A 72,089-nucleotide genomic window follows, 5' to 3' on the forward strand; every position below is an offset into this window, starting at 1 on the left:
CCTCAATAGAAAATGCATAATTGTGTACTGTATTGCTTCTTGTTTGCATGCAAGTTGATTAGTGTCACACCTTCAAATGTCCTAGATAAATTTATGCGAAAGTGTAACAGGTAGCACAGTGGTTCTGTGAATCAAATTTCACCCACCTGCACTTCATCCTTATAAGTTTGCACCAACGCAAACATCCAACTCTTCAATTTACCAACAAAAGTCTTTAGCCTTCTTTATATTTACTTAAACTTCTCAAATGCACTTTATAATGCACTCAATTCGTGCCATACATTACTAATTAACAACAATCATCCAACCAAGGACACATAGAACATGACACAATCATCTCATTTTATTGCATCAAAGGGAAGAAATACAAAACTTGCTCATTTTGGGACTTACACATACTTTTTCACCTTGAACCAAACCATAGCCTTACAAAAAACTCTTTTATTTTGGGTCTCACAGTCTCCTATGTAAGACTGTCGAATTTCCCATGCTTTAGGGGGCATCCATTTGTCCCATGAAGCACTTGCATAACCGCCTACAAAGTGCCACATTGGCCAGTTTTTCTTCAAACTTGGGCCCAATCACTCAACACCTGTTCTCCAGCAGTTATCAACACTATACCACGTTTATAAACTCCGTTTATAACCGTTCTTATTTTTCTTGCGTGATTGACATGCTTGTGAAGACCGTAATCAACTCCTAACCGTCACTTGAGCTGTAATGCACAACAGTTGCGCTTTACTGAACTTAGCCTTGATTCGATGCTCATCCGTCTTGGCCTGCTAACTTATTGCTCTAAGCTAATGCATAGACCATCTTGTGCTTCAATCATCGAGGCCAATTTGTTAAACTCATTCTAATTACTCATGGTGTCATATGCTTGACTTAGCCAATTTTGCTTTGACAATAACAATGCCACTCTTGCATTGCTAGCTTGTTTGCACTTTGTCATGCTTTGGCACTGCCTTAAATAATGCATAGACTAAATTTTAGTCTATTCTACTTGCTCGCATCATCCTTGAGTTTGGGACAACTCAATTCCACGGATATGCCTTAATGCCAACGTTGCATGTTGCGTCTTGCAATTTTGTCTTTGTCTTGCCTTTCCCTCAATGAAGTTTCATTGTGCCGGCCAATAAGCTTCACTATTTAGCCAAATGTTTTTACGGTGTAGCGCTACCTTTTGCTTCACTAGACCTAGAGGGTTGTGTCATCCTTATAGCACTTGAGATTCTATCCAGTGTCGCGTCAACATTGTCAACACTGACTTGGCTTGCAGCTATGTAACGGGCAATTATTGTGCGCCACTTGCCAGACCGGTCATAATTAGCTCTTTCAATTGTTTAAACACCTTTCTTATCTTTTTTTTATTCTTTTAACATTTTCAACTCTTGTTAGGAAATCCTCTGAAGTTATTGAACATGAGACCAGCACTACTTAATTAACAAAGTCACGCAATGCATAAAAAATAATAAGCAATCCGGCTAGCTATGATCGAGATCGAATTATGACAACATTGTTTCTAGTTGCACGCAATTTAGCCGGGGTTGACAAACAGGATATTGACCCACACCCTCAATCAACCACTCTATAAAATTGCAGTATCTTTCTCTCTGTGACATCTTTTTATGAACTCTTGAGAAGAAACGAAAAAAAAAGTTCATATTAACTTCTGCAGGCTTCATATTGAAAATCATAGAGATGGCTAAGACCATGTCCTTGGCTATTGCTACCCTTCTTGTTGCTATTATGCTTCTTGCTTCTGTGGTTGATAGCCGGATGATTGAAAGGAGCGTTTTGGGAGGAAGCGTTGAAGAACCCGTTGGTGGAAGCAAGGGAGCTGGTGGTGGAATTATTGTATCTAAAAGAAAGTTTATAAGTATAATCGAGGGAAGTACTGCTGGTGGAATTACAATTCAGGGAAGTGTTGAGGGAACTGCTGTTGCCCGTAAACTCGAGGGAATTTTCGATAAAATCAAGGGAACTTCTGGTAAAGTCACCGGTAAAATCAAGGGAACTGCCGGTAAAGTCACTCGCAAAGTCAAGGGAACCGCCGGGAAAGTCACTCGGAAAGTCAAGGGAACCGCCGGGAAAGTCACTCGGAAAGTGAAGGGAACCGCCGGTAAAGTCGCTCGTAAAATCAAGGGAGGTGCTCGTAAAGTTACTCGCAAAATCAAGGGAAGCGCCGGAAAAATTATTGGATAACACCTATACATCCTCATTCGACCACTCTATAAATTGTGTAATGTTTCTCTCCGTGTGTGACACATCTTTGTGAACTCTTGAAGAAATGAAAAAAGTTCATTTTCACTGTTGGCTTGAATCATAAAGATGGCAAAAACCATTTTCTTAATCAGGCTAACTTTACTCGGCTATTACTTTTTCTAAGCGATGTGTATTTATTTGTAACTATGGCGTGGTTGGGTTGAATCCTTTCACCAGTGATCGGTGGTGGCTGCAAACTACATGTTTTTATTTAACAAAATCTTTTCCACACGCATTGAACCTTGGAGATCCCCCTTTAAACAAAGTGTTCTTCGTGGAAAATGGCCAATGAGCATGATACTGGGTCTCACCACCCATGACTTCCAAATAGTTGGAGTTTTTTGGCTATTCATAAGAGGCGATCACCTGGTTTAAAAACAAAGTTGTGCCCATCCAAGTCCTTCCTCAAGTAACTCACCCCTTTAATCTAAGATGTGGTCCAGCCTTGTTCATTGAGTATGTGACCCATTTTTGTTTCTTGACATGCGTTGCATTTTGATTTTAAAAACTCGTCCTTTCCAACTCTCTGTGAATGATTTGTCTTTTGAAAAAGAGAAAGAGATTGATAGAAGATTTAGCTAAACAATTGCATAATAAAAAATTTTGGGATTTTATTTTTTATTTAATAATTTATAATACGTGTCAACGTATAGAATGGGTCATATATTTGAAATATGTGTCCTAATCACATTATAATCGCACCGCAATTCACCAACCTTAACATTATGATTTAATTTCAAAAATTGGCCGAATAATCATTGATTTTAAATAGACATGCAAAGAAAGATATTGTTTAAAATACTCAAAGATGCAAAAAATACTTTTCCAATAATCTCAACTGGGAATTACACCCAAATTTTAATCTTTTAATTAAATTAGTGCTTATGTAACTGACTTAAATGTCCTTAAAGCTTCTCCAATGGGACGTGTGTGAGTAAAAATGTCTTCATCCACGTAGGATTCACTTCCAATTTTCATAAAACTATTCACCAACCGTAACCTTTTTGACTAGCATATCGGTTATATGGCATACTTTTAGTTAGACATCCTCTTCATCAACCTCTTGTTTCAGAGGTTCATCAAGAGGAGCTGTACCCGTCCTAGTCAGCTTTAAAGTTTTTTTTTTTCTTATTAAAATTGGTTTTTAATCTAAAAACAGAAAAAGAAATTAACAATTTGTTGATCTTTTTCCTTTCTCTCATTTTATGAACGAACAAAATTTGCTTCTTCTCGATGCTACTGGAACCAATCATACTTCCAGTAAAAATAATTTATTATTTTAGAAACGGGTAATGAAATTCATATCAACATAACAAATCTGTTCATTGTAATGTATTTAATGTTTGTCCGTCACCATGTTAGGTTCATTAGATTCATCTCTGTGGTCCATATTTAGTCCATGATCAATGACTAACTAGCCGAACAGTTTAAGTCAATTAATTCCCTGCTGTTGTAATAATTTTTGTTTGTAAATTTATTGAGCATCCATTAAACAATTAAAAATTAAACTGAACCATCAGTTTGGTTTTTAAATGATTAATATTGTGAAGCTTGTTTTCCTCTTGAATTATGTTTAAAAAAAAACGTTAATCATCACTGCGAGCAATATAGATGAATTATCCAACTGCCTGTAGTTCACCTAGTCTGAAAAGAGTTGTTACTGAAAAGATTTGTTGTTCCTTTATTGTTTGGAATACGAACCAAAGAAATTGTTCCAAGTACTTGATTTATTGCAAGTTGGACGCACAGGGATACTGAGGAAACTAGGTGAACTATAGGTTTAGTTGCTTGGTCTCAACTATACGAAGATGGTTTAGATTTTGTATAGCGGATTAATTATGAGAGTATTCAATTCTGGACAAGGTCCCGGGGTTTTTATGCATTTTGCGGTTTCCTTGTTAACAAAATCTTATTGTGTCTTTTACTTTTCTATTTCCACAATTATAATATTTTTTATGATAATTAGAAGTAAAATACACAAACGTTTCCTAATTACTTGATAGCAATCCTATAGTGTTTGGTTAAGTCTGAACCTATTATCAAGTAATCATACTTCATTATTGTATTGTCTCTATCTTGTATCCATAGTCAATCACGCAAGTTATCTTGTTGTCGTATTGTCTCGATCTCGTATCCATAGATGGTCACACGAAGTGTGAACCGATTCGTTGTATTGTCTCGACTCAGTCCATAGACAATCAATTTCGGAGAAAGGACTTATAGGTGGAAAAGTTTTAGATTGAGGTATATTTGGGGACCCTCGTCTTTTCAATTGGTATCAGAGCACGCAAACACGAAAAGATCTAACAATCTGTGTTTGGCGCGATCCAACCTATAAGAATTGAATCTATGTCTGATTCAGTTAACGTTATGCAATAGTATGAATACTCAAAAGTTGAAGATGTTACCAATTTGTTGACCCATGATCCAGGAGTTACAAAAATCAAGAGTATATCTGAGTTGTTCTCTGATGGAAAAGAAGATGCTGATAAAGTTGGTAAAACTCCTAAAGCCTATAAAATCTCTGTCTACAAAAGTGCTAATATTAAAGACAGAGTCAAAACTTCTTAAAAATGAGATCAGAGATAAAGACATTAAACTGAATATTCTAGCCAAAGAGAATATGGATCTCACGCAAGTATTTGACTTGAAGATTTCGAAGAAGTATGGAGCTACAACGATAGACATCATCCTTCCTCTTGAGGTTAGCAATATTTGACTTGAACTGTTTCATTCCCAAACATATCTTTCAAGTCGTGCATATTGAAAATGAAACTGCGAAGCTGTGTATGAAACTGTAAATAGACATAGTATTAAGGAACACAATACGGGGTTTATTGCTTACCCATTAAACTTTGTATATAAGACATCGACATAATCCTATGAATGATATTGTGATTATGTATGGTATGAGTGAAGATTTCATCCTATGAAATAATGTTTTTACATTAATTTAAAGAAGTAAGTTCACAAACTCGTTTGTGGATCGAAAAGGAAGTCGCTAGGATTATTGGTATTGTCATTCATTGCAAATCTATTTTGAACTACCAATATAAGTGATGTGTATAACCGCTCATAAACTTGTATATGTTCTTGCTAAAATTATTCTCCTGACTTACGTTATTGGTATAACCTTTATTAGTAATACCGATCTTAAGTAATCACTCAAGATGGTATGAACGATGCCTTGTAAATAGAAAATTTTATCTAGTGAAAGGGGAACCGATCCTAGTGAGAAGTGGAGTAAATTTGCAAGAGGGGAATCGATCCTTGTAAGAAGTGCAACAAGTTTTAAGTGAAATGGGAACCAATCATATGAACACGTGCACCAAATTATAGGGAGTTACCATAAGTATATGGGGAGCCGATCCTAGTACCTAATCAACCGATTTTTGGTAACTAGTATGAGAATGAAAAGTAGTCACATGGAGGTAGAACCAAAACTTATTTTAGTAGAACCGTGAAACCCATCATTGGTGATTTGATAGGATAATCAATCACATAGTTCTTGGAAATCGGATGCAAATCGTTTCCAAGATTGTAAGTATGAACAAGGACTTGCAAAGTAAAGGATATCGTCATACTTTTAACACATGTTGTAATTCATATCATTAATTTTTAAAATATATTCCTTGATAGGTAAGGAGAATCCTAGTATGGAAATAAATTGAGAATCTTTTAATTAAGGTTACTTGGTTTTATATGTTATTTAATTTCCAGCAATTAAATGCATATCTTTAGAAAATAGTAATTAGTAATGTGCATTTACTGATTATAGATTTTTCTATTGGGATTTCGGTCAATATTTGGACAGAGCATTTCCAGGAATTATGAAAACCGATTTTGTGTTAAATGCATATCTTGAGAATATTCGGTTTTGGAAATTCCTTGGTGTCCAAACTTCTTTGTTTATAAATATTGAAGTTTGCAATTATAACAAACCAATCCTCAGATCCAGCAAAACTACGTCAGTTGTGTTGTTACTGGTGGAGCCGCCTATCGGAGAGGAGAGTACCTTAATTAGGAGAAATCTCTTACGTCTGCTTGACTTAAAGACTTCTTTGGGATTGAGAAGCTCTAATAGTACCGTTGGTGGGAAACTAGATAATTGTGGTTTATTATTAGTTTTCGATTTATTTGATTGACTAACGGTGGTTGAACTTTGATTGCACCTAGTTTGTGTATGCTCGAGAATCTTTTCTTATGATATAAGATTCACTCAAACTAGATCGAAGTTTCGACGGGGATCTTTAGACTGTTTGTAGATAAAAAGACGTCTTATGATAATCCAACGTTAACAGACTCCTTTATGTGTGTGATTGATCATAAGAGATTCAAGTTTATTTTGTGCAAGTGTTTATTGAAGATCAAAGAAGATTTGAAGACAAGAAGACTTTTTGGGTTCATAATCTTTGGTTTGCACAATACTTGTTTCGGCTAGAAAGGGATCCGACTATAATCAGTTTATCCTTGTGATAAGTGTGATTGATTAGTTGAGTAGATCGGCATCAATACAATTCTTTGTGATTAAAAGCATTGATTGCTTAAGTCTTACAATTGCTTAGGTAATTGGTGAGAGATAGGTCTAGGGACCCGACAAAGGAGTTTATTGGTTAAACGAAAGAGCCTTTGTCAAATTCATATCACTTAGTTTGAAAAGATTTGTTACCGAACAAATTTGTTATTCATTTACTGTTTGGAATACGAACCAAAGGAATTTTTCCAAGTGCATGAATTATTACAAGTTGGAGGCACAAGGATACTGAGGAAACTAGGTGAACTATATGTTTAGTTGCTTGGTCTCAACTATACGAAGTTGGTTTAGATTTTTTATTGCGTCTTAATTATGAGAGTATTCAATCTGGATTAGGTCCCGGGGTTTTTCTGCATTTGCGGTTTCCTCGTTAACAAAATCTTGTTGTGTCTTTTACTTTTATGTTTCCGCAATTATAATTGTTTATTATATTTAAAAGTAAAATACACAAACGTTAATTCCTATTTTACTTGATAAGTAATCCTATAGTGTTTGGTTAAGTCCGAACCTATTATCAAGTAAACAAACTTTGTTGTTGTATTGTCTCGATCTCGTATCCATAGACGATCACACAAAGTGTGAACCGATTAGTTGTATTGTCTCGACTCAGTCCATAGACAATCACTTTCGGAGAAAGGACCTATAGGTGGAAAAGTTTTAGATTGAGGTATATATGACTACCCTCGTCTTTTCAAACGCATTGATAAAAACAGTGGTGATGTTTCGGTAGTGTCTTATTTTGCTGCAACTAATGGTACATTCATATACGTCAAGCATTAGCACTGAATACACTTATTTTTATTTGAATTTCAATAATCAACATAGGATGTAACTGGATACATCCTATATATATTGATCGTAGTTTTTATAGACTCAACTCAATCTAAGATAGGATGAAACTGATTTTATTTCTAGTTTAGACATGTATAAAATCCATTTCAATCGAATAGAAAAATTGGGTACTAGTTTCGTTCTAGTTTAAACATGGATGAAAACAAAATCATTCAGGACGATACCAGTGTCATATTTTAAACATGGATAAAAATAAATTCTGCAGACTCTAAAATAGGATGATACCAATTTCATTTAATACAAAACGATACTAGTTTCATATTACTTTAAACATGGACGGAAACGAGATCAACTAGATCTAAAATATGACGATACCGGTTTTTTCCATGAGGATACCAGTTTCATCCATGTTTAGCAAGAGAAAAAAAGAACATGATCATTCATCTCATAAATTTCAGGTGTAACAAAATGATAAATTTTATCCAAGTTTACACTAGGAAAAAACTTGGAAACATACAACCTAAAGGTTGGGTCATTTCATAACTTTATGGTCTAAAACAGGATGATACCAGTTTCATCCATGTTTAGCAAGAAGAAATATAACAAATAAAACTACACTCATAAATAAATTGATTCACGCATAAAATTAAGGTAGTTAACGTCAATTCATGTGAAAATTATAAGTTTAGATAAAAAAAATCAAGGAAAGAATTAGGTATTGTGAAACGTACCAGTAAAACTGATGGAAGACAAAAACCCTAATTTTCTTAGTTTCAATGAATTTGAGAAATCTCCATTTAATTAGGGCATTTGAAGAAAAAATAATTGTAGATGTTGTTGGTAATGTAAATGTCAATGATTTTATCGGTGTTTATGGTGGTGGAGGAAGATGGTGGTGTTGGTTGTAGTTGTTATAGATGATAATGGTTGTGATTGTAGTTATTCTCGGTGATGATGGTGGTTTTTGTAGTTACTGTTGGTTGTAGTTGTGGATATAGTTGATGATAATGGTGGTAGTGATTGTAGTTAACGATGTGGATAAAGAGAAGATCGATATAGTTGAACAGAAGATATCGACAATGGTAGCAGTGGTGCTGAAAGATTCTGGAGGTGATGAATAAAATAAAAAAAATATCTCTCGTTATAATAAAAGACCCAAGTTGCCACATGTCACAATCACTCTTTATTGTGGTGAATCCATGTCAGCACTAACAATCCTGTCATCGCTACTTGATTGGCTATTCGGATAACACAATCCCGTAGACAAGTCCCCCTCCAACAGTCGTCATTATTTTAGACAGAACCCGAGACATAATCCAAACGGAAGCTTAAAGAATCACGATCGGCTATTCCTATAAGACATAATCCAGTAGGAAACCCCATACACCCCTCCACAAGACGCCACTGTTTTAGTATAATCCAAGACATGATCAAAATAAAAGCTTAAAGAGTGGTCGGAGACGCTGCATTGAGTAATCCTAACATCTAGGAGAGTGCGTATCATGAGAGTGTAAATTGTGCCCAAACCAATTTATATGTCAAAAGGAACTATGTCAGTGAAAGGTTACATGTCCAAATTATAAACATACCTAAACCTGAACCTAACCCTAATTGTTCCAACCGTCGCAACCCACTAAAATTTAATTGTAATCTCAAATCACCACACTGTTTGGCAACATTATAAGTACACACGTTAACTAGTACCATCGTACTCAACAAATCAAACCTTGGGATGATAAGTATGACGGGGATGCAAGTGGCGTATAATGATTACACATTAAAGAGTTATAGGCCAAAGCCGTAATGGCGCAATGCAAGGCCATAATAGCGGTGTACTGTATAGACTGTTAAATGCCAAGAATGGCATAACCCTGCAGACCAATGAAGTACAAGAGTAGCACTACATTGTAAAGACATTTGTCTAAGTAATGGAGCTTATTGGCCGACACAATGAAGCTTCATTAAGGGAAAGGCAAGTCGAAACCAAAGTTGCAAGATGCAACATGCAACATGTGATGTTGGCAAGTGGCGTGTTGGCATGTCCGTGGAATTGAGTATGCCCAAACTCAAGGATGATGCAAGCAGATAGAATAGACTAAGAATTAGTTTATGCATTAGTTCCAGGCAGGGTCAAAGCTTGGACAAGTGCAAACAAGTTTGTAATGCAAGAGTGGCATTACCATTGTCATGGAAGTTGGCAAAGTGAAGCATATGACGCCATGAGTAACTAGAGTGAGCTTAAGGAATTGGTATTGATGATGAAAGCATAAGAATGATACGTGCATTAACTTAGAGCAAGGAGTTGGCAGTGCCAAGATGGCTGGGTATGGAATCAAGGATAAGTTCAGTATTGCGTAAACAATAGTGCAATACAGCTCAAGTGACGGTTAGGAGTTGGTTACGAGCTTCACAAGCATTCCAAACACGCGAGACAAAAAAGAACAGTTATGAAGGGAGTTTATAATCGTGGGAGAAGGTTTCCAACTGCTTTGGAACAGGTGTTGGATGATTGGCGCGAGTTGGAGAAGAACTAGCCAGTTAGCACAGTTAGTGGCGGTTATGCAATTGTTCCATTGGACAGATGGTTATCCCCAGCGTGTACAACAGTTGTGCACGGTTTTGGCTAAGGAAAGCTGATGTATAAATAGTCCTAAGGCATGGAAAATTGGGCAGGCTATCACAGGAGAGTGTGAGACTCAGATTGAAAGTCTTTTTCAAGGTTAAGGCTTGGTTCAAGGTGAACAAGTCCGTGCAAGTCCCTAAGTGGGCAAGTTTTGTATTTCTTCCCTTTGATGTAATACAATGATATAATTGTGTCATGTTCTAAGTATGCTTGGTTGGCTGATTGTTGTTAGTAAATTATGGCATGAATTGAATGCATTATGGGGTGCATTTGAGAAGTTTAAGTAAAAAGAAAGAAGGCTAAAGACTTTCGCTGGTAAACTGAAGAGTTGGTTGTTTGCATATGTGCGAACTTATAAGGCTGAAGTGCAGGTGGATGAAACCTTATTCACAAAACCACTGTGATGTTGGGTTACACTTTCGCAGAAAGTTGCTGGGCATTTGGAGGTGTAACAATAAGTCATTACGTGAATTATTAATAACATGGTTACTATTTTTGAATATATCCAATCAAGCATAATTTGGGAGTCCACACTGGATAAAACTATCAAAAGACATTTTGTATCAACCAAAATAAAATAAAATAAAGATCTTGAGATCGATGATCAACAACTCAAAAACACTGTTTTATTTTAAGGTTGGAGATCAATGAACCTGATCAACATGTCTCTCAAAGAATTCCCAAAACTCCATACTCTCTTCAGAAAAAGAGAAGAATAAAGGAAAATATACTCATCCGCGAAGAACTGGTTACTGGACCATAGAAAAACCTAAATTTTTGAAGATTTCTTACGGCTTCACTAGAGAATGAACATCGAGCAAATAAAAGTCTTCGAGGATGTAATGAAGATGATTGCATCCAAACAAGGATGAGTGTTTTTCATTTCTGGAAGTAGTACGAAGGAAAAAACATATTTATTGAAAACATTTGCAGTTAGCTTAAGATCTAGACTAAAAATTATTAAAGTGGCTTCCTCGGGAATAACATCACTTTCGTTGCCGAGGGGGAGGACAGCGCATTCAAAACTCAAAATCTGGCGTCGTTAATGTCTAGGGTCGACCTAATAATATGGTATGAAGCAACGATGGTGCTGGTGCTTAAACATGTATTTTGAATTGCTGGATAGAACATTGAAGATTTGAAGTATCTGATGAGAATTCCGATAAAGATTTTTTGTTTGGTGGAGATTTTAGGAAGATATTACCAATGATTGAAGGAACCAGGAATAAGAGTGTTGACGCATCGATAAATATATCAAATTTGTGGAGAAATTTCATACTCTTCAACTTTGATGAGACTATGCGACTAATTTCTGGAGTTTCATCTGCTGGAAAGAAAAAGAAGAATTTCAGCAAATATAGTACCAGACGAGGATTGGCAGTAGTTTTAGTAATAATTTGGTACCCCAATGTTATCTGTTAGTACAAATGCATGATACATCATAAGATACTGAGTTTCATGTCAATCTTATTCGTGAAAAGACCAATTAATTTCAAGATGGTATCAGTGGCATTAATGCTCAATAATACAATTTTGGAGGTTAAACAATGAAATATTAGCATTCATGGTGAAGAATGAAAAGGCATGGTTGTATACAATAATATACAGAATGTAGTCGCAGGAAATCCTACAACCACATCCACATAGAAAACTAAATGTAAATCTAAGTAATCATTATAAGAATTACAAGAATCATAAGAATATCCATCAACGTCTTAGAATTGGATACAAAGTAATATGAAAATCCTAACTTGCTCTCTAAATAATCTTTCTCTCTCCTAAGTTTCTTGTCTAAGTTTTCAAGAAGATCTCTCTCTTTACATGGTCGCTCTATCCCTTATATAGGGTCTTACATAGTGGATGGCAGCTAATAAAACCCTTATTTTCGGATCTGGTGTGCGTTATTAACGCACAATTACATTGACTCCTCTCGCACACATTCTCAGCTTCGCATGGTTCTTCACATTTTACTCATGACTACTCTGACGTCATATGATACGTCATTATGGTTTAGCTATACGCGGTTGCCCTCGTTCAGACTTGATTATCCTTATTTCACACATTTTGATGAGTGTGTGGTATTTTACTCCTACACCGAATTCAAGTATTCTCGAATGGTTCCTCTGTAAATATACAATACATTCCAAGTTTGAAAATTATATGATTCAGCTACCGTACGAAGAAGGAAAAATTTCTTGACTTTGGCTTCGGATAAAATCTGTTTTTTTTAAGACGATAAAGATTCAGATAACTAATAGGATTTTTTTTTAGACAACGTGTACTTATGTGTCATTAGAATCAAAATATATACGACGGATTTGAACTTGAAAAATGTTTTCTGATGTTATAATGTCATAGCAATATACATATAGTTCTCATTTTCTTAATATTTTGATCTGGTAAAAGGAACAATATATTGTAAGAAATACTGGTGCATAAAAATGTAGTTCAAATGCAACGGAATGGTGAACGAGGTTCCTCAATGTGGATAAAGTACCGACACTAAAAGCACCACATGATATAAACTAGTGAATGGTTGATGGATATGGGGATACATAATACTTAATGTACACCACGAAATATGAGAATCTAAGTAACTGGATTAGCTCCTACCAGGGAGAAAGATTAGAAGGTCCTTTTTCTGCTCATGATCGCAACAACACCTTTTTTCGGATAGCATTTAGAGCCTTCCAATTTTCATATGCATTTTCCATGACGCCCAGGTACTATGTCTAGCGACCCAATTTTGTCTTTTGACAATTTAGACACTACCAAATCATCCGCCGAGTATGCACCGGGTTAAGTGCTTGTTATAGATAGTTTCTTTGGAAAGTGTGTAAGAAAGAGAAACCAGGGTATTATGGTCAGTTTTAAACTAAATTAATTCTTGTGCATTAAGCCCTGACGAAATTTCACTCGTCACATGTTTCTGGGGATTCGACCTATTTTTTAATTTAATTTTTATAACGGTGTTACATAATACTATTGAAGTCCATGGGCAAAACTTAGATCGAATACCATCCTGCAAGGTTAGGATTGCCAAATGCTTATAAATTATAGGATGTTAGACATCCATCTGGACTAATAACCTCAACACGTCTACATGTAGCCTTATTGGATGTAACACGTGGATATTAAATTGGGTAATGTGGAATAAAGGTATTGTCAAATGACTTGCACATATATAATCTACTAAAGTCAATGGGAAACCTAACTAAGTTCTTTTTCGAGGTTACTCAGACCCGTAAACTTCAAACTATAATTTTGGGCATACCAAAATCTTCCAAGGCATACTGAATGAAGACAAAAAAGGTTGTGAAATAGCAAAATCAGATAATCCCTTAACCCAAATTTTTTTAATGACAAATCTGCCCTTTACGTATTAGTGTTAATAATCTTGATTAGTGATTAAATATTTTTTTTAGTGATTAAAATAATTTTCAGAATTATAAGAGTTGTTTAGATGAAAAATTTGAGGAAAAAAAATCAAAGTTTTGGTTTGGTTAAGAAGGAGAGAAAGAGAAGGAGAAAGTGAGAAAATTCTAATTCTTGATTCAATGGAGGACGAGGAGGGTCATCATTCATCTAAAAAACCTAGGAAAATACATATCAACTACAACAATGATCCAGAAATGGCTGATTTCTTAGATTATGAGAATGATTTTACACCCACTCAAACTCAAGCTCAAACTCAAACACAAACTCAAGATGATGATTTTTATGAGCCAAATCCTGATGATGAAGACATTGATCAGGAACCCAATGCTTCTAATACACAGGTACACTTATATCCTATACTTAATCTCACTTCTATAGCTCTCAATTATCAAAAGTTAGGTTTTTTGAATCATGGTTCGGCGAAATAGGTTGAGGTTCAGCTCACATCTATGAGCCGAACCTACCAATTGCTGAACGGTTCGGCTTACTGAATCTGTTTAAATCGACCAAAACAATCAAGAACATCAAATATGAGATGGGTTTGTAGAACTAACCTTCTTATTCTCATTTCCGGAGTTGGTTCTTCTTCAATCTCTTCTTCCGGTTGATTTTGTGGTTGATTTTGGGTTTGTTCTTCACTCTCTAAATCTTCTTCTTCATCAATTGGTTGTTCAATCGATCGATTTGAACGAGATACTGCCTTACGACGACCCATTATATAGATGAGTTTAATCGTCGATTAAAGTTTCACGAATCGACAATTAAATTTCCGCGATGAAAAAAAAGAAAGGGAAGGGTGAATGAGTTCGGCTGTGGAGAGGAAGAAGAAGAAGGTGAATGAAACTGATTTTAGGTGTAGTTGATTATAGGTTTTGCATTAGGGTTAGGGATAGATTAGTAGTAATTTAAAGGATTTAAAGGCATATAGGTAATTGAACCACCCCATATGGTACCCCTTATAAGGTCACCCAAGTTAGGACTAGTGCTTTGTATGCCTAAGAAGATTTTGGTATGCCCAAAATCAGGATTCTAAACTTCAATATAGTATCAAAGCTAGGACCATATATGAATAAGCCCAACATTACCCACATAACAGACGTCCGAACGTTAGAGGCCCACATAGAGAGTACCCTACACATGAGTGTCCGGGTGTGTGAAAAATTATCTCATATTTCTAATATCCCCTTAAAATACAATAAAGAAGGGTCAATCGACTTTTTTCCAATTAGTATTGAGTCATATGCACGCAAACTTTAACTTGTTATCTGAGCAAGTTATTTGTGACAAGTTGTTTGACCAAACCTATACCCTGTATCATCCGATTTAATGTCCATGTAATAGGACCAACGAGGTTACAATTGAAGAGACATGTGGTGATTATTAATCCCATATAATATAGGTTATCTAAGATCCGGTAGTTTATAAGTCATGAACAACCATGGTCTTGCAAACTGGTTTTCAATGTTATTTATACTCATGGACTTCAATAAATACGATAATAGAGTCGTTGTTTGGCTACATGCGCTTAGAGATGGACTCATGGCCATGATCATCTTTTTCTTTAACTTGTTTACTGTCTACTCCTTGGAAGCATGATAGACACGGGTTTTCTCTTCTTTTGTATTTTAAATACATCTAAAAATTTATTACCAACACTATTGGATAGCAAAGTTGTTGTGAACTTTTGAACATTTATGGCCAAGGAATAGGCCTAAATAGACTCAAATACCTACTGGCCAGATGTACAAAATGAGACACATATCAAATTACATACCAGAAAAATGAATAAACATCACGAGACATGTAGTAAGATTTAAATCTTTGATCATATCAAAACAAACCAGTTGTTAGATTCTTAGATACAAGAGTGACCAATTATTGTTAATAATTGTCGCTTTCTCCATCACCGGATTCTTGATGAAAAAAATTCCATTCTCTAGTTACGGCGGTCAAATTGTCTACTCATTTCGCCCATTAAAGTTACAACGTTGACAGGAGGTTTGTCCTCGAAAAATTCTCTTAAGCACAAACCCATAAAACCCACACAGAAATTAGCTGGGGGTGAGTTATCTCTTATAATGGGTTTTTAACCCACCAGCATGAGAAACACATGCATGCACTTTAATCCAAAGTTAATTGCAAAATAATGGCACCTACAATGTACGTGTCAATCTATACTCCACCATGTCGACAATGTTTTGAATTTCTTGGAAGTCTGAGACAATTGAATTTCATCCTTCTCAAACTAATTAACAATTCAGTGAGTCATTGATATGGTGTGAACAAATCAGACCAATGAATTCATTAATGGAAAATTATGGAGGCATGAGAGAAAAAGCATAGACTTTATTAAACCTCTGTAGCACACGTATACCACTGAGAGTAGTTATTAATATACAAAATGAGATCTAGGTGGGCAGTGGTTGGATCGATTATATCTTTTTTACAATAAACTAGAATTGTTTACCGGATTGTTTACTGATGAGGTGTATATCTAAAATGACTCATCGAGTTTCATCCTTTATAAATACCTTTACAAGGGATTCTCAGAAAGTATACCAACATTCAGTACTAGATCTTGTTAGTAAAGACTAAATATGGCGATAATCAGGAAAGCATCTCCTGGGTTCTTCACTAGTTCTTCTAGGCATGTCTTTGTTATAGCTATATGCGTCCTTCTTAGTACAGGTAAGTGTTTTTTTTTTTTTGGATAAAAAAGATTGCAATTGTTGATTCACTGCAATAAGTCATTATTCATGCTATACTATGTATGTTTGTAGAGATGGCAGCAGCATGGACGAGGGATATGTGTATTCCTGGGGATTTATATATTGACTCAAGAAATTTTCCTGCTAAGGGGACAGGTTGCGGATTTTGTGAGGACTGGTGCAGTAAACAATGTTCTGACTTGGAACTTCCGGCTGTCTCCTACGGGTGTCATGTTTATGGTGATACTGACTACAGATGTAAGTGTTGTTGTGGAAGATCCTCATCATCATCAGTGTCCTCTAATTCCTCATTGCCAACCCTTCTTAATCGACCTGAATCGGAGTTCAACGGTAACTGGCCACATGATATTAACATATGTCAGTCAGGTGAAGACCATGTTCGGGTTGAACATTTTGATGGAAACTTTTGCATTACAAATCCTTCCTGTGAGGAAACATGCAGAAGAAGAGGGCGTTGGTCCACAAGGGCAGAGTGCGTAGCAGGTGGTCGTGCTTTTCCCAACCCTTACTATATATGGTCTGAACAGTGTTGTTGTGGACTGGTCAAGCCGCCACCACCTCCTCCTCCGCCGCCGCCACCACCACCACCGCCACCACTTCCTCAATGGTGTACAGTGATGCCTTCTTCCGAAAATCACGAGTGTTGTTATACAACATCACCCAAATCTTCATCTCTCTGTCCGTCTCCATTTCTACCATCTCCCTTACAAACTCCAAAGAATATGTGCAGATTTGAAGACATATATGTTGCTTTGAACAACAGTGGCGGTTGTGGTATTTGTTCAAGTGAGTGTGAGAAAAAATGTTCTAGGATTGGTAGTTCAACGGTAACGCATCGGTGCACAGCAGAACCTACTTCGCCACTTTGCGAGTGTTGTTGCGAAAACAACACACCATCAGACCCTCGTCCCCCGCAGACACCTTCAATAAATACATGCAGCGCCACCACTGAGGATGGTTTTATACCAACCCTCGTAACGGACTGCTCCCTTTGCACAAATGAGCATTGTAAGGTTATATGCTCGGAAAGTGGAGTTATATTCACGAGGATGGAATGTGCTTCTTCTAAGTGCAACTGTTGGTTCAGAACCATTCCCCAGCCATTATCAACCAACGCTCCGGGCTCATCACTATGCCAAGAAACAAACTAAATGTTTCAAGTACATTAGTGTGTGAAAGTATTTGTGCTTTATCTTTTTTAATTGTCTGGTAGAGTAGTTGTCTGCTAGTTCACCTCACTCCTCTCTTGTATTTGTACGCTTCTATGAGGCTTCTCATGATGTACTCGTTATAGACTTTCACGCCAACATTCCAGTGAAACCATCATCTAGTTAGTGGGCTCGAATCTCTCACTGTCAAAAACATTTGATACACACTCGCTGAAAAAATTAGATGTCTCTCTAGTACATTATTAAAATTATCAGGTGATGATGCCGGTGATGACCTGAGTTTAAAACTCAATTTTTTTAACCGTCAAAAAAACACATGAGCTCTAGGGCGAAATATTGAACAAGACAGATTTACAATCAAAACAGCCTTAAGCACAAGGAAGCAATGATTATCAAAAGATAAGGCGTAGGGTAAGTACACGATAATGGAGGAAGAACGCGAAGAAAAGTTACACGATAAAGACAAGGCGACCATCTCAACAAAAGAAGCACGAAGGAATAAATAGCAGCGCGACCGATAGAGACAGCTCTCAAAAGCATGACGAATAAGACAAACCGAAACATAATCTGTTAACTAAGATCTTGCACGTGAATCAGAATCACAGTTGTCTTCTACTGATATAATTGCATATACAAGGGTTCAAAAATGATTGAGAGGGGATGGGTTGAGAGAGATCAGTTGAGATAGAGAAGTTATCAAGAGATAAGGAAGTAATCTTTAGAACTTAATTTTCATTTTGTAGCTTTCCATTGTGGTAAAGAAACTCATCTTGAATGTCTGTAAGAACACCTTATATCCAATACAAAGTGTTCGAGAAGATCATACTAATGTCAAAGTGGTGAATAATATTATTAATGTTTGGGTTGATTCATATGACTTAAGCTTTGTGTTAGTATCCTTACAACAAGTGTAGTTGTAGGATTTTCCACAACTACATTTTGGCGTTAGAAACAGGGAGGATTCATCCTCACCTGCAAGTTACTGGCTACAAATCATTATCTTTTGAAGTTTGTATGTTATTATCATCACCTTCATTGTCCTGTTCACCATGAAAAACTAATAAACAGTGCACCATTTCTACATCTTGCTCGAAGGAGCTCTCTCAGAAACTCTATACTTTCAAAACCCCAAAGGTTCTCAAGAATTTTTTTTCTCGAGAACCCTTTTCGATTAGTAACATCCACTGGATCTTCTTCCAACCATAAGATGGTGAGAATCGTACCACAGAATGATCATTCAACGACGGCGCAAACAGGAGGCACTAACAAGAGAAAGGGAAAAGAAATAATGACTACAGCAGAAAACACGCGATATTGGACGGAATGGGTCAAGTTGTACAATCAGAAATGGCCAATACTAGCTGTTATTACAAAGGGTGAATGAAAAGGAAAGCAATATAACTACGAGAGTCGGAACGAAGAAGCAACTATTACGAAACAAGAATACGAAGATAAACTCACATAGTGGAGGAGAACAAAAGATGCCGATTGAAGAGTGTTCAAACCTCGCCAAAGAATATGGACGACTAATGATAGAAAATCATGAGTTAAAAAGAAAAATACGAGAACACGAAAGCTACAAAAAATCTTGCAGAGAAAGAGATGCTGAAAGAGAATAAAGGGAGAAGCAGATAGACAAACAATTATGGGACGAGGTGTACCATCATGGGCGAAAAGGGAGTGGAATAAGCAGGAGAATGCTATATCAAAACAGTCAGTGGGAAACAGAGAATCAGCGCGAAAACAGAACCCAAATAACAGTGACAAGGGACCAGGGTGTCATCTATACAACCCAATCATTTCAAACATAAAAGAAATGGAAGGACTTCACGACAAAGCTGAGGCAAATACACGAGCGCAACACCAGAACAAGTAATGCGCCATTGTTGGAAGAAAGCGGGAAAAGAAGAAGTAGTTTGTGAAAACAAAAGGGATCGCGGTATAGGTCCTTACTGTGAAAGTAGTATTAACCGAATTCAAAAGGGAGGGTTATGTGTCGCATCCAATCCAACACGAGAAAAGAAAGTGCGAAGAAAGAACGTCCACAACAATGAAATAATGAAGTCAAGCTATGTACCAACTAAAGAATATGAATGCGAAGAAAAGTTCTTTCTATATGCGAACAATCCAAAGGAGAAACAAAATCTTCTCATAAAACCTCAATAGGGGACAGTAAGTCACTTATTAAAACCTCTAACTAGGGAGGTTGGGTACCTGATTTTTGCGTGTCAACTTAGTTCGCGTGGTTATGCGACGACATTTTAGCACGATGACATAAGAGGCGACCATAAGCACTAATCCTGAAGAAGTTACTTATATTGGGGAGAAATAAAAGCCTGTCTGCTGGAGTCCGCTGAGAACAAACCACTCAGCGAATAAGTTCTCCAGAATGGGGTGTAGAAACATGATTAGTGTAGTAAAAGGAGTTCCTGGATTGGATACACCCGTTCCCAAAGAAACCACACTTTGGGTGTTGTCTCGTACCTAAAAGACATATATGCGGAAGGAATGAGATCCTGATAGCACTGATTGTCGCATAACCTGATGGGAGGGTCCGAACTGAAATGGTTAGGGGTGACTTCCTAAAATGGGAAACTCATTGGGAATATAGGGACGGCACCCTCCACTAGGGAACTGAATTGTGTCAAAAACGACAATATGTTAAGGCTTTGTACTCACGGGCGCTTCTTAGGCTTGACATATTTTCGCAGATTAAACCCGAGGAGGTAAAAATACTAACAAAGATGAGGACATATCAATGGTCAATGACTCGCTAGAGTACATGGAACTGGGATTTCATCGCCCGATGTTGAAGACCTTGCCCAAAACGAGCATAAATCTTTTTTACGTTATCTATGTAGGGGGAAGACAATAAAACCTTACTTAGGAGGCAAATAAGACCTATAAAAGATCATGCGAATACAAATCACAAAGGAGTGCGAAGGAAACTGAGATAATGAGAAGGTCGTGCTGAAGCAGGAAGAGATTCAAAGGAGACATACCCTCATCAAGCTAAATATAAACAAGTCTTATAATTTACTTACATCAATTATATGATCAAACATGCTAATATAGCTTCGTAACTTATCATTCGCATGAATCTCTAGACGGAACGCCCTTTACATGTTGACATTTCGCGTTAATCCCTTTGCATAAAATTTTAGACCTAATATTTGCATAAACAGCTTTCGTGCTCTATTCCCCTTTTAAAACATTATCTGGTTGGCCCATATGAATATCCACATCAACTACACGAAGATTTAAATCCTGGATCAGATCAAAACAAACAAGCTGTTAGACTTTTTGCTACAACAGTTACCGATTAATGTTAATGACTGTAGCTGTCTCCACCACCGGTTTCTTGATGAATTTTTAATCCTCTCCTTACGGCGGTCAAATTGTTTACCCTGCCCATTAAGTTTGTCCTCGAAAAATTCTCCTACGAACAGCCCCATAAAACCCCCCACACAAATTAGCCGGGGGTGACATTAACCCACACAGGATTGTCTTTTATGGGGCTTAAACCCACCAGCATGAGAAACACATGCATGCACTTTAATCCAAAGTTAATTGCAAAATAAATGGTACCTACAAGGTTCGTGTCAATCAACAGTAACTATGTCGACAATGCTTTGGATTTCTTGGAAGCTTCAGACAATTGAATTTCATCTTTCTCAAATTAATTAACAATTCCAGTGAGTCACGGAGAAAGCATACGGTGTCAACAGATCAGACCAATGAATTCGTTAATGGAAAATTATGGATGCATGAGAGTAAAAGCATGGACTTTATTAAATCTCTGTAGCACACGTATACCACTGAGAGTAGTTATAATATACAAAATTAGATCTAGGTGGGTAGTGGTTGGATCAATTATATCTTTTTTACAATAAATTAGAATTGTTTACTGACGAGGTGTATCTCTAAAATGACTCATCGAGTTTCAGCCTTTATAAATACCTTTACAATGGATTCTCAGTAAGTATACCAACATTCAGTACTAGATCTTGTTAGTAAAGACTAAAAGATGGCGATAATCAGGAGACGATCTCCTGGGTTCTTCACTAGTTCTTCTGGTCATGTCTTTGTATTAGCTATATGCGTCCTTCTTAGTACAGGTAAGTGTTTTTTTTTTTTTTTTTCCTGGATAAAAAAGATTACAATGATCAGAAGAAAAAAGGAAAAGAAAAAATGGGTACAAATGCATAATAAAATTGTCGATTCACTACATTAAGTCATCATTCATGCTATACTATGTATGTTTGTAGAGATGGCAGCAGCATGGACGAGGGATATGTGTATTCCTGGGGATGTATACATTGATTCAAGAAGTTATCCTGCTAAGGGTACAGGTTGCGGATTTTGTGAGACCTGGTGCAGTAAACAATGTTCTGACTTGGAACTTCCGGCTGTGTCCTATGGGTGTTTTGTTCCTGGTGATACTGACTACAGATGTAAGTGTTGTTGTGGAAGATCATCATCATCAGTGTCCTCTAATTCCTCATTGCCAACCCTTCTTACTAATGTAACTGAATCTGAGTTCAACGGTGGATGGCCACAGGATTACAATATATGCCAGGCTGGTGAAGACCATGTTTGGGTTGAACGTTTTGATGGAAGGTTTTGCACTAAAAATCCTTCCTGTGAGGAAACATGCAGAAAAAGAAAGCGTTGGTTGACAAGGGCAGAGTGCGTAGCAGGTGGTAGTGCTTTTCCCAACCCTTACTATAAATGGTATGAACAGTGTTGTTGTGGAGTGTGCAAGCCGCCACCACCTCCTCAGCCACCACTGCCACCTCCTCAATGGTGCACAGGGATGTCTTCTTCCGAGTCCTCTGAGTGTTGTTATACAACGGCACCCAAATCTTCACCTCTATGTCCGTCTGCATTTCTACCAGCACCCCCAAATGATATGTGTAGATTAGAAGACATACATGTGGCTTTGAACACCCGTGACGGTTGTGGTATTTGTTCAAGTGAGTGTAAGAAAAAATGTTCTGAGATTGATAGTTCAATGGTAATTCAACGGTGCACAGTAGAACCTTCTTCGCAGCTTTGCGAGTGTTGTTGCAAAAACAACACACCGTCAGCTCCTCGTCCAGCTCCGCAGACACCTTCAATAAATACAGGCAGCGCCACCACCGAGGATGCTTTCATACCAACCCTCGTAACGGACTGCTCCCTTTGCACAAATAAGTACTGCGAAGATAAATGCTCGGAAAGTGGAGTTATATTTACGAGAATGGAATGTACTTCTTCCAAGTGCAACTGTTGGTTCAGAACCACTCCCCAGCCATTATCAACTAATGCTCTTGAGTCATAACTATGCCTAGAAACAAACTAAATATTTGAAGTGCATGAGTGTGTGAGAGTATGTGTGTTTCTTATCCTTTTTAGTTGTCTGGGAAAGTCGTTGTCTGTTTGTTCACCTCACACCTCTCTCGTATTTGTACGCTTATGTAAGGATCCTCATGAGGTACTCTTTATGCATATTAACATTCCGGTAACTACAATATTCTTCAATTTCACCTCTGGAACGTCACATACGTGCTCCAGTCCAAATAAAAGTTCGATGGATCGAAGGATACGTTAATGCTGTGAGTTGCACCGAGAGTTTTTTTTTTTCCTTCTTCGCCACTTTGACCAAGTCCAGAACGTTGCCAAAGTCCACAGTGAGAAAAATATTAAGAAAATGTGAAAAGAGGGCTGAGACAGCGTAAAGTTTGAACTTCGAACAGAAAATCATCATAATACATTAAAAAAGAAAGTATTATAAGGGTCACTGTGGCTCCATCTGTGATACATTTCTGTTAACTCTTGAAGAAAATAAAAAAGTTGATTCTTTACATTTGTTTTTACATCGAAAAGAGGGTTTGGGAGGAAGCTCAGTGCACAGTTGATCAACACCCAACACCAAGTGCAACAGAACACATATATAAGATAAGTGTAGTGAAAAGAAAAGGAAGCTCACAGAAAACATAATAGAATATTCTCTTCTATGCATAATCAGCCGTCATGTCACTAAGTTGTTATCCTAAAAGTGGTAGCTCACCATCGGAATCATATTTAGCTTCATTAGGTATGAAGGATTCCAGAGAAATGATGTTCTCCACTCGAGCGTGCAGCTGATAACCCATGGATGGGAAATAAATATTATCATCATCACCAACATGACTGTATACCTAATTTGTAATGTCCAAATAAAGTCCAAATGAGTTTAGAGTAAGTTGCAGTGTTAATGGTGTTTGGTCTTGATGTAAGAACAGTCTAGAGTTAACTAAGGTCGGCTAGTTAGTGTGAAAAGAGAACTAGTTGGTCAAGTAAAAGATAGTGAACGATTTCTTTAGAGTCTGTAAAGAATGTCAGTCAAAGTGTCAAACAAGTTTATCCAAAAGAAAAATCTAGAGAAAATTAGAGAGTTCTAAGGTCGGTCTAACAAAGCCTATAAAAAGGCAATGATGTACTCAGTTGTGAGGTGAGCAAGCACATCAATATAAACAGAGAGTTTCAGAAATCTAGTCTTGCTCCACTGCTCCTAAACTAATACACTCTATCAAAACATCCATGAGAGTTTAATCCTTCAAACATCCAACAATGACGCTCCGGGTCTTCATTCATCTTACTTTGAAAAACAATAGGAAAAGAGCGGGAGCACTCCACCACCTTGAGATGTTTCTCTTGCAGATTGTAGATTACAAGACGTTCCCCGTTAAACCAATACAATAATACCTGATCAACAAAAGTTAACATGCGTGTAGGAGGCGTAGCAGCAGAATCGTCGAAGTAACAATTGAAGGGAGTTTTTTTTTTTCTGAAGCCACAACAGAGGGGAGTTGGTAGTAAACCTTCCGGATCCTTAATCTGAACATCGAAAGTTTCCTCCCTGCTCCGTACTTGCGTGTTCTTGTCCTTTAATATATACACAAGCCTCTAACCCGGTGCATACGCACCGGATGGATAACATAAGTGGAAGAAATACATTTATGTGCAGTTTCTGAAATCCGCTTTGTGAACTGAAATTATGTAAGAAATATCAGTGGAAGAATGATGGAGACTTTATTCGTTTCCTTCGTAAGAAGAAAAATAAAGGGTAAATTAGGAAACTGCCCCAATATAGAGTGCAATGTCGGAAAAGTGTCCCAACATTAAAAATAGTTGGAAAAATGCCTCAACCTTAGAAACTCGGTTAAGTCCACATGTGCGAGCTCACACGTGAAAAAAAAAGACAAACAGTAGCATGCAACATTACTTTCCAGATGATTCCACCAGCCACTTTGAATCTAGCTTTGTCCCAATTTTCCACCATCGAAAAGAAGGTATATATCAGGCCCCTGACACTGCTGACCATTTATCCTAGGAATAATTGCAGATCAAACTTGACATGTATAGCAAAATTGCAGGTCAAATGATAACTCTCGCATGGTGCAGACTGCAGAATACAGATACTAACTTTGTGTATGGTAAAGGTTGAATTTAGACATAAAATGGCAAATATTACGACCATCACTTGGTTTTACAAAGTGAATACACTTTCAACGGAAAAAACACCCAACAAAATATAAGAAACTGAAAAGGGAAAACAAGAAACGAATCGTTGTTATAACAAGACGCAACTTGTTTAAATGCTTTATGTTCTCCATATGTTTTTGACAGAATTATTAAACATTTCATCAAACATCGAGGAAAATAGTGCACAACATACTCGCATTAATTTTCTTATCTTTAGAGTCATCCTTATCTTCTTCGTGTAAGGACTGCATCCTCCTCCTTTTACTCTTCCTGCAGAGTGTTTGAAAAACCGGACTGGACCGGCCTCTTCTGAGTCATCTTCATCACTTTCACCCCATTGTACTTCCCCTAGGTACTCTTCCTGCTCCTCCACATCCTCCTCCTCCTCTTCCTCTTCTGAGTCATCTTCATCACTTTCACCCCATTGTACTTCCCCTAGATACTCTTCCTGCTCCTCTTGTGCTTAGTCATCTTCATCACTTTCACCCCATTGTACTTTCCCTAGATATGTACCCGTGTCGAGTGAAATTAGTCTCTCCACATAGACAGAAGTTAGGAAAGGAGAAGTTATTATATCCCTGTGGACCTTCAGAGGTCTATCTGTTTCATGTTTCCGGTATACAAAACAAAATGCAAATGTTCTACTTCATATATTCCAAACAAAATGTTTCCATTCTCTAAAAAACGTAATGGAAACGAGTCTACCATGGAGTCAAATTCATATAAGTCAATGCTGAAACCACGTCACCATGATTTCTTCACCCCATTTTCTTCCTTGAACTCCCAAAATTCAGATCTACACCCATCCTCACCAGCAAGTAACCAAAGAGACCCTCCCACAACACACAAATGCTGTACATAATAGTTACTGACTTCACCAGGTAATTGTAAATGATCGAACTCTTCTTTATCAAAATCAAAGCGAAGAATTTCATAGGTCCCCAAGTCCCCTCCAACTAATGCTTTCCAGTAATGAGCTCCGGTTACAGGTAAACGTCCCATATCAGGTCTGCGAGAATCATAAGAAAGTTTATAAACCCAGATGTTCTCAAGTCTTCTCCATGAATTTGATGTTAGTGAAAACACTTGCACCTCACACCAGCCTTTCCTAAAGTCCTTTGCAATGCGTACCACTTTAAAGTCTTCAATTTGGTAATCATAACCAAATCCATATTCTATAAAACCCCCTCGGCAGTCCTTTAATCTAGTTGGTGGATTTGGTAACTTCTTACATTCGTGAGTCGAGGGGTTCCAAAGGATAAGTACAGAAGTGTTGAACTTATTAACATGCCAGATAGAACTACTAGGTTTTGGTTTAGACAAGAAGATAATAGACTAAGAAGAGAATACAGAGAAATTGTAACTTTATTAAGTTATTGTCGTACATTCAAACTGTGAAGATACATCATATATTTATACAGACTTTGCTTGTACTTCAGGCTAAAGTATTTCCCAAAGAAGTGAATTCCAAAATAAACAAACTCTTAATAGAGTAACTTGGGTCATGTTATACTTGTACCGGATACTGTGTTAACACCCTCCCGCAAGCGCAACGGATTATCTTGAACCGTTAGCTTGAACCTTAAAAGAGAAAACATGTCTCTGGATAATGGTTTTGTGAATATATCCGCAATCTGATCCTTAGATGATATAAACCTGACATCAAGATGTTTCAAAGCAACTTGATTACGGATAAAATGATAACCAATCTCAATGTGCTTTGTTCTGGCATGAAATATAGGATTGACATTGAGATAAGTAGCACCAAAATTATCACACCATAGAACAGAGGGTGATTGAGTGGAAACACTAAAATCTGATGAGGTCAAGAGAGCTGCTCGTAACTTCACACGTAAAATCAAGGGAACTGCCGGTAAAGGCAATCGCTCGTAAAGGCAAGGGAACGGCCGGGGTACCGTAACCGTACCTGGTACCGTACGTGTACCGAATGTTCTCGGAACCGAGGTACAAGGTACAGGTACCGGTCCAAAATTTTGGAACCGAAACAAGGAAGGTACAGGTACTCGGCCTCGGCAAGAACCGAACCGAACCGTACCGTGTGCACCCTTAGTCTTGCGTGATTAACCCATTGTTTTTTCTTTTCTTGTATTTTTTTTCTTTTTTGTCATTGTTGCAATGAGGCACTGACCACTTAATAAAGTTTTCCTTTGTTTAATGGAAAAAAAGGTTGAAAAATCTGACAGTATTGTTTTATATATCCTGATATATGTAAGTACTGACACCTTATTTGTTTACAGTTAGCTGACTCAGCTTATTTGTATGGATCTGATTCGTCTAAGTCTGACAACAATCACCTGACCGAGTCAGATCTGATTCAATATTTTTGTTGTTTGAGTCAGATCTAACTCAGTTGACTCAAAAGTTTATGAGTTTGTGGCTTGGTCCAATATGTCAGGAGTATTTTGTTAGATGATTCAAACGTGTCCGAATTAGGAAATTAGGTATGAGCCAGGTTACGTCAAATTCGAAATTCAAACCAAGTGATCTGATATCTAATTCGTGACGAGTCAGGGGATTACTCAGGTCCGGATCGCGAGTCAAATGTAAATAAATGGTGTAAATCAGATATAATGAGTTAGTTTCGGGACGAATGAGTTTTGGATGACTAGGCCAATTTTAAACAACTACCGGACCAAAAATGATCAATGACATTGAGCAAGACCAATGGTGCATTTTAATTTTATTACGTGACAAAAAAAAATGGGTACCCCATAACCGCTGGCGAAACTCAAAATGTGACATCCAATTATATTTACTTAATACCTAAACAACCCTTAGGATCCTCCAATATTCCCCTTTATTATCCCCAACATTATCCTCCCATTTCAACCCCAGCTTTACCAAGCACCAAACTGTCCAACCAACACAGACAACAAGTCCACTCAGAAAAATGGGTAATCAAGAACATCATCAACCTTCAAATGAGATAATCACCATTACTGATGAGAAACCAAACTTGATATCAAATTGTCTTCTTTCTTCAGCATTTCTTCATACACCATTCCAGCCATTCTCATCCTCCCCTCACCACCCTAGAAAACCCAATAATCCTCTCCAAAATTTCCAAGCTTCTTTAATCTCAAAAGGTAATGAGTTTCTGAGGAATTTGGAAAACATTGCTGCTGGAAATCCAGTGGTTCAGAAGCTCTTCTCTTTGTCTAACAATATCACTGATTTCTGTCAGGTAATTTCTGGTCAAATTGTTGTGTTTTTTTTTTTTTTTTTTGATTTGGTTATCTGTGGATTAGGAATTATGGGTCTTATAATTTTATGAACAAAACCCATATGTTGAAAAAAATTCTTGTAGACTGAATTTTGCTATTTGCCATTATTGGATAATTGGGTTTTTTTTTTTTTTTTTTTTTTGAGCTGTAGTCATAATTTCAAAATGTGAGATGATTAGAATGTAGTTTACAGATAGAATTGGAAGAATGATTAAGGGTGGTGGTGGTGGGAAAGAAATACATTGATGTGGTGGAGGTGCTAATTATTGAAACACAATCAATGGGGGTACTAAATATACTGGTCTGTGTTAGGAACAAGCCCAGAGTTAGTGTTATGCTTCACACCCCCATTGAATCATAATATGGTTTTGTTCGTCTATTAGAAAACGTAGATGCTACCATCACATTGGTGCCGTTGGGTTAAATCACCTCTAATACGGTGTTGGGATTGTGTTGGTGTTTTACTAGAACTAGAATTGCAGAATTTTGTTGCCTTCTTTGGTTATCTATTGTAGCCCAGATAAAAAAAGATGGTAATATCACAATGTGTGTTGCCATCGATAGATGACTGGTAAGATCACCAGATAGGTACTTTACTAATTTGCTTAAGTCAGGATCGAGACAGTGAATGATAATATCTCTGTGTTCATGTGTGTGCCTGCACCTGATGAGTTTAAATGTTTTGGCTCTTTGCGGTGGTTCCTTTATGCATCAAGTTATGCTGAAAGTATAGTATCTCTGTGTTCAAATTAGTGAGAGGCAAATGTGCATTGGCTAATTTGTTGAAATTTAATGCTCCTTTCAGATGCGTCGCAGAGAGTTCATATTGTCAAACTCGTTGTCCAAACACAACTTTGCTGCAGTTTTACCAGGAGATTCGGTTGCAGGTCTTGTGGCAGCTAATGGTGTCTTAAACTTCTTGAACATTTACAACACAATCTTGGTTGTCAGGCTCGTTTTGACCTGGTTTCCTAACTCTCCTCCTGCCATCACTAACCCACTCAGGTATGTTGCTTTGAAAACACTATGGCAAAATCTACAATTTAGGACTTTTCAGCTCTTAGTTACGACTTCTGAACTTGCTTAAGATAGCTTAGAGTAAGATTCTCAGAAACACACACATTGATATTACGGTTCAAATGGCTATCAAGACCCGACATCAAATGTAACCGAAGTTACTGGACACATTTATTAGACCAGTGTGATGTTGATATTAATCCTTGCACAATGCACTGTGAGCGTGAAATACACGATGGAAACTGCTGAATGGTTGTGCTTAGCATAGAAACATGCTGCATTTAGCATACAGTATAGTAGTCTAGTTCACTTTGAATGCAGGTTCGTGATAATGAATGGGGTTGTGTTTCTAACAATAAACCGTGTTATTATTGTTTCAGCACTATATGTGATCCTTACTTGAACATATTTCGCGGGGTGATTCCACCACTTGGAGGATTAGATCTCTCTCCAATATTGGCATTCCTCGTTCTAAATGCATTAACCAGTGCTGCAACTGCACTTCCTGCTGAGCTTCCCACCAAAAAAGAAACAACAACATCAAGACAAGACCTTTCTTCATCACCATCTAATTCACAGTTTTTAAATCTCACTTCAACACAGAAGAAATGGTTAAAGAGGGTTAGCGGAAACAAATCAAAAACAAGTCCTTGAACTTGAAAGATTTTTACGGTACTTACGAGTTTTGTTCATTGAATGTCAATTCTTTTGTATGCAACTGTCCTAACTCGGAAAAATGTAACACTTTTCGGCATAAATTGAAACAAACAGATAAAATGCAGCTTCATACTTTCTATCTTTTTCACTGTTATTCTACTATGTAATATACTGTCTGAACCAAACATGAATCAGATCATTCAGATAATCTGAGAAAATTCAAGTCCAACATATACCATTCTCATCATTTTTAGGTGGGTCCAGCAAAATAAAAGCTGACCCCACATGTAATTTGCTCACCAAAATCTCAACCGTTCATCCAGTCCCAGATCCATCAAGATCTGAATATCAAAAACCAATTAAGCTCATCATGTTGAGCTTACTCTGATCGGATCGTCGCTTCAAGAATCATATTGACTTTTCCTATTTCATAACCTACTTCCATAGTATCTTATCATCTACTCCTGCCAACTATTATTTACTGACAATTATACCCCCAACTATTATTTCCAACTACAGATTATGCCCTCGAGAGAAAACCAAAGAATCCAGAGAGTTCTTCCCCAAATCGATTTCCCTCCAAATCCCAAACCCTTCCACCGCCGCCGCCTTCATCCATTCCACCACCACTCCTCTGTCCACCATAAAACCTATCAGAAAACTGCAAAGAATATGACAGAGATCTAGCATAAGACGCAGCTTCATCAGATTCAGCTGGAACTGGATCCTCAATCACAATCTCCGCCGCTTCATCACCACCAGCAGCGCCACCAGCAGAAACTGAAACTTCATCAGATTGAGCTCGATTCTCATTAATCCTTTCCAATTCCACGAAAACCTCAGCATCGAAATCCTGAACCCAATACTCAAACGATCCAAGCGAGTAAGACCGATTCTGCAAATCACTGGCAGAGAAGCTTCCAATCTCAATTCTACTACTCCGACTCACACTTCCAATCTCAATTCTGAAACTTCTCGAAGACGACGAAATCATCTTCAATTCTCCATCATCATCATCTTCACCGTCAACTGAAAGTTTCACATCAGATCTGCAAATCGGACAATTGTAATTCGACAGCAAAATCCACTGATCAATACAAACAGAATGAAATACATGACAACAACTCGGAAGCAACCTCAATTGATCTTGTTTCTCAAATCTCGAAATACAAATCGCACAATCAAGTGTGGCCGTCGTGGTTGCTGCTGTTGATGCTGAAGATAAGGAGGATGTAGATTCACGAATTCCTTTGATTGATTCAAATCTGAAAGTAGGTAAAGAATTTATAAGGTCCTGATTGTGTTGATCTGATTTGGGATTTGGTTGTGGCGAATGTGTACGGATTTGCGGTGGTGGTGAGTGATTGATCTGTGGCTGTGGTGATGGTGGTGGTAGAGATGATAATGGTGATGTTGTTGTGGTGGTGGTGATGGTGTCGGAAAAGTGACGGTGGATTATGTGACGGAGGAGTTTGATGGTGATGATGATTAGAACGATGATGATAACGCTGATGAGTACTGCTATGCTTCTGTTCATTTTCGATGATGATGAGATGGAAAAATTAGGGATTTGGGAATTTGATTTATTGAGGAAGAAGGAACAGAAGAGATGATTCTTTTTGGGGTTTGAGATTTTGGAGGGACCTATTATTATATGGTATTTGAAATTTGAAATTAAAATTTCAAAACCATTTTTTTTTTTACAGCGTACCGTAGTTTAGTGGTCCTTTCTTTAACTAGGCACTCAAAGCCGACTTAGCTCAGTGGTAGAGCGCCTTACTTTTAATCCCGTGGTCAAGGGTTGGATCTAGGGCTGTCAACGGGTCCGGGTCCTCCCGGGTAGTACATGGTCCAGAACCGGATCCGACATATTAGCGTCGGTTTCGGGTCCTAACGGTTCCAGGTCCGGTTCCATGATGTGTTGGTCCAGAACCGGACCCAGTAAAGGTCACGGGTAATCACCGGGTCCGGGTACCCATCGGGTAAAAAAACAAACTTATATGACTTCCCAATTTTATGGCTCATGAGTACTGAAAAAGGATTATTCAACACCTGAAAAGTGACCATCTTTAACATACATACAAAAGTAGAGTAAACTTGAGCTTAGAATCCTTAGATTAGGAAAATCAAAGTTACTTTCCTAGCTACAAGTAAGAATCTGCCATTATATATGATAAATATTAAATACAAAAGTTGGCAGACATGTTTTTAGCCGATAACTGCTCCATCAATAGATTCAGTACCTGCCCTAATGGCTAATATAGTCTGTCGTATTATAACCACAAAAGTTGACAGACATATCATTCTATAAAGTGTAGAAGCCCCAAAAGATAAATGTGTTTCCTTCACAAGTACATATACAAAAAAGAAGGATGTAGTTCGCACTTCGCATGTTCTTTGGTTATGCCTATATAATATATATATACGAAAAAGAAGTTCTAACCAGTTCACTAAAGATTTCACCATCATATTTCCAATTGTTCCTGCAAGAGAAACAAAAACAGTTGATCGTATTCCCAATTGACCAAAAAGAAGTAACCATATCACAATCAAAGACCTTGCCTGTGATGAAGCAAGAGTTGCTTCCGTGATTGCACTCACCAAATATACAACTAGCTAGGGCCAGGACCACAAGCAAACATTAAAATTCCCAAATATACAACTAGCTACGACAAATATTGTATAGACAGACACAAGTCAAACTTTCTTACGAATGTATTTCCTTATACTGTACTACTAATCACATTTCGACAAAGTTTAAGGAAATACAAATTTGTGCATTCCAAGGTTAGCTGGTTATTTTACCTTATATTGATAGTCAGTCAGTTAGACAATGTGCGATGTTGCATCATCATCGTCTGACTCGAGATCCTCCATTGCCTCCGAAAGAGTCTGAAGTGAAGTAATACCTAACCCAAATCCCTCATCTAACACAATAAAATAGTTAGTTGACGTACAAGAACCATAGTAAATGAATCACTAACTAAAATTGATATAATAGCAAACATGAATTGAATATGTTACTTACTCTTCAGCGCACTTCTTATCCAATCTTGTGTGCATATCATAGCTTCAATTGTTTCGGGAAGCATTGAAGAACGAAATTTATCTACAACTCTACCACTGGTGCTGAAAACAGATTCAGAAGCCACCGATGACGCAGGAATTGCTAATATATCACGAGCTATCACTGCTACAATTGGATACATTGGTCCATGAAATTTCCACCACCCCAAAACATCAAAACTAGAATCATTCAGATCAATTCCACTTCCTTTTCTAATAGGGTGAACATCAGCTGATAGGTATTGCTCTAAATCTGTGCGAACAACGTCATGTTGTGAACTTTCTTCCAGAAATGCCGTCAAACCTTTCCTTCTAGAAGTAAAAGAACTTTGAGAAGATGAAGTACTACCACTACTACCAACTGAATCTTCCATGTTCACTTGATTTGTCGAAATGTTTGCTGAGTATACATGAGCTGAAGAAGCATAATGTGTTGCATATTCATTATACAATCTTTTCAAGACTTCCATAACTTCTAACTTCTTCTCCTCGCTGTTACCAGGATATATTAATGGGAAATAGTAATCCAATAATTTCATTTTAAACCGAGGATCTAAAATGGAAGCTATTGCAAATCTCGTACAAATGCTTCTTTTCCATTTGATAAATCTTTATGCAGTCTGACTTCGTAGTGTTCCGCTTCACAAGTTTAATATTGGGTTGTAATGAAGTCAGCACCCTTCTAAAACCAATGCACTCTACAAATGAGAAAGGGAGTTCATGCAAGATAATCATTCTTGCAATACAATCACGAGTTACTTCTTGGTTAAACTTAAAGTTGTAAGCAGCTACTGACCCATCTTGTGTTTCACTAGCTTTCAAGAACATTTGGTTAATTTGCTGTTGTGCTCCTTTGTACGCCATACAACTATTTAGATGTTTCCTCAAACTGCTTGTCCCATTTTTGCTCTCCGCACCAATATTCCTCTTGCAGTGCTTGCATTCTCCGTGTGTTTTCCCTTTTATGAATACCTCTTGAAATTCAGACCAATACTTTGAGGTTCTTTTGCGTTTACGTGTAGGTGACGGAACCACATCTGTTGTTGCCGCTTCTATATGATCAGAATCAGAATCACCAGAATCACTTGACTCACTGGCTACAGTTTCTACTTCTTTCGGCTCTGCTGAGTTTACAACTTTACTCTTCTTTGCAGCCTTCGAAACAGCAGCTTTAGGAGGCGGCATACACGGGGATTTCGAAACGGTAACTTTAGTCTTCTTTACAGGAACACAATGATCACCAACACTACTTCCTGTTTGACATTTCATGTTGCCTCTGCAAGGAAAACCCAACAAACATCTGTATCAGCCTATCAGGTGTCATAAAGTATAAACGATAATAAATTTAACAAGCATATACAGTAAGAAAAAGACAAATGTTCCAAGCATATACGCATAAACAACATACGCATCAACCACACACAAGGAATTAGTAGTTTATGACTTAATTGCCAAAATGGCAGTAGAAGACTTGCTCTTGTGCATGTTTACTGCAATCTACTGAAAACACCCAACCTTCGAGTTATCATTGATTTCTCACAAAAACAACAATAGAGTTCACATATCATTGAGATTACAGGGATACCCATTCAAGCATAATAAGTTTTCCTTGTCTGTGCAAGAGAAATCATCAAGAACAAGGAAAAAAAATTAACATATGCAATATAACAAAGCTTAAAAAATCATAACAAATTTTCAGAATCATAAAAAATTGCCCATTCACCAGTAATTCAAAATCACTAAAGTAACACCCAATACTGCAAATTAAAAAATTCTTTCCTCTTGAGTAAAAAGAAACAAAAGGGGTAAATTCAAAACATCCATTAACCATTCACAGATTCAATAATAACATAAACAAACAAATTAAAACCTAAAATATCCAATTTCATAGACAAAATGTTACCATAATCATCATCATAATAATCCATGTTTTCAAAATCCCCAAATTCATGAAACCCTAAAACGAAAACATAACTCATAAAAAAGAAACCCTAAAAACAAGATAATAATAACCTGAAGAGAGGATCAATGAACCACCAATCAATCAATCAACGTTCTGCATAATAACATCAGTGGTAAACTTGGTACCCTTATCTTTATCAGCAGTAGCTCTACCTTTGGCCTTACGATCCAAGAGCGACTTCCTATCCTTATCAAGTCTGACCTTAGTAATAACACACTTTGATGGATTAACGCCAACATTAACAGTAGATCGGAATGGGTGGTGAGCTTAGTAATAACTACTTCTGCAGGCAGAGGCAGGAGAAGAAAGTAGATCGGAATGGGTGGTGAGCTTCTCATCCTTTCCTTTATATATGACCTAATTTTTGCTGGGGATTTTACACAATTAGCCTTTATGAAATACCCGAATACCCGCGGGTACCCGACGAGTAGGATCCGGATGGACCCGTTCATAAACGGGTATATATGAGTAATTACCCGCCGGGTCCAAAGTGGTTAATGGGTCCAATTTAAGGACCCGGAACCGGACCCGAATCCATCGGTTCCGGTTCCGGACCCGGGTAATGGGTACCCATTGACGGCCCTATTTGGATCCCCTTAGTCGGCGATATCTCAATTATTTGTTTTTTTTTCGAGTTTCGAATTACAAAATCTCCAGAACTTGTTCTCCCTATGAAACCATATCCTTCGGCTCCAGGATTACCTCGAGGTGTTCCATCACAACGTTAGATGGCCTGATGGTAAATACAGTTTGCATTCAACGATCTTAGTGCAATACTCTTCATCTCCGAACTCGACATTTCTCCGTTCCTAGAGTACATAGCAACCAAAGAACTCTGAACAAAACCATTCAGCTCAAACCCGTGTTTAATCACATTGCAATGCACTTGTTTCCCTTCACTCAAACCCGATATAACTCCACAAGACCGTATAACAAAAGGAAAAGTATAATTATCTGGTAAAAACCCATTCTCATGCATTTTCTTATAAACAATTATAGCTTCTCTACAGGGACCTTTATCGCTATAACCTCTAATCAGAGTATTCCAAATGAAAACATCTCTATCTCTAAGAGGAATTTCTCCGAACATGTTACGGTCGTAAACACATGTCTCTGATAAATTACATGTTACTGTGATTAGTTTAGTGAGTAAGACTAGATTCGTTGATGACCCAGTTGTTAGAAGGAAAATTTTCTTGTTTGGTCCTAAGCCCATAAGGTTATTTATATTAGGGTCCAACCGGATTAATTAGTTATCTACAGGTCCATATTTAACCAAAATATGGAAATGACCAGAAACTCCTTGTTGCCAAACGTGTGTGCCTGCACACCTTTAATATCTAATATAATTTGATATTATTCTCTCTCCCATAAAGAAACCTAATTTGTCTACATATATATTAAAAAAAAACATAGTAGAATACCTAGACGTTCTGATTTGTGAAGTTTGAGAAGAAGTCTACATATGTGTTTGCTGAAAAAGTAGCATAAAATGGTATGAATTAGTAGTACATATATGATGTACTGAAAAAACCCTGTTTTATTTTAACCAATATGATACATCGATAGTTTTTTTTATCTTTTACTGTTCAAATCAGCAGCGCAACAATGTTTTAGGAGATAGATTCCCTATTACATAATTCAAAAACTGATGAAAGTTCTTGAATAAGAAATCAACATCATGAGCTAATCCTTATTTGAAGAGGACCAAGCAGCAACATCTTCTCCAGAAACTAATGCAACATCTTCTCCAGGAACTAAGCATATGTTATTGGATAAAAAACCTGCAAAATATAAGAGTACATATATGATATACTATCATAAACTAAAAAGCTACACAAATTGAAACCGAAAAAAAGGATCAGAATTTTCAGTACATAACTTCCATACTCATTAAAAAACCATTCTTATGCTTACATATATGAATCTGTGTGTTAGACACTATGAATTTGCAGTACATAAATGATATACTGAAAATAAAACTAGTTAATTTGCAGTTAATAAATGGTATACTCAAAAAAAGTTCCTAGTGTTTGGACTAGATATAGACATCTTGAACCTGTAAATGCGACCAAAACGTAACGATATTGACACAACCACGATGAACAACGGATAAAAATGAGTAGTACATGCAATATGCACCGATTCAGCTAATTACAATTCTAGATAATCTAATGTATTAACAAGCAATTATGAACCGTACATATATACACGAAACATTGAACACATAAAATTAATACTGCTCTCGTACATACAAAACATTGAACACATCAAAATAATACTGCTCATTTTACATGAAACTAACCTGAAAAAATTATCAATCGAATTACAATCCACTACGACGAAAAACAACGAACCTGTAAAAACAAAACAAAAAATCATGTTACCTTTAGGTAATCCATATATGAATTGCTGATTCATTATCTAAATCAACTCCAAGATAAGAAAAGACCGATGAATCTACGAACATAACAGAATTAAAGCAGTTCTTTTTAGTATTCCATATATGTACCTCTGATTTATAACTAAAAATCAAAGAACATAGTTCAGTATTACACATACGTACTCATGGATGGAAGTATGGAACCCAAAACTCTGAATAAAACAGAATCAAAAAAAGTTTCTATCAGTACGCCATATACGTACTGCATAATCATGAACTAAAAATCAACTTCATGTAAAGAAGAATTGATGAAACGATGAATATAACCGAATCAAAGCACATATTTCAGTATTACACTTACATACTCATGGATCGAACCCAAAAACAGTGGCAAAAATCTGATTAAAACATAATCAAAAGAATTTTATATCAGTACGTCGTATACGTACTGTCAATTCATAGACAAAACCAACTGTAACAAATCTAAAAACATAAAAGCGTCATGAAAATCGATTTGATCTTCATAATACAATCGAAAAACAAATCAAAAGAAGAAAACAAACAAAATAATCAAAGAAGATGATTAGAAAACATACCTGGAACAAAATATCATATATTTATTGCTGGATCAAACAATCTCAAACAACAACAAATTTATTATTTACGCCTAGATCTGAACTATTTTCATCAAAAACCATTAGTACATCATATATGTACTGATGGTTAATACACAAAAACAAACTAAAAACCCAACAAAATGAAAGTAAAATTTCAGATCTACTAATGAAATGTATATAAAACATGATTATCTATCTAGATCCGAACTAAATATGAGATCTCCAACAACAGACTAAGATGAATTGAAAAATCAACATAGGAATCAAATATAAACCAAATACCTTGACTAATTCTTAGCTGATTTTCTTGATCTGTAGGAAGCAACAACTTCATATATAGTATCTCAATTGATTTCGCCATTAGACTGAAAATCAAATCCAAATAGTTTCAAAAAAATATGAGACAACATTAAAACTAACTAAATCTCGGCTAATGAAACAAGATTGAAATAAATAATCTCGCGTTCGACGATTAAAACCCAAGAATTTTTTCCTTCTTCTAGCTGCTCTCCGATTTGGATCTGAGAGATTGAAATGAAAAGAGAAAAAATGAAATGAAATTTAGTTACCATGTTTTTATATACATTAAAAATATGTCTCATGTATCTCGCACATGTATAGGACCTGGGAATAAAATTTTAGGTCCAATTTTATTTTTTCTTTAAAACTTTGGAACTCATGTTACTGGGCTTTTGTGGGTGGACCTGCCACTAACTAATATCACTAAACTAGTACCTATAGGTAATTCCTACTTGTTAGAATCCTACCACGCATCTGACTCGAGATTTTAAACTCGGATTCTGTGGAGTCAGATGTCAGATTCTTTTTTTATGCCCGGGTTGGCTCATATATGGAGCCAAGTAAAATTTTACACCGGGCACTCAAATGTCTGATTTTGATATCTACCACCACCATTTTTTTTTTATTTTTTTTGGATATGACACGTCTGAAATCTGGAACTAACTCAATGTGTATGGTTTTTAAATTAGGGATTGGGTATAAATTAGGTCGCTAGTAAGAACTAACTCAAACTACAGAACAAACGATTTGAAAACTGATTCTGACATGAGTCAGAGGTCGAGTCATATCCAGACACCGAGTTAGCTTACAATATACAATTTTATTCCTGACACATAACTTATCTCATATATCTGACTGGATAGTATTTGAGTCAGGTACGACTTTATACCTTACATATATCTGACTGAACTCAAAAAATTTACTAATAAATTTTGAATCAGATGTAATAAGTTAGATTCAGATGTAATGAGTCATATCCAGATGAGTCAGATTTAATCACATCAATTTAGTCAGGAAAAAACAGATTGCTAATATCACCTTGGTCTATCGCTCGAGTCAGCTATGCCAACAGCTCGACTGCAAAAATGTGAGTTCATAGAGAGGTTTGTGCAACATATATCCATGCCCCAGTCATATATTGCTTTAACACTGTAAATACAAAAATAAGAAAACAAGGTTAAGCACATCTCTGGTATCAATCCAAATTGCATCTGAAATAGGTTTGCCGAATTTTAAACTAGAATGACCGTAACTGAAGTCTTAACTAAATTATTTTGGACAATGGACGCAAGCCTGATCCAGCAATATGGCGTGAGTGTAGACCCGAATTAACACTAATCAACGAGTGATAAATTAGACACTAAAGAAAACAATTGGCTAAGTGGTTTCAATTTTATTTCAAAATACCTTATTTTATTTTATCACTTAATAATAGCCATAAATACACCTAGCCCTAAAACTAGCCAAGATAGAAAAGAAAAAAGAAAAAAAAAAACACGAGATTTGGCTATCCAGAAAGGAGTCGGTGCTCAAATTGTTGCTCGGCTCCCATCTATTCATGTATAAAACGGCATTTGATTTTGTTTAATAAAAGCCCCAGGAGGCAATCTTCAACAGAACTTTGCACGAATCCGACCTTGGCTTCTGCTTCATTCTGCGTTGGACTAAAAATGCTATACGTTTCAGTTTTGACAAAATATTAAGTTTGTGAACATTAGATGTTTGTTTAAATCCCTAAGAGAATACACTGTTTAATTTTAGTTTGTATGAACTCCCTACCACCACTCAACATCGACCACAACTGAGCTCTACAGAAAAAAATCTTCATATGCATAACATTTTAGCAAATGCTGCAAATCAATTGTGCTTCAATATGTATCCATTTTGAATTTACCAATAATCTGCTTAACAAAATTTGGGTGTTCGTAGATTCTGAAGGGTTTATGTTGTTGTTTATTAGGTTTCCAAAGCTCTTGATAAACCAGAATGGATCTTTAGTTCAAGACAGTCCTTGATGATGGTGATTAGGTCAGAGATTCTTTTAATATTTTGTCATCTTGCATTTTCAATGTGTAGTTCTAATAGTATCTGCGAGGATTGCGGATTTTGTTTGTTCTTACTACCTTGAAGCGTTGGCATTACTAATTTCTTTGTGTCTCTTCTGATAGGGTTCATTGGGGTAGTACAGTAGTTGATTGTTTGATCTTTGTTATTGATTTTTGAGGCGAGACTACTTTGTTGTTTGACACCTTTGTTGTTACTTGAGTCCACTTAAGGACAGGAGGTTATAGGCAGTTTATGCGATATGGGTAACTGCAGTTTAGAAACGGCGCATGTACTAATGAGAACTGAGTAAGTTAAGTTCAAAATTGATTGTTGTTCAAACATGCTTTAGTACACACTCTGATATTATGATATGTAACCTTTTTTTAACCTATTTGTTGCCTTGAATTTCTTTTTGATTCTCAGTATTTTAGCAACTGGCAATCTCCGTTGATGCCACAAATCTTCTAGCAAGCTCGACTTCATCAATTGGTGGGTATCTCCAAAGAAGGGCAATCAACTATCTGATCACTGTAGAAGCCAAGAGTTATTGAGCAAGCTGGGAGTTGATGCATCTCACCTGCGTCTTTGTTAGTCAATATTAAGAAGCTCATATCGAAACAAAGAAATTGGGGGATTTTTCTGATCTACAGATGATATATTGCTCGAGATCTTTACTTACCAGTTTTTTTTGTCTGATTCAGTTCATACATTTGGCTAAATAGTATTTGAGTCGGGTACAATTTGACCCACACATATCCGACTAGATTCAAAAGTTTTTGGTCAATTTTTTGAATCTGTAATAAGTCAGATTCAGACACGGTCGGCTATGCTTAACAGCTTTATTGCAGAGAATGTCAATCCATAGAGAGGCTTGTGAAACATTCAAGCTGCATTCGTATATGGCTTCAACACTACAAATACAAAAAGAAATTCCAGAAAACAAGTTTAAGCACATCTCTGATATCGATCTAAACTACTTCTGAAGTAGAACAGCCGGGTTTTTAAACAGAAATGCGTGCAGAAAAGGTTCAGAAACCTAATGCATAAACAGCAGCAGCTAAACTTCCGATCACATGTAACCAAAGAACCCTGTGAGATCCGTTAGCATTACTGCAATCATCGCTTGTTCCACTGAAACATCCAGGACCTTGGTCTTTGATCTGGCCTCCATCAACGAGGAAACTGCTATTTGATTTTCCATTACTGAAAAGCACGCACCAAAAATACGGCGACCCGCCATCAGTACCTTTCACTGCTGCCCCAACTTGAGTGTGGTTTTTATTGTATAATATATCCAGTCCCTTGCTGCTAGGAACTAGAAGGGTTGAAAATGCTTCAGGTGCAGAGATGTATTTAGATTGACAACCTATTAGCCGCCCGGTTATTGGTGTCAAGGTTGATGCTTGGACGCCACAGCTGGGAGCAAAAGTATCAGCAATGTCTGAGTCAAGAGGTTTTTTGTTATCTACATCCTCGCATTTGCCTTGATATGCTTTTATGTATTGCAAAGCAATGCAGGCTAGTCCTTGATTGTCTGCAAGAAGTGATGCTTTGTGACCAGTTCGATTGCTGTTGAGTACGGAGACAAGCTCATTTGCAGTGTTATCTGCAACTCATAGTCTTAGTTATTGGAGAATGGAGCTTATATGACACACCCAAACAATAAAAATTCAAAACCAAGTAAAAACAAATGTAGAGAACAATTGAAAAGTCTCAAACAAAATGATGGCAACATGGATGGAATCGAAATCAAATGACCAGGAGCATTGAGTTGAGTGGCTGCATCTAATTCACAGTTAATGGGCTATGAGATTTCACTTCTCAACACTAAGGCATTGCATAATTTGTTTCCCAAAAGCTTCAAATCTAAAAATGCAAAGCCAAGAAAAGAGCAGTTTCTCCTTACTGATTACTCCCAAGCCAAATGACAAAAAATTGATGAAATTGTTTTGATTTTCATCTCCAAGATACAAAATCTCCTTAAAGTTATAGATGCAGAAATGCAGCATAGTGAATTTATTCAATGTTCAGTTGAATCCCGAGTTAACATTCCTAAGCAATCATAGATTTGAGATTTGTAGAAGCTCAATCATAAAACAATCTCTAACTTTTTGCAATAATCAACAAGAAACTGAACTCATATCTGAATCAGAATAACACTTGAAACCAACCCATTTGAACTATTAATGAACTATTAAGCCAGCCAGCAATTACTGTATGATTTTCAGATTGGATAAGAAATGAACAGTAGAAGTTGAAGTGGATCTACTTACTTTTACTGTCAGCTGAAACAGAGACCAAGAATAGTGAAGCTAACAGAACCCAAGTTGCCATTGCCATTACTGTGGAACTGAGAAATGCTTGCAGATGATGAACTGAGAAGTGAGAAGAGTGAGTGAGACTCTGAGAGAGTCTTGCTCAGAGGTATATGCTTTGCTTTTGTCTTCAATCTTCTAACAGAAAGTCAAAATTGCCCTTGTTGATGATTTGAAATGATTGAAAAGAAAAAAGGCAATTATGATTGTTTGGATTACAAAACACTCAAACTTGCATATTTCATGATGGATGGGGATTAATTCTAGTAATGCGTTTGGATACCTGGGGTAGAAGTAAAAGTGATTTTTTACTCCAGTTATATCTCTGCTTCACAAAGTTGACTTTTTCATTATTTTGAATTTCGATACCTAAACTGATTTTTGTTTTTCGATTTCTAAAAGTGGAAAAGTAAGCATATTTTCCGTGTTAAGAACTACTTTTGGTAAATGTTGGAGAAAGTCTTGAGTTCTAGTCTCTGTAACTACAAACATTCCATTTAATCATTGGAGGGTCCAGCAAGTCGCAACCGCAAACCTTCAGACATCGAAAGAATGACAGTTTTCCATGGTTTAGCACTAATGTTCTCTGTGTTGTTTTAATGTATAGTAACTTAGTGTAGGGAAATTGAAAAGAAAGTTGCCGAAAAAAATACTAGTTACTTAAACCACACAGAATAAGAGACAACCATAACGGCAATATTTACATTTTTTACTCCAGATATTCATTTTTACAGACAAAATCCGTTTCCTGGGATCTCTTTGGGACATCTGACAAATCCTGGAAATCTGTTTCCGGTTACCTCGCTGTTCAAGTTGACTGTTGTGTAACTTTTCCTGATTACCCTCGTCCACGTCCACCTCTTTTGCCCGCCCTCTGAACACATAACATTCAGAAAATGAATTAAGCAAGCAATGAAGAAAGTGAATGAACCTACAATTTAAGATATCAAAACAAAAGGCTCTTCTTACCAATTTCCGAAACTCGGTCCTGGACTCCAACATGTGTGAGTACAAGGTTTGTTGTTGAGTAGTGACCAGCTCCTTCAACTCTATGATCTCCATTTCACGCATTCCTAGCATCTGCCTCACCTCTTTAAGCTCCTCGCGCAGCTCGTTAATCTCACTGGACGCGTTCTTATTAGCCTTCAACCTCTTTGATGGCTTCTGATCATACTCCTCCTCGTAAGCCTCCTCTGCAAATGTGTCATGGTGGTCAGAGTTGTCTTCCAACTCTTCCATCGGATCAGATTCATCGTCCTCATCCCTCTTCTCCAATTTGACATTGCAATAACGTTGTGGTTTCTTGTAAGAGATGGGAACAGGTGATAAAACGTCCAACTACAAATAAATAAAAATATAAACGTTAACAAGTAGCGCTGCAAAGTATGAAAAGTTGAAAACACTATAGCATTAAATACCCACATTGCTGCAGTTGAAGACCTCGGTTTGGATGGCAACATAGGATGGGGCAGTCTCGCACGTCCATCTCAGAATAGGAGGAAAACAGTTCACAGGATCGATCCTCTGGGCAAATGCTTCCCCAAGTTTGGGAATATTTTCATAGGCCCAAACCTGAAAATCCAAAAACAAGTTTTCACACTTTGTTTCAACACGGTTTCTACAACAGACGAAGATAACAAACTTACAGTTCATACCTGGAAAGCAAAGGGGAATCCCCTCAAGGAGTAAGTCTCATGCCAGTGATTAGGATTTGTTCGTTGCTTTTCTTTGAACTTCTCTGCTCGCCTCCTCAATGCAATAGCCAGGGAAGAAAAAGTCCGTTCATATGAAACTAGACCCCAAGGGTACATGTTGAATTCATCTAGGTCATCAACTATTTGGAGGAACCTCAAATCTATGTAAGTTTTTTTATCTTTACCCAACAAGAAAAACTCTAAAAGGTAAACTAATGCTAATTTTACGGTATCATCTTCGTGTTCACAATTTATAAAAGTTTCTTCCAACGTATACATGCTAATAGACTTAGAACCGGAAAAATACTTATGCCGAAGCCTATGAGACAAAAAAAGTGGGTCTTTCTCTATGTTTGGCCTTGTTTTCAAAGAAAGACCTGTTACTAGTGAAAAATCCTGTGCGGAGAATTGGATCACATGTCCTCCTACCAAAAACTGCATGGCCTCGTCGTTGAGGCAAGGACCTCCTAACTCTCTTAGCAACAGACTATGCACAACATTTCCACAGAATTTGAGTTTAGGCATGCACATTAGATGCCCGAAACATGTGTCTCTAAACTTCTCCATTTGCTTAGCATTTAATTTCTCCTTGATAACTTTGATGGTTTTCATTTGTGACAAACATGTGACGGTAGCTTGGAAATGCATATTTTCCTTAATCTTCAGAGAAGGCGTTGAAAAAACGGCCATCCTGCAGTATACAATGGGAAAACATAACCCATTAACCTCACACATAACATACAGCAAGTAATCTCGACTGCCATCAACACATAATCCAATGTCAATCTCAGCAGTCAACAATGTTATAAATAATAGTGGGTGCCAGGTGGAATGCGATCAACAAGTCGATTTCTTCAAAATAATAAGGCAAATAACATTTTCAGACTTAGCAACAAGTGAATGTGCAAGTTACTAGTAGAAACGAACAATTTAGACCTTGCCCAAATGTTTCCCCTGTACTTGGTTCTACATACGCATTAGGATAAAACCAACACTATATCTCACCTTACCAACAAGAAAGAAGGGAAAAAATAAAATAGCAACAGCCACTAAGAGATCATGATTATTAACCAGAAATAGAAGTACGGTAAAACTAATTTACTCTAACAATCAAACCAACCATTCATCACTACCAAGTAGTATTTATTTCAGCGAAAATCAATATCAGTTCTGCTTCCTTCAAATGTCACATACACATAGGGGAAGAGCCAGCATAGGCCATGGGGCATCTTCCCCCATGTCCCCATAAGCCACCACAGCACCACCCCACAGGAACATGTATGGGTAGGAAAAAAGTTCTCAAACAAACTAACAATAGACAGGTGGTGAAGGAGAGGCAAATGAAACCTCTGTAACCAGCGGTAATGGGGCAGGTGGTGTTGGGCTCTCAGGGACATATGAATGGTAATGAAGGAACTGGTGATGGAGGTGAAGATGATGAAGGTGGTGGCAAATTAACAACTGCTGATGGTGTTAATAATGGAAGTGGAGGTTCATACTCAGTACACGGCGGTGGAGGTGAATTTGGTGGGGGTGGGGTCTAACACAATAAACTGGTGGTGGTGGTGGGGGTGAATTTGGTGGAGGTGATGGTGGAGAATAAACTGGTGGGGGTGGAGATGGTGATTAAATCAATTACAAACCATATCTAACAAATAAAATTTCAAATCATTCCCCCAAGTCCTCATACCCAAATGCATTTGACTGATTATCAGATAAATGGGTATTTCTCAAAAGTCAAACCGTAGAAATTTGATTTCATATGAGGTCCTCCCCTTTCAACTAATCACTCACTCTCTCTCTCTCTTTCTCCATCCTCTGTTACTACAAATACACTTCCATTCAAAAATCAATTCTAAACCCACCCACAAAATCAATTTTTGAAATTGATAAAAGATTAATCAACATGAATATGAATGTGGGGCTTAATCAAAATTTGAGAAATTGATTCATAGGATTTCAGAAAAATTATTACCTGTTTGGTGAAGTGGGGTTTCTGCTGCTCATCTCTTCTTCCACTACTTCTTCTTCAATGGGAATGACTCTGGTTTCTGATTGTGTGTTAGTTTGGAATGAAAATGAGTTGCATTTGGGATTTAGGTTAAAGATGAATGAGTCGAGGATATATATCCATATATATTATATATATTTTTCTCTGTCTATATATATATAGAAGGAGACAGGGTCCTGGGTAGGAATTTTTAAACAAAAATCATTTATAAATGGTGTGAAAAATGACTGGATAGTCCTTTTTATATTGTGAAAATTACAGCCACACCCATTTTCCAGATTTTGGACCGTGTGAAATCCACCAACAAAAAATTTCAGGCACGCACTCATTTTTTGGGATGAAATTCTTACGAAACCATATTTTCTAAAATTCAGATTTCGTTTTCTTCTTCTTCATAAATACTCTCAGTTCTTCGTAAACCCAATCTCAGAGACAATGAAAAGGGAAGAAATAGGGTTTGCTATTGCTATTTGAAGATTAAAGGAAGAAGAAGAGGAAATTGGGTTTCTGTTAATGTTGATCATGGACTGATGGTGGTAATTTAGGTCAGGAACTCAGATGGAGAAATTGATTGTATGGTTATTTGAACTCAGATGGACTGGTGCTGGTAATTTAGATCATGGACCGGTGCTGGTAGTCGTTTTCCTTTCTCCCCCTTTTTCTCACCCTTCTCAATATTTTTAGTAGTTATATGGTTATTTGAATTCCAAGTAGTTTACACGTATTCGGTGCCCAACTGCTACTGCTGTTTGATAAATGGGGATTGCAATGTCTGAGGCTTGATTCAACAGCTGTACATATTACTTACAGATTTGAGAGAAACGAAATCTGGACAAGTGCAGCTTATTCGACTTTAAACAGCAACTCGGCGACTTCTGTTTTGGTCGTAGTACTGGCAGGTTCCAGTTCCCCCGAAAAGTTGATTTTTGTGGATGCATAGCTTTTGCGGCACCAGTGTTGTCACAGCCGAACTATTTTTCACACCTTCAAGTAGTGGACTCACCCCATAATGCATTGCGTTAGGCCGTGAATTTTTCATCATTTGCATTGTTTAACTGACCCCAGAACTTTGCAAGATATAGAGGCAGATCCTAAACTGAGGCTCCATAATCTTAACCTTCAATTGTTGTTTCAAAAAATTACCGTTCCAATTGGTTTCGAAAATTTGTTATGCAGATATGAAAAGATACATAACCTGTTATGCAGCTTGAAAAGTTGTTGCATAACTTGTTATGCAGTCCAGAAAATATTTGCATAACACGTCATATATCAATTTTTTTGTTATTGTTGGAACCAACAAAAACAAAGACTGTATAACTTGTAATGCACCTACAATAATATCTGCATAACATGTTATGCAATCGTGAAGATGCATAACCTGTTATGCATCTGAAAATACGTCTGCATAATTTATTATGTATCGAGAAAATTGTTGCACAATCTTTTATGCATCGAGAAAATTGATGCATAATCTGTTAAGCATCCGACAATATGGTTGCATAATGCATTATGCATCAATTTCTTATGTACGAATTAAAATCAACCAAATCAATGGCTACATAACTTATTATAGATGCATAACTTTGTTATGCAGTGGAGAAAATTGTGCCTGCATAATGGTTATGTATCAAATTTTCGAAAATTTTGCCTAAAATGATGATCACCTCCGATTTTTTCGTGATTTTTTTTTATATTGTTGTTTGTACTCGTTATGTAGCTCTCTTAAAAAGATTTCCAACGATATAAATTTATAAAATTCCAAGGCGCGGATTTTTAGATATGTTATATCCAAGTTGCGTTACCAATTATACCCCTGATGCATAATCCGTCATGTAGACATTTTTAATAATTTCATATAATTATGGGTGTCACGGAAATAATTATGGGTGTCACGGTACCTAAAATTGATTGTAGGCCTGACAATGAGAATATTATTTATTTTGGGCCTGCGCCTAATTTTCCCTTTTATATTTTATTTTAGAGCCATGGGTTTTTTTCTTTTTTGAAACATGGGCTTGGGTTTTTTTCATCCGAATGAGATCATCTGACTTATCAGGGCTCGGGGTGAGCATAAACACCCATATTTATGAACCGTTTTTTGGGGACTACTCAAAAAATGAGGGGACTACTTTGTGATAGAAATGTCCACCCTATATTATTAGGGGTGTCCTGTAATATCCATCCCAATTTCAAGGGTATTTTTGTCTTTTACTAAAAGGGTATTTTTGTAATTTATTTAAGAGGGTATTTTGGTATTTTTAAATTATGGTTCACGTGACATGTCAAATTTATATCTTACTTGTCAAATCAAAAATTGACACTTGTCGCTTTAGTATTGGTTATTAAGTTTATAGTGTTTTTAAATTAACAAACTTCTTATTTAGCTGGAATGTAAATTCTTACTGTTAGACTCACATGATTAGTGGAAATAACAAACGAAATTTGAATTCATGTTTAGTACTTGCCACGTGTCATAAATTGATAGGGGTGCATAGAGTCCTTTGGTGTAAATCTTGTTTGCATTTCGTGTAAACTGTGGCTTGGTTGACTAAGGAAACTTCGACCAATTTATTCTCCTCTAGTGCCAAGTGTCAAGGCATTATTAGCTGATAGTTATTTAGGGTTTTAATCAATTTTAATATAAATATCAAAGTTGCATAGTCGGACAAGGAAGGGATAATTTCTTCGGTTTGGTGTTTAGGTTCCTGTAAAAGAGAAAAAAAAATACAGTACGTTTTAAGATTTCTTTTGGCATAAATCTTTTAGAATAGTTAAGGGATTCTTTATCACTGGATGGATTGGAGATTTCGTATTCCTATCGCTAGCATTTGAGGTAGGCGCAACACAATCAAAACCTTCTTTTTATTTAAGTTTCTTTTAATTAATTTTATTTTGTGAGTTTTGATTCATATATGAATGATAATCGATGTTGTGAGTACGATTATGTATGTTGGGCTGCGGTCCATAGATTGTGATTCTTAAAAACAACTATGATGGGATACGAGATATCCTTGGGAACGGTTTTGTTCCCTAAACCCACGTGGGGCTCCCTGGGGCGAGCGGATTTGATGTGATTGATTTGATTGTTCTTATGGATCTGGTGTTTCCATGTATTTGTGATGCTATTAACCATACTAGTTGTTTTAAAAAAGAATTGAAAATGTTTGATAAAATGTTTTGTTGCTTCTTTTCCTACTGGGTGTCACAACTCACGTCGTTTAATGACAAAAAATTCCAGATTTTATGGCACCACAAGGAGTTAATGGCGGAAAAGCGTAGAGATCGGTTTTGGTGCTATTATTAGTAGTTTGCATAGGATTTATGATTGGGATTGTAATAAAATATCATCAACTCTTTTAGATGATTTAATTAGTTATTTATTGGTTATTAAAGCTTTAAAGATTATTGGGTTAATGTATAACCAAAGAAAAACAATGCTTTGTTTAGACTACTCTATTTGATTGAATAATGGAAAATTTCTGGATCATGTCAGTTTGACTGTCTATCATAATTATTATATAATACGTTTTTGTCTCATTTTTTTATGTTACATGTAAAAATCTCTCAATATGTACATATAAAAATTTCATAATTTTCTGAGTTCCAGAAGTATTTTTAAATCAATTGTTTTCACTGTACAAGGATCAGACGTTTTCTGTCAGATTCAATTTTACTGAAGTTGTCTATTTTTTTAAAATATTCTATGTCATGTTTTAGCCTTTAGAGTCTACTGAAAACTCAAAGATGGTTCTTTTATCTTTTCATAATGATCGACCAAAGAAGATTTGAAGTTGTGAGTGAATTGATATGATTTTTCTAAAACGAATCGTCACTGTTGTACGTTTCTGCAGTACTGGTCAACTACTCGTTTGACTATGGTCAAAAGGTATTTAAGATAAACTAAAAATCATAAAAATTATATTACGGGATAGGCGATAAGTTTGGTTTCAGAATATATAATTATAATAATTTATGGATTCGTATTGGACTCAGAAAAATTATTTGAGTGACCTGGCGTCAGTTTCTGTTTTATGAATCTTTCTTAAAAACGTAATTATTTTGGATTTAATCTGGAACTTTTAACGGTGAAATTAATTTTTCTGATAAATTATATTTCTTTAGGGTTCATGTAAATTAAAAATCACGTCAAATTAACGGTTATATGTTCCGAAAAGAATTTTTATATATCCGCTGCGAAAGAATTTCGAAACTGAACATAATTTAACTAAGCCCGGATAAATTATTTAATGAGCTTGGACTTAGTAGCCGGGCTTCGTCTATGGTATCGAAGTAGCACTTCGGGTTTTCGGACATGGGATCCACGCACGAAAATCGGGGTGTTACATGTCCTAAAAGATTATGGATGACTAATATGTCCTTATTCTAATTAAGGTTATAACTAATCCTAATAACCCACTAATCTAACCCACTACCAACTAATCTAACCCATAATTAAAACCTAAATTAAAACTTAAAATCAGTTTCAAAACTAATTCTTTCTTTTCTTGTTCATCTTCTTCTTCTTCTCATCTTTTCCTTTTCTTCGTTAACATCGACGTTAATCGTCGATTCGAAAAAATTTCATCGTCGATTAACCAATCTTTATAAGCAATGTGTGCCAAGCAAACACTTAGACTTCCACGAGTCCGGGACTCCCACATATAGTGAATCTCCCAAAATAATTACTAAGTCATAAACAACTTGAAGCACCGTTCAGAGGCAAAATCAATCATCCAACAACAACCAAGAAGTCCGATTCAAGTGAAACGCAAATCCGCGGGTAATTTCCTTCATACCCATTCATTTTAATTCGTTATTTTTTGAGTATATCGATTAGAAATCATGAAAACTCATTGAAAATGGTAGTTACAGTTGAAAGTTCGGCTAGGAGAATTTTTGTGAAACCCTAGATTTTCTAACCGAACTTCCAAAAATAAGAACAGTTCGTTTAAGTAGACTAATATCTGTTCACCGAACTATACAGTTCGGTGTGCTCGCAAAAAAAACTTTTGTAACCGAACTCAGTTTTTCATTTGAAAGAATGGGTTCGGTTTTGTCGATAAATTTTTTGGCTAACCGAACTTTTGAAAAAAGTAGTTCGGTTATTTCTCTATTTTTATCAGGTTACCGATCTTGTGAAATATGTAGTTTACAGTTGACAGTTCGGCTAGGAGAATTTTGGTGAAACCCTAGATTTTCTAACCGAACTTCCAAAAATAAGAACAGTTTGTTTAAGTAGACTAATATTTGTGTAGTTCGATTTGCTCGCAAAAAAAACTTTCATAACCGAACTCAGTTTTTCATTTGAAAGAATGGGTTCGGTTTTTTCGATAAATTTTTTGGCTAACCGAACTTTTGAAATAAGTAGTTCGGTTACCTCGCAATTTTTATCAGATAACCGAAGTTTGTTAACTCCAAATGTTATGTTTACTTCATTCTTTAGTTCTATTTGATTTGATAACACAATATTCTATTATGTGTAGCTAATACTTTGGTTTTTGTTCTTTAGGAACAAAGGAAAAAGATTGAAACTTCACCTAGATGAGGATTTGAAAACTCCCACCCCTCGTGGAGCAAAACATTCAGATTTCCGAAACTGTGGTGCCAAAAATGCTAAACATGGAGGGGGCTTGTTACCGTAAGTGAACCAAGAGAATGTTCGTGATATAATCCAAGATGTGAATGAAGAGGTGATGGAGAATATAATTGATTATAATGATTATAATTCTATTAATAGTTTTATAACCTGGCAATAAGTAATTTTGGTACAACACAACATTTACTTATTCAAATATGTCAAATTAGGTATCATCTGAAAGATCTCGAGAAACTCCACAACGTTGCAGAAGGAACCGAAAGCTAATTCGGCCTAGAAGAGGTCTAAAAACTCAAAATAAGGTTTCTGGCCTTAACACCAAGCACATGGGCCGATCCGTCACGGCTCACTACCCAAAAAACTGATCCGTCGGGCCAACCAACAACCCGACCCGTTTACCCGGTCTAGGTACGAATTGTTCTGACTCGCTAACTAGGTCTGACTCGGAGTGAGTAGACAGCTGACTAGGTTATCTTCTTCTCCAACAACTGAATATTTTTCAAGTGTTTGATACTAAACTCAGCTCGAGTAGACAACTTCCATGGTCTATATATTACAGCCTATAAATTCAAATTAAAAAAAAAATTTGGTTCATTAAGATTAACAGATCAACCTCTACAACTTTTGCGAACTGAACAGTTTTCAGTTCTAACTATAACCTAACGTACCAAGCACATTTCAGTTCTAACTATAACCTAACGTACCAAGCACATACTTATGAATAAACGTGACTGTTTACACACAGACTTAGCTGCGACGAGTCTTTTTGGAACAACTATATCTTTCTCATTTGTTAACGGAAATCGACAAACTTAATATGTACAGAACCACCACGTAATGAAATACAATTCATGTTTATAGAGCTCATATTAATTCGTAGATTAAGGTATCAAAACAAGTCTATACATTAAGGGAAGAGACACAAATATCATGCACATAAAATAAAGAGTTTTCATGCATCAAGAATAAGATTGGTTCTACTTTATTTAATCTATTTAGAAACAACCCAAATCATATCAATCATAAGAGAATCATTGGAGCAGGTTATCTAAATTATTTGGATATGTTCCATCATCTCCATCATCTTTTAAATTAACTCATCATCATGATTCTTCCCTTCCTTATTCCCACACACCACCATGAATTAACTTCTAAACAAATGGTTCACCCTTCTCTAAAAATCACTGAATCTACATGTTTCCAAATCCACCAACATCATCTTCTCCTTGTACTGTGTATACCTCAAGTAGCAATTTCTCTCTTCGTCCCTCTCTCAAACTATCGATATCACTACCACTCTCTTTCTCTAACAATACCTCTTAATCAATTATATAATACCCAATGACTCACCCTTCACTCTTCCAAATAGAAACAACACCAGCTAAAGATAAGAATAGGATAAACTCCTTCCATAACGTCGGGTTAACCTAATGCATCATAATTAATTAGCTTAATTAATTACTATATATGAAATTATCTATTAATTTAGCCTAATTTAAGTTAGATTAAAATTTACTATTATTATCCAATTAAAATTACTAAGGGGTGACTCTTTACTAATGAGATGTCCAGTTTAGATCAGGTCAACGGAGGTCAACGACAGTTTGATTAATTTTCGAGTGCGATATCTTCTTCGACCGGTATCCAATTTACGTGTTTGAATATTCCATTTCGCATAACTATTCCAAACATATATAATGGTACTATTGGTCAGTTCAAATTATTGTTTGATTAATTTATATTAACTAAGGTTCATCTTTAGTTAATCTAGTCATTAGAGACTAAATCGTCTCTTGACTGGTCAAACAGCGTTGGCCAGCTTGCGAATCCTTACATCTTCATCCATAAAGGCTAATGATATTGGTTCGGTTAGGAAATCATAATACGTTAGGTCACCTAAATCTTCTCTGGAGACTCAAAAAAAAAATTATTGCACATGTTGGAAAAGTCATTCTCTTGATGCAGAAATCACATAAACCAATTCTTAGGTTTGTTTTGGAGTGTTTTTGGAATCATATATATGTTCAGTTGGTCTGTCAGCCTTCACAAAAAAGTTCGGTTACCACATGTATCTCTCATGTCACCGAAATGTGGGTTCGGTTAGCAAATCATAATTTAAGAGGTAACCGAAATCTTCTTTGGTGACTCAAAATTTTTCTATTGCACATGTTAGAAATCTCATTCTCTTGATGTGGAAATCACATAGACCAACTTTTAGGTTTGTTTTGGAGTGTTTTTGGAATCATATATATGTTCAGTTTGCCCATCAGCCTTCACAAAAAATTTCGGTTACGACATGTATTTCTCATGTAACCGAACTCATGGTTCGGTTTGGTCGCAAGTTTTTATTTCCTAACCGAACTTCTAATTTTGAAATTAAAATGTACTTTATCTGACATAAACATAGTACATAATTTTTAAATTAGAATGTAATAGGAAGTAACGGCTAATTTTATAGTCGTTATACACCCAAGTGGTATATATATGTGTCTCATAGTTAACATTTTGTTTCGAAATCTCATAAAAATGGCAGCTACTAGTCATAAATTTACTCTATATGAAGATCTTTCTCTTTGCATAAATTACATGTTATATTATCCAACGAGGGGTGAAGAACAAAGAATGAATGGTATTATGAGTCAAAGTTATTGGGGGAAAATTCATGAGAAATTTTGCTTCGACACAACAAACCTTTATAATCGTGATCATATAGCTTTGTTCATTCGATTTATAAAGATTAGAGATAGAGTTGTGGAATTTATGGCTTTATTTCGTATTCTAAGGCGGTATCGACTTAGGGGTGAAGGATTCGACGAAATCATCTTAACATCAAAAAAGGAATGGCGAAAATGGAAGAGAAAGGATTTCATATATGAACATCATTTCCGCCTCCTTAAAGACTTTTTCATAACGCGTTTCGAATATTAGATGTTATGTAATTTATTTTGGAAAGTCTTGTAAAAGTTCGACATTGTCCTGTAATTTCAATTCCTAACAGAAAGTCAATGTCAAATTCAGTATTTAATATGTTAGGATTTTGAAGTACAGTTCAGCAACCTGGTATTATTTTTCGGTTACCTGATGAATTTTTGTTAGCTTGTTCGGCTACCTGCAATATTGGGCAGCTAACCGAACATGGCTTTGGCAATCTCTATACTAATATGTGCCAACCGAACTATTATCTGGCAACTCCATAAAATACTAATATTTACTCAATAATTAATACCACTCTTCAAAAAACATTGTATTCCATTGATAAGCATACTTAGTTCCATTACATGTGTCATTTAATCATCCTCATGTGAAATTTGACCTTCATGTACAATTTCTTCCGACTTCTTCAAGGCATTCCACATCTCCATGTTAGGATCATACATGGTACACTAACCTAACATTCTATCCGGGTTAAATGCAGGCCAATAAGAGGTTCCACATATTGAAGGCAATGGACAATCGGGTTTTAACCGGAGGCCTATAAAGTGGTTGTAGTTAATCAATGCCATCACACATCTCCTTCGTTTGAGTTGCTCGACACATACGGTTGTTTTCGGGGTGAAGGTGAAACTAGCATATTTTGAGAAATAATGAACCACACATTTCAATGCCTCGGCGATTAAGTGTCCACATATAGGCATGCTCATCCAATAATCCGATGTCATCGGATGGCCCCTATGAAGACGAACTTGATACCTAACATATTGCTCATTGAGACTACCCTCCCCATCGCACAACATTGTATTATAAAAGGTCGTATTCTCCTCTAGTTTGGACAACAACCTTTTCCTTATATGAGTGATTGGACACCCATTATGTCGCTTCGCACCTTCGATGAAAGGCCCAAGTTGTTGATTGATAACAAGAAAACCACAATTACCATCCGGAGGAACGTCGATGGTGGATATAACGTATTCTATAATGTACAGAGGTAGCTCATTCAAATAATATTGATTTGGAGCCTTAAGCTTAACGTCGCCGAAAGATTGTTGGATGGGGAAAATTGGAGACTTAAGCTTCACGTCGCCGGAAGATGGTTGGCTTGGTTGTGATGGACCCATCAGACGTTTTTTATTCAAATCTCGCTCACTTGTTTCGCATTTCTACTCAATACTCCTACCACGTTTCTTTGCGTGGGCACAAGGATGTCTAGTATTTTCGGTTTGCTCACTTTTCTTCTTACCTAACACCTTTGCATATTATCTTAGTTGTTTTTTAGTTTCTTTTTTGCTTGGCCTACCTTTTCTTTTACCTTTTGACGGTTCATAAAATTCTCCGAAGTTTGTGGATATATGATTGTCCTCATGTCATCCCAAAAGATTTGTTTCTGGATTTTGTTCATGCCTCGATACATCTCTAGTACGGTTCTCCCCATTTCGTTATCACCAAATTCTTCTCCGGCTTCTTCTCCTTTTGGAGGAGGGATGAAACTTAGATGCTTCCAAAATGGATCAATATCGCTTAAAGGGATTACGTCATGCTCGCAGTTGATGAGCATATGGCGACAAGGGAGTCCCATAGACTTCTTCATGTTACAAACACATACCTCATCCCGCTTGGTTTCCCACTTATCAATTAACTCAACTTCTATAATCAAAAACTTCATACATTGACGAGACACGTTGTAATGGATTCCGTTGAACAATGGGTGATTATCATATATTTTGGTCATTCTGAATATACAGTTTTTTTAGAACTTCTCCTTAATTCAATCAATGTCGCGCTTGAAGTAATTTTTCGTAGAATTCCACACGGTTTCGAAATTATCAACACATCCTAAGAGATTCTTCTTCAACCGGTGGTGATCCGACTCTACCAAACATGTAGCTTGATTTCCCAAGTGTTTATATTGGTTGGTATAGGCATAAACAAACCTCTCTTTCTGCGGTTCTAACCATTGGCGAAGAACATACGATACAACATCGGGATAATCGGGAGTATCCCAATGGGCGATAAACTGCGCAAGATTTAGATAATACTCTTCATCGGTAAGAGACCAACACAATGCCTCCCATTCATCGTTGAAATCAACCCATTTAGCGAAATTGAGTTCGTATTGTTTATCAACTTTCTCTTTTGCATCCGCTCTTGCATCTTGCGGTAGCTTCTTAATCTCTTGATATCCTTTTTTCTTGGGTGGAAAAATTATTGGCTTGCACCTATGAATCAAATTACATCATATATGGAACGTACACAGCATATTATGTGCTAATGGGAACACTACCTCTATTGCATTCATCAATGCGACTTCATTATCAATCACTATAACCCAGGGAATATCATCACCTCGGAAGATTACCTTAACTTGTTTTAGTGCCCAAATATAACTAGGTTCTTGCTCGTCTCTTAAGAAACAAAATTCCACGGTAAACAGTGACTTCGTCGAAGTACTCCCAATAATATTAAACAATGGAATCTCGTACTTGTTCGTCTTATAAGTGCAATCCATTATTATAACTTCATGAAAGCATTGAGCCAATTGAACACTCGTCGGATGCGCAATAAAGAGTTGTGTTATCTCTCCTTCCGAATCCACATCCTATTGAACCGCGTAGTTTTTCTCTTGGGAAAAAAAATTTTTTTTTGCATTACTTGTCTATCTCTCCATTCCTTCTAATTGTCTCAATTGTATTGTAAATTATGGACAAAGATGAGTGGTTATCCTTGTTATCCTCCTTTAGTATTTGGAGCATTTGAACCAGTAAAATACCCATTGTCCTCATTTTAGATACATTGTCCATCTCTTTAGAAGTTAGATTTGCCTCCATGAAATGTCCTTCAAGATGCTCCGGACGAGGATGATTATGACAACCTTGGATAACCTTATAGAGAACCCATACATCCAAATCTTCTTTGTAATTAAATGCAAATTTGAATGGGCATTTAATATTCTTTGAGAAAGTTTTGTTCTTCCTATTTTTCTTTCCTTTATAACATAGCCCTTCCTCTTGTGGCTTTTATCGGGATCACCGTTCCTCTCACAAACCATTTCAAAACGAGTTTTGCTTTCTCTCTCATTCAATACTAATACGCACATGTCTTTTTGTGCATGTTGTCTAGCCCAACACTTTTCCTCTTTCGGATCTTTGAATACCAAGTCATTCATATAGTGATGGGATGTATCATCGTACAAAATACCAACTGGGAAGGTTGATTTTCCATTGTTTCTATTGGATCACATATGTAGCGCCCCCTAAGCTAGCAGCTGACTAATTCAAGAGATTAACCAAATAAAGAGGCACAGAGAATCTAAATCATTTACTTAAACATTCAATTAAAAAATCTACTACAAAACTTAACCCAAAAAAAACCTCGCTCTGAAATATATATATATATACACACAAGAACTTCTCTCTAATGATACATATACAATAGACATTTAGTTTAAAAATAAAACATACAACATAATAAACATAGCATAAATTAATCAACTAGCGAACTCAACCCATGAAGCTTTCGCTGCGCAACTCTGATTTGTCTCTGAAACTGAAAGTGGGAATGGGTGAGCACATCATCCCTAAAAGGGGTGCCCAGTAGGAATAACATTTAACTTTCAAGTGAACATGGCAAGATTTGGAAAACAATAATGTTTTCCCAAACATTAAAAAGTGACCAAGTCACTAAAATAAACAAACATGTATATGGACCAACTCCTTCTTCAAACAATGTATAATATTCGTGCTAAACCACACTCATTAGGTATTGATACCACCAAGACCATGATGACCCACTCTAAGCATAAAAACAGAATTCATGTAGATATAATTGTGAAGGAGCGTATCCTATATACCACAAGTGGAAATTCTCATTTCCCATAACAATTCATAATGACAAACAAAACATTACAAGTCCTTTCCAAGTCGTGGAAAGATTCACAGAATCAACATATTTATCATACTGCAATTTAAACAAAGCATGGAATACACTGACAGACAACGCATGAGTTTTTTAAGCATAAACTTTTGTAAAAGCAACAATAATGATTACGAAATAGTTAAAAGTATTCCCACCTCTTTTGATGACAAGCCACGCCTACCTCGAGATACACGATCCATAGATTCATCCTTTGAATCGGTCCTTGTTAATATAGACTAACTGTTAAGCTCACACAAGAATCATACAAGATTTCCAATGATTCTAGGCCCATTTAAGGTTCTACATCTTTTATTTATCCATCTTTAGCATAGCTATGGTTTACTAATTGAATTGTGTTTGTTCAATAATCCATTAGATAAGTCTTATGAATATCTACAACCTTGCACAAGAATCCAAAGGTTAATTCAGACCACAATGGTCCAACACATCAAAATAGAAACTAAGTATAAGCCCAAGCCCAACAAGTCATCTCCTTACCGAGGCCTGGTCCTTCTGGGTCAACTAACGGTCGCATGTCAGCTAGCAGTCAACGTCCAAGTCAAGTCAAGGTCCTGGTCAAATGGTCAAGTCTGAGTAAAACCGATTCAACTCAGGTCAACATAGCCAACTCACTGAGTCAATACGATTCAACTCAGTCATTACAGGTTCAATTCCTACAACATAACCTTATTTATCATTTCAACTTCAATTCAAAAAGTGCTAAACAAGATTCAAACTCTAATTACAAACAAAGACTACGCCTACCTTCAAATGTATCTTTAAGCAATACCTAATTCGATTTAAGCAGAACAGCTACACCACTATATATCAAAACATCCATTGCTTAGCCATTGCATCTCAAACTCAGACTACTTATGCAACTTCATTCAACACAACAACAACAACAACCATAGCTATTATGCAACCCTGTCAAGCCTACAACTTCTCCAAATCTCAACAGCATCATTTGCAATTCTACTCATTCATATTCTTACCTAGTTCAACACCAACTCATTTATAATTCAGTTCCATCAGACTCTATATATTACTTCCATCACATATTCATTCTGCAATTTTAACTCCAATTACCCTGTATAACCAAACCCTTCCTCCACCAATTACAGCAAATTGATCTGCATCCCAGCTCAAAACAATCACACGGGCAGCCAAATCATAACAACTACAACTCCAATGCCCGTGCATCTGTGAATCTCAACACTAACATTTCCACTTAAATGCAATGATTCCATCAACACATAATGGTTCTTCATTTCAAGAATTAAATCTTATTCCTTTCCAATTCAACATAATTCGACATTTAAAACAATCTGCATCCCCACCAATAACTTCTACAGTTCAACAAACCAAACACTTCAACCGTGCAAACCTTCCAATTACATTATCTCACAACCAACACTAATTGCAACTTCAGTTCCATTATCTAATTCTACTCAGTTTAATCTTACTTTGTATCTCAGTACTATATACACAAACACAATCAAAGAAACACCACCAAACATTCTCAAATCCTCAGGTTCATTCAACACATACACCTCCATCCCAACTGTTAATTCAATAACAAACCCATGACTCGGTAATGAATATCAATAAACATTACTAAGTTAACTAACAAGGACAAGTTACCTCAAAATAGCTTGTCTCAACCAATAATAAAATCACTCCCTTATTTCCTATGATTCGAACAAATGAACACAGCATCATTTCCTCCCTAAATCATATGTTCAATTCTCCAAACCCTAATTCTTAAATTGGGGAAAAACATGAGCAACTGAAATCGAAATTAAACTCATGCAATCATTACTACCTCTTACCTGATCAAAACCTATCTCAAATCAATCTTCTAAATTATCAATTTCATCTTATGATTCTTCTATGAATTTTTCCAGAAACCCTAACTCTCGGCTCAATCATCAAACAGATCCATATAACCCAGTTAATTCCAACCCGATAATTAATCATCCAGAGCCAGTCCTCAATCCTTCTTATTCATCCTTGATCGAATCTGAATAACAATTTCAGAAACCCTAATTCCTCCACCTAATCAATAACATATCGGATTAACTTCTTCTTCAGATTCAACTCAACTATATAACAATCTTCACCACCAGAAAACCTTCCATGATCTTTCTACTCTTGATTCGAAATCTAAACTCTCGTTTAATTCTCACAAACATCAGCAGGCGAAGAACAGAGAAGAGAAAGAGGAGAAGCGGAGAAGAAGAGGAAAGATAAGGAAATAGAAAGTGAAATCTTCTCTCGACACGTTTTGGGTTGATAAGACTAACGAGAAAATACTACAACGAGGGATGCCAGGTCGGTCCTTCCGCGAAAAGAATATTTTGCCCCTCAAACCAATCTGATGATATCTTCTTCGTCCAGTGTCCGAATGACACATTCGAGTAGTCCATTTCGCATAATTTTTCGAGACCTATCTAGTGATATCATTGTTAGATTAATTTCTATTGATTAATATTCGTCTTAAACTAATCGATTTATTAGCGGCTAATTCATCTCTTGACCGGTCTAATATCGTTGACGAGCTTGCGGTTCCTTAGATTCTCCCCACCTTATACATTTTCGTCCTCGAAAATCAAACCATCCTTCTGGTCTTCAAAAAAAAAACTCCCCACCTTATAGAATAATCTCATCTCTTATGAAAGCGCAAACAACATGAAACCAAACACAAACCTATATGCCTTTGTACCGCTAAAATTTGTGGCTCTAGGCTCAACTACGCTAATTTAATTTCTATCAAATAAGGAAGTTTAAGTTTCTTACACTAATCTTTATAAGTGAAAATTCTAAATTCTAGTATTTAAGCATTCTAAACCAACTTCTATTTTATAAAATATTTGTCTCTAATTCCAGGGGAGATTCCTACGAATCTTTCTAGTTGAATTTATAATTATTAGTTTTCTAAAAATCATACCAACTTCTATGATCGGCCATCTCTGAATGCAGTTTCCATGTCAAGGTTGGCTAATTCCAACAATGCCTTCCTACGAACAGAGAAAACACAACCTTCACTATTCCGCAGTGCAATTAAATGCTAACCTATTATGACTAATTAATATCTAAATTCTATATTGTAACTGATTTAGCTTAAAATTTTACTTCATAAATTACATAACTAAATTACATCATTTTAAGCAATTCAATCATCAAAATTTATTTTATTTTTTTGTTTATCATAATTATTATTAATTTATTTTATCAATATAAGTAATCCAGTTTCAATTTTCGCGTCAATTTATAATATATGATATTTTTAACTTTGCTGAAAAACCATATATATAATTTTTAGATTCATGTACTATTTAAGAATAACTTAATGTTATAACCATTATCCAAAAATTATTTTCAATGTATCTATTTTTTTATTTCATTATGTGATGTGACTTGATATAAGTAAATGACTGCTACAATTTTTCATAATTGATTGGTATTAATATTTCACTTTTGTTATTACACTTATTTCTTATTTCTTAGACCGATAAAAAAATAATCTTTAATCATAATGGCAAGTTTAATTTTATTGATCTAACTTTATGTCCTTTATAGTATTGCTAAATAAACCTTAAGTTGTACGATTGATAAAAATTTACATTTTGCTATTATTATCCTCTAATTATTATCCAAATGATATTTGAAATAACTCTAAACTTTATAGTAATTAGTACTCCCTCCGTCCTAAATTAAGAGTCCGCTTTGACTTTGTCAAGATATTAAGGAAATCCTATAAAATGTCATGACTAACCCTTGACTAGTCTATTTAATATTAGGTTATTACCAGAATTAGTGTTAAAAATTCTAAGAATAAATAGAAGTATTATGAAGTTTTTAACTACCCATAAATGCTTTTATTTAAAAAAGGAACAATTAATATAAAAAAATATTGAATGAATTTTCTCCTTATATATGGTGATGATATTTATGATTTTGAATTAAGTTTATATTAAAATGATTTTATAATTATAAAACGAAAGGGTATATTTGATTGTTTAAAGGAAAAGTATGTTTATAAACAGAGCGGACAGACAACAATGGACAGACCAAAGTAGAAATTAGGACAAATAAAAATGGACAGAGGGTGTATTATATAGTATTATTATTTGCTTATCTTATCAAAATTATTTTCTTACCTATATTATCATCTTCATTATTCTTAAGTTAATAGTCCAGTTGGTACACTAAGTGTTAATCTTCTAAATATAATTCTACATTCACGTAAAGTTTAATATGATATATTTTATTTATTCATATTTAATCCATGTACTACATCTTGTTAAATATTGGTGTTGGTAATTAATATGATTTAAATTTAGGTCTGCATAAAAATATTATGGATCCTAATAGTCTTTGCTATTAATGTAAAGTATCCTATTAATTTATAATTTTTTTTAATTCTAATAGTACACTAAACATCAGAATACTAATATTACTACTTCATGAACATTCATTTCATTTTAAAGATTTACTAAAATATTTGTTAGACTAAAGATAATTTCGACATAAGATTACTAACAAGTTGAGTCTTTTAATTTTGTATATTATGTCCTCGCTTCCTTAAAACTAACACCTAATAATTACTATATTAACTATCTAATCTAAACGTAAACATATATTTTTAATTTGTAATTAGTTTCATTTACAAAATTTAGCCGTACATAGATAAGCGTCAATAATTTCTCATAACTATTTAATCATAATTATTATTTTTATCATTATACATTCTTAATGAAATTTTAGTTAAATTAAGTTTAATATGATACTAACTGATAAACTCTAACTTTACTTTATTAAAATTATTATTACTATTGTTATCATATAAAATTACTATTATAATATTTATATTATTAATATTAATGGTCAAAGTTTTATTCTAACTACTCTTACAAATATTATTAAGTCCCAAAAATATTATTAATATTTATGTATTTATGAATTGTTTACTCTATGCATAAGTCAAGGTGGTCAATAAATTTCTATGTGACTTTCAATTCTATGAATAATATTAATCTCAATATTTGTTTATTTTTAATGTTGGATTGTCTACGTGTTCATACTTTTTAGTCGTATTATTCCGTAACCATTATTAGATAAAGTTATTGGTGTATCCTACAATTTTTACTTCATTACAAATACAAACATCCAAACAAACAAATCAATCAATCAAATACATCTTTTAATTATTGTTAGCTTTTAGTTATTAAGATTTATCTCACAAACCCAACCCAGTTCAAAACTAATCTAGTTCACTAACAGAAGTTAATCAACTAGCGAACTCAACCCTTGAAGCTTTCGCTGCGCAACTCTGATCTGTCTCTGAAACTGAAAGTGGGAATGGGTGAGAACATCATCCCTAAAAGGGGTGCTCAGTATGAATAACATTTAACTTTCAAGTGAACATGGCAAGATTTGGAAAACAATAATGTTTTCCCAAACATTAAAAAGTGACCAAGTCACTGAAATAAACAAACGTGTATATGGACCAACTCCTTCTTCAAACAATGTATAATATTCGCGCTAAACCACACTCATTGGGTATTGATATCAACAAGACCATGATGACCCACTCTAAACATAAAAACAGAATTCATGTAGATATAATTGTGAAGGAGCGTATCCTATATACCACAAGTGGAAATTCTCGTTTCCCATAACAATTTATAATGACAAACAAAACATTACAAGTCATTTCCAAGTCGTGGAAAGATTCACAGAATCAACATATTTATCATACTGCAATTCAAACAAAGCATGGAATGCACTGACAGACAACGCATGAGTTTGTTAAGCATAAAGTTTTGTAAAAGCAACAATAATGGTTACGAAAGAGTTAAAAGCATTCCCACCTCTTTTGATGACAAGCCACGCCTACCTAGAGATCCACGATCCACAGATTCATCCTTTGAATCGATCGTCGTTAATATAGACTAATTGTTAATCACACAACAAGTTTAAGAATCTAGCCAAAAGCTCACACAAGAATCATACAAGTATTTCCAATGATTCTAGTCCCATTTAAGGTTTTACATATTTAATTTATCCATATTTAGCATAGCTAAGGTTTAATAATTGAATTGGGTTGGTTCTATAATCCATTAGATAATTCTTACGAATATCTACAACCATGCAAAAGAATCCAAAGGTTAATTCACACCACAATGGTCCAACACATCAAAATAGAAACTAACTATAAGCCCAAGCCCAACAAGTCATCTCCTTACTAAGGCCTGGTCCTTCTGGGTCAAATAACGGTCAAACTAACGGTCGCATGTGAGCTAGCAGTCAACGTCCAAGTCAAGTCAAGGTCCTGGCCAAATGGTCAAGTATGAGTAAACCGATTCAACTCAGGTCAATATAGCTAACTCACTGAGTCAATACGATTCAACTCAGTCATATTAACTGAGTCAGATAATATAGGTTAGTATGACATCTAACTGGGTGACAGAACACTGGCCTAAGACATTATAGGTTCAATTCCTACAACATAACCTTATTTATCATTTCAACTTCAATTCAAAAAGTACTAAACAAGATTCAAATTCTAATTACAAACAAAGACTACGCCTACCTGCAAATCTAGCTTTAAGCAATATCTAATTCGACTTAAGTAGAACAGCTAAACCACTACATATCAAAAGATCCACTTCTTAGCCATTGCATCTCAAACTCAGACCACCTATGCAACTGCATTCAACACAATAACAACAACAACAACCATAGATACTATGAAACCCTGTCAATCCTACAGCTTCTCCAAATCTCAACAGCATCATTTGCAATTCTACTCATTCATCTTCTTACCTGGTTCAACACATACTCCTTTATAATTCAGTTCCATCAGACTCTACATATGACCTCCATCCCAACTGTTAATTCAATAACAAACCCATGACTCGGTAATGAATATCAATAAACATTACTAAGTTAACTAACAAGGACAAGTTACCTCAAAATAGCTTGTCTCAACCAATAATAAAATCACTCCCTTATTTCCTCTGATTCGGACAAATGAACACAGCATCATTTCCTCCCTAAATCATATGTTCAATTCTCCAAACCCTAATTCTTAAATTGGGGAAGAACATGAGCAACTGAAATCGAAATTAAACTCATGCAAACATTACTACCTCTTACCTGATCAAACCCCATCTCAAATCAATCTTCTAAATTATCAATCTCATCTTATGTTTATTCTTTGGATTCTTCCAGAAACCTTAACACTCGGCTCAATCATCAAACATCTCCATATAACCCAGTTAACTCCAACCCGATAATTAATCATCCAGACCCATTCCTCAATCCTTCTTATTCATCCTTGATCGAATCAGAATAATAATTTCAGAAACCCTAATTCCTCCACCTAATCAATAACATATCGGATTAACTTCTTCTTCAGATTCAACTCAACTATATAAAAGTATTCACCACCAGCAAACCTTTAATGATCTTTCTACTCTTGATTCGAACTCTAAACCCTCGTTTAATTCTCACAAACATCAGCAGGCGAAGAATAGAGAAGAGAAAGAGGAGAAGCGGAGAAGAAGAGGAAATATAAGGAAATATAAAGTGAAATCTTCTCTCGACATGTTTTGGGTTTATAAGACTAACGAGAAAATAATAAAATGAGGGATGCCAGGTCGGTCCTTCCACTAAAAGACTATTTTTCTTCTCAAACCAATATGATGATATCTTTTTCGTCCGGTGTCTGAATGACACATTGAAGCAGTCCATTTCGCATAACTTTTCGAGACCTATCTAGTGATATCGTTGTTAGATTAATTTTTATTGATTAACGTTCTTCTTAAACTAATCGATTTATTATCAGCTAATTTATCTCTTGACCTGTCTAATATCGTTGACGAGCTTGCGGGTCCTTACAACATGGAACCTACAAGTAATAGCACAACGTCAATAAGACAAACAAGAAATGATTTTGGGGACACAAAGTTCGGTAATGTATAATTTTTTATCGACCCTACCGAACAAAATTTTCGGTTATGTAGTTCCCAGAAATGATTTTGGGGCCTTACCGAACTCAATCTTAATATTTTCTCTGGTAAAGTTCGTCCATGAAAATGAAAAAATCAACTAAGCCGAACTCAGGGGTTCTGTTAGATACTCTCTATAAAATTATTTTGCGATTTTTACATATTTTGTAAAAACATAACCGAACTCTCAAAACCCTCCATTAACATGTAGTTCGGTTACGTGCGTCTGCTAAATTTAGTAACCGAACTACACATTCAGAAAGGTTCGGTTACCTATTCTGCAGACTAGATAACCAAACTAGGTTGACCTAACCGAATTTTGTTTCTGAAATTTTCAGCGTGGCCAAATATTTGCACAATTCAAGCTACATTAACTAAATATGAGACATACCTGAATATGAGACGTAGCTTCATCTTCAGGTTGTGGCTGATAAAATCCATCATTTGGTACGTTTTCTTGAGTTTTGGGGGAAAAGTTTTCATTATCTAACAAATAACTCATATTTGGATCATTAGAAGTATTGATAAATATACTAGGAGGTGAAGGGGGTTGTGATTCTGATTCTGAGGTATCATCACATGAATCACTCATATCACAATTACTAAACTCAAAAAACGTTTTTTTGGGTTCACCCATCTTCTTCTTCCTATTTCCTTCTTAGTCTTCTTCTCTCTCAAAATAATGTTTATAAAAAAACAATCCTATTAATAACTCAGTAATCACTAACTAATTAGTTAGTAATTATTACACTAACACTAATGTTACATCACACTAACTAAGTTAATCATCAAGGGTAAAGTAGGTATTAAAAAAATCAGATAAGGGGTGACTGAAAATTACTACCAATATCCACCCAAAAAACTTGAGAGTAGTCCCCCCCATTTTTTGAGTAATCCCCAAAAACAGCTCATATTTGCGGATTTTATCCAACCAATTCGCATTTTGGTGGATGAACACTCAATCTATTTCTCGGTAAATTGAACACGGTGAATTTTTGAGACTGGTCATTTTCACAGATAGGATACGGGTGGAACATCACCCATCTGTTAGACAACCGACCCTAATGATAATGTTAGTATTATGCGTATATGAAGGTTATTATAGAAAATTGGCAGATAATATATATAGTTTTCTATTGAGAAGCGTAAAAATCCTCAATGATATTCCAAAAGTATCAATTTTGGATTGATTGAAGGCTTCATATCAGTAAATATTATAATTTTGGTTGTTGGAAAGACATTGTGTTCCTCTTGTTACGTACTTCTATTTAGTAATAAAAGTTTTAAAACTACGTTATATTACTCATCTTTAACACTTATCCATTTTCATGTATAATTCTTTTAGATCCGCAAATCCAGCTGTACCCAATCCGCTCATCCGCGGATGTTACATCCAACGGGTACTGGACTGGAGGTGGGTGAAAATTTAAACTCCTCCATTTAATTAGGTTGGACGTGGGTGATACCAAATCCGCATCGACCCATCTGTCTCACCCCTGGTCTGGACTTGGCTCAACGTGTTTGTTTTGTTGAGTTAGATCTAACTCAAGTGACTCAAAAATATATGGCCAGTGGCTTGGGCCCATGAATTAGGGGCACTTTATTTTCTGATTCAAATCAGTCTGAGTCAGGGGTTAGGCTTAAGCCAGGCCTTGAGTCTGATTTGGCTCGTGTCAAGTCATTGAACAAGAAAGATTTAGACGCCGAATTAGCAAAAAAACAAACATTGTATTATCCAATTTACACAACTAAACCTATTCCTTGAGCATGTGTAGCTTTATAACAGAGATATTATGAGAGCATGTCTAATATGACCCAAAATTAATCACGTTATCCAAATGTCTATCATGTGACCATGTATGACCTAAAACCCATTTTCTTCTCCATGCCTGGGACGTATGTCTACCTTGTGACTCATATTTTGGCATTTGACTCTTACATCATGTTTATTTGAGTTTAGCTCGCAATTTGGGGCAATCATGGGTCTGACCTGGAACGAATTAAATGTCTGATCGTTCGTTATTTTATTTTTTAGATACTTAATTTATTTTATTTTTTAGATACTTAATTTGAAGTCTGACTCGATTCATACATATGATTCGATGATATTTTAGTCATGTATTATTTTACACTTGACTCGTAAGACATCTATCCTTCTCTAATTAAATTGTTTTGTAATTTTATAATTTTTGAGTCAGGCGTGAAGAATGAGATTCAGACATTTAAATATTAAATCTTATTTAAATGAATCAGATCTAGAAAAATTGGTTTGAGTCGGAATAAGAAAAAAAAACGCTTGTCAAACAATGTGTTGAACCTAACCTTAAATTTGCAATGTGGTCATGAATAAAATCTCCGTGACCCAACCATGGTTATCTAATGTCGGTTCCTATAGTGTAGCAAACCGTCCAGTTTGACAGTTGACCATCCTTTATGGAACTGGCAAACCAGCAAACTGACCTTCTTAAGTGGCAAACAGGTCGAGTCTCGACCGCTCAACTGAAACTACACCGAACGCCTAACAGTCGCCCGTCATCGATGTAGACTCGTCTCCCCAGTGTATCCCATCCAACAGTTCTCAATTCATCATCCTATAATACAAAATTCATCCAATACAAAATTCCAATATCATGTCAACTCATATGATTTCTTCAATCTTCATTCTTTCACTCCACAAATTTAATATGGAAGTTCCCGGTCCCGGTCGCAAATCTAAGTTAGTTGAAGATGAATGCATTTGTAGAAATTATTTTCTTGTTACACAAGATCAGAACAATGGTTCCCAACAACAACTTACTTTACGGTAAAACATATTTCAGCGATTTCAAGAAACACCATTGAACCTCAATGATCAAGATGCAAATTTTTTGTGTTATCGCTTCCAAGTAATCAACAAGGATGTGAACTTGTCTGTTGCTGCGCTTATTCATGGCAATCGAAACCGAGTAAACGATCAAACATAATTTGATGTAGAGCAAATTTGTCGGGAAGAATGACGTAACAGAGTGAGAAAAAAATTTCAATTCGATAGTTGTTACGAAATCTTGAGAGTGTTTCCCAAATATGATGTATTTGTATGATGCATTCAATCAGGATTTAAAGTTATTATCAAGTCTTAATTTAGTTAAGTATAATTTTAAGATATTATCAAGAATACAAAGCACAATTTGGATAACTTTGCATATATAAGTGGTGGTTCAGATTTGTTCTCACAAAAGATAAATCTAGGGATGTAATTGTTTGTCATAAGCAGTGATTATGATTGGGATTACAAATGCATCTAAGAAAAAAATTTATTATGTCATTAAGGTTCCATAATTATTTATAATAAATACTCTATTAATTTTCCATGATAATATTTTATTAAATATCAAAAATGATAATACATAAATTATTTTACTAATGATGATAATACATATATTTTTATTAGCTAATACTTAGCATTAGTTTAGTACTGTTGCGAGCTTTACAAAAGTGCTTTTCTGATGTACGTTACTATGCCGACTGCCGAGCGATGTAAAAGAAAGAAATTGAACCGTTGTCGATGTACATTACTGTTTCGAGCTATGTAAAATAAAGCAATTGAATGACTACAAATTATAAACTAAAGCTAAAACTATTTTAAAAAGCGATCAAATTGTGTCTGGGAAAGTATTAGGTTCAGCTATATATATAGTTTGTGAGAAAATGATAAAAGAAGACATATCTCTAAAAATTGTTTATTTATTTTATTGTGCTTAAGATAAGTAAATTTTTCTACTATTAGAGTTCACATATGTAATATTAAATTTACTAACAGTATTATTACTAAAAAGTTCTTAACCGTTATAAACGTGTATTGCACGGATTGTAATATAAGGAATATTTAGGGTTTTACGTTTATTTTTACTTAGATGCTCTTGTGTCTAACCTATATAAATAGAGGTTGTATTCTCCCTTCTTGTTACACACATTAATAAGAATTCTCCTTATCTCTATTTTTCTATCTTTCACACTACGTTATCAACTACGTTGCTCTACCACTAATCGGTAAATTTTTACCTCTAAACCCTAGTTTTCTTTTTACTATTTTTTTTCTTTTATATTTTTTACGCAAACGAGTCTTTCTTCGATTATTAGGTTGATGGTTTTTACAAAATGCATTAAGAACCAAAATATCGGTGCAAGAGTGCACCAATAGCTTACAATTGGAAGAAAATGAAACAACAAAGAAAACCAGGGTCTCAAGGAAATGCTCAACCCATCCTGCTGTCCTAAGTCAAGATAAATGAGGTAACCCGGACAGTAGATAAAGTTCTAATTGTGCCTAAAAATTCAATTAACGGTAGCACAGTGGAGGAGATGCATTTTCCCCTAATAAGATGCAAACTTTTGAGAAGTAATGCTAAATTGGATCCCAGTATTAAAGTAACCAAGGTATTTATAAACCCAACCCTTTATTTACCTGAAGTTAACAATTCAGCAGATCCTTCTTTTGCTATTTCCCTTAAATATATGCTCTTAACATGTTTGCTATCTTGCATTACTGTTAAAACTCGTTTAGTTACTCATGAAAAATTGTTTGGTTACAGATCAGTGGTCATTACTTGTTTGGGATTTTACAATTTTTGCAACCGAATCTTAGGCATTATTGAATACCCCATTGTCTCATATTTTTGGGAGTTTATTAGTGTCTTAGCATGGAACTGTCAAGGATTAGGTAGTAATGAAACTAGAAATAGTTTGTTAGATATTGTAAATGGAAAAAATCCTGATATTTTGTTCCTTTCCGAGACCAAGCAACAAAATAAAGCTATGCATAACATAATGAGGAGTTTGGACATCTATAATTATTGGCTAATTCCTCCCAGAGGTACTGCTGGAGGTCTCTGTTTGATTTGGAAAAACAATATAAAATTTACAATTTCTGACTATGCCCATAACTATATAAATGTGGTTGTGCTTCCAATTAATAATAATGTTGAATGGATCCTCACTTGTTATATGGGAGCCCGTGCTCTCCGTTAAAACTAGAATCATGGAATATTATTAAACATCTTGCTAGTAACATGAACATACCTTGGGTAATTATAAGTGATCTAAATGTAGTATTGCATGTTGAAGAGAAAAAGAGTAGATTTTCTTTTAATAGTAGTGAAGCCGTTGTTTTCAATAATCTTATTAACTCTTGTGGGCTCATGGACCTAGGTTTCACAGGCTACACCTTTACTTGGAATAACCACAAAAAAGATGATGATATTATAGAACAGAGGT

At 35.8% G+C, this 72,089-nt stretch overlaps 4 protein-coding genes and 1 long non-coding RNA gene across 6 annotated transcripts; 2 read left to right on the forward strand and 3 right to left on the reverse strand.

The window, feature by feature from the left end:
• Positions 1–27,921: 27,921 nt before the first annotated feature.
• Positions 27,922–30,119, forward strand: LOC113294004 (ylmG homolog protein 2, chloroplastic-like). The gene is made up of 3 exons (XM_026542440.1): positions 27,922–28,264; positions 29,110–29,309; positions 29,702–30,119. The coding sequence occupies exons 1-3, from the start codon at positions 27,971–27,973 to the stop codon at positions 29,973–29,975; spliced, it is 768 nt and encodes a 255-aa protein (XP_026398225.1). The 5' UTR covers positions 27,922–27,970; the 3' UTR covers positions 29,976–30,119.
• Positions 30,120–30,498: 379 nt separating this feature from the next.
• Positions 30,499–31,515, reverse strand: LOC113300583 (E3 ubiquitin-protein ligase ATL4-like). The gene has a single exon (XM_026549785.1). The coding sequence runs from the start codon at positions 31,513–31,515 to the stop codon at positions 30,499–30,501; it is 1,017 nt and encodes a 338-aa protein (XP_026405570.1).
• An 8,418-nt stretch (positions 31,516–39,933) lies between these two features.
• Positions 39,934–41,012, forward strand: LOC113300458. 2 transcript variants are annotated; one of them, XR_003335806.1, is made up of 4 exons: positions 39,934–40,010; positions 40,268–40,335; positions 40,476–40,659; positions 40,777–41,012. It is a non-coding gene; the product is annotated as an uncharacterized LOC113300458 (long non-coding RNA). The 2 variants fall into 2 exon arrangements; XR_003335805.1 differs by lacking the exon at positions 39,934–40,010 and having other exon boundaries at positions 40,211–40,335.
• A 169-nt stretch (positions 41,013–41,181) lies between these two features.
• Positions 41,182–42,809, reverse strand: LOC113300457. The gene is made up of 2 exons (XM_026549669.1): positions 42,627–42,809; positions 41,182–41,959 (listed from the first exon to the last, which is right to left on the reverse strand). Exons 1-2 carry the CDS (start codon positions 42,691–42,693, stop codon positions 41,382–41,384), a joined length of 645 nt encoding a protein of 214 aa, XP_026405454.1. The 5' UTR covers positions 42,694–42,809; the 3' UTR covers positions 41,182–41,381.
• Positions 42,810–43,258: 449 nt separating this feature from the next.
• On the reverse strand, positions 43,259–46,497 carry LOC113300459. The gene is made up of 5 exons (XM_026549670.1): positions 46,338–46,497; positions 44,324–45,053; positions 44,091–44,240; positions 43,638–44,006; positions 43,259–43,542 (listed from the first exon to the last, which is right to left on the reverse strand). Exons 1-5 carry the CDS (start codon positions 46,367–46,369, stop codon positions 43,507–43,509), a joined length of 1,317 nt encoding a protein of 438 aa, XP_026405455.1. The 5' UTR covers positions 46,370–46,497; the 3' UTR covers positions 43,259–43,506.
• Between the last annotated feature and the right edge of the window lie 25,592 nt (positions 46,498–72,089).

The sequence above is a fragment of the Papaver somniferum genome, chromosome 7 (genome assembly GCF_003573695.1).
Source record: "Papaver somniferum cultivar HN1 chromosome 7, ASM357369v1, whole genome shotgun sequence".
Classification (NCBI taxonomy): Eukaryota; Viridiplantae; Streptophyta; class Magnoliopsida; order Ranunculales; family Papaveraceae; genus Papaver; species Papaver somniferum.

What these genes read in the sequence shown, in the direction of transcription:
- LOC113294004 (XM_026542440.1), top strand. Translation starts at nt 27,971, where the DNA reads ATGGGTAATCAAGAACATCATCAACCTTCAAATGAGATAATCACCATT. An exon ending in ATATCACTGATTTCTGTCAG is followed by an intron (nt 28,265 to 29,109) that starts GTAATTTCTGGT and finishes TGCTCCTTTCAG; the next exon opens with ATGCGTCGCAGAGAGTTCAT. An exon ending in GCCATCACTAACCCACTCAG is followed by an intron (nt 29,310 to 29,701) that starts GTATGTTGCTTT and finishes TTATTGTTTCAG; the next exon opens with CACTATATGTGATCCTTACT.
- LOC113300583 (XM_026549785.1), bottom strand. Translation starts at nt 31,515, where the DNA reads ATGAACAGAAGCATAGCAGTACTCATCAGCGTTATCATCATCGTTCTA.
- LOC113300457 (XM_026549669.1), bottom strand. Translation starts at nt 42,693, where the DNA reads ATGGCAATGGCAACTTGGGTTCTGTTAGCTTCACTATTCTTGGTCTCT. An exon ending in TGTTTCAGCTGACAGTAAAA is followed by an intron (nt 41,960 to 42,626) that starts GTAAGTAGATCC and finishes TATGAGTTGCAG; the next exon opens with ATAACACTGCAAATGAGCTT.
- LOC113300459 (XM_026549670.1), bottom strand. Translation starts at nt 46,369, where the DNA reads ATGAGCAGCAGAAACCCCACTTCACCAAACAG. An exon ending in AACCCCACTTCACCAAACAG is followed by an intron (nt 45,054 to 46,337) that starts GTAATAATTTTT and finishes TGTATACTGCAG; the next exon opens with GATGGCCGTTTTTTCAACGC. An exon ending in GGACCGAGTTTCGGAAATTG is followed by an intron (nt 43,543 to 43,637) that starts GTAAGAAGAGCC and finishes TTATGTGTTCAG; the next exon opens with AGGGCGGGCAAAAGAGGTGG.